This window comes from Oncorhynchus gorbuscha, linkage group LG08 (genome assembly GCF_021184085.1).
Source record: "Oncorhynchus gorbuscha isolate QuinsamMale2020 ecotype Even-year linkage group LG08, OgorEven_v1.0, whole genome shotgun sequence".
NCBI lineage: Eukaryota > Metazoa > Chordata > Actinopteri > Salmoniformes > Salmonidae > Oncorhynchus > Oncorhynchus gorbuscha.
In genome coordinates, this window is record NC_060180.1 from 54,678,214 (window position 1) to 54,750,302 (window position 72,089).

General features: G+C 42.5%; 1 protein-coding gene across 1 annotated transcript; it reads left to right on the plus strand.

The window, feature by feature from the left end:
- The first annotated feature begins 4,425 nt into the window (after positions 1-4,425).
- Positions 4,426-31,787, plus strand: LOC124041841 (cadherin-6-like). Its single transcript, XM_046359906.1, has 12 exons — positions 4,426-4,567; positions 13,065-13,401; positions 22,048-22,342; positions 22,547-22,666; positions 23,558-23,731; positions 24,803-24,990; positions 25,173-25,429; positions 26,130-26,266; positions 26,442-26,563; positions 27,241-27,358; positions 27,876-28,127; positions 29,355-31,787. The coding sequence occupies exons 2-12, from the start codon at positions 13,183-13,185 to the stop codon at positions 29,852-29,854; spliced, it is 2,382 nt and encodes a 793-aa protein (XP_046215862.1). The 5' UTR covers positions 4,426-4,567; positions 13,065-13,182; the 3' UTR covers positions 29,855-31,787.
- The last annotated feature ends 40,302 nt before the right edge of the window (positions 31,788-72,089 follow it).

The following is a 72,089-nucleotide window of genomic DNA, read 5'->3' on the forward strand; positions in this document are numbered from 1 at the left end:
GGCATCTGCGCAGAGGAGGGCTCCTGCTATGAAGCGGGACTGGACGCAGTGTTAGGACTGGACATCGGCGCAGGGGAATGCTCCCGCCATGGAGCGGGACTGGACGCTGTGCATGGACTGGGCACCACATTTATACCAAGAAGACTCTGGCCTTGGAGCTGAACTGGACACCGTGCTCAGACTGGGCATCGGCGCAGGGGAAGGCTCTGGCTATGGAGCTGGAGGTTCCGGACTGTTGACCCTCTCAGGAGGTTCCGGACTGGGAACTGTCGCCAGAAGCTCTGGACTGGGGATCATCGCAGGAAGCCTGGAGCAGGCACAGGACGTACCGGACTGGGGAGGCGCACTGGAGGCCTGATACTTGGGACCAGCACAGATTGCACCGGACTGGTAACACGCTCCTCCAAATGCCTGCATTACCGCATACTACATTCTCCGGTATCCCTCCTCGCACTGTACCATTGACTCCCAGGTGAGTTCTGGCTCTCTCCTCTCTACCAACTCCCATGTTGTCACTGGTTCACACCTCAGCTCCGCTGACCACCCCGTGTGCCTCCCCCAAAAACGTTTTGGGCTGTCTTTTGAGCTTTCCTTGTGGATCCCTTCCCATCCAGAATCTCCTCCGAAGCCCATGTTGCCCTTTCCTCCTGGGCACGCTGCTTGGTCCTGTTATGATGGGGTATTCTGTCACGTTCGCTAGAATAAATGTCGGACCAAGGCGCAGCGGATGTTGGGTTCCATATTATTTAATAGAAAACTAAACTAAGCAAAGACAAAAACAAATAAACAATCAACGTGGATCATCACTGGAGGCTCCGGGCCATGGATCATCACTGGAGGCTCTGGGCCATGGATCATCACTGGAGGCTCTGGGCCATGGATCACCACAGGAGGGTCCGGTCCATGGATCATCACAGGAGGCTCCGTGGCCATGAACCGTCGCTGGAGGCTCCGGACTGGGAACCGTTGCTGGAGGCTCCGGACTGCAGAACGTCGCAGGATGCTCCGGACTGCAGACCGTCGCTGGAGGCCTGGTGCATGGAGCTGACACAGGGCGTACCGGGCTGGGGAGACGCACTGGAGGCCGGGTGCGTGGAGCCAGCACAGGATGTACTGGGCTGGGGAGACGCACAGGAGGCCTGGTGCGTGGAGCCGGCACAGGACGTACTGGGCTGTGGATGCACACTGGAAGTCTGGAGCGTAGAGCTGGCACAACATGTCCTGGACAGATGACAACCTTTGAATGGCAAGTGCGGGTAGCTGGCACAGGACGTACTGGGCTGTGGACATGCACTAGAGACACGGTGCGTAGAACCGGCACACATGGTACCGAACAGATGACACGCTCCTCAGGACGAGTAAGGACAGCTGACTCAGGTGGCATTAAACTGAGGACACGCTCCTTTGGGCGAATGTCGTGCCTCAGGCACCAACACTACAGCTCTCTCATAACTCTCTCCACCAATTTCCCCATCAAGTCACTGACTGTCTCTGACTCTCTCACTTCACTCCCCTCCAAGTTCACCTTCCTCTCCCAGACTGGCTCTGGTTCACCCCTCGGCTCCGCCGACCACCCCGTGTGGACTGGCTCTGGTTCACACCTCGGCTCCACTGACCACCCCGTGTCCCCCCCAAAAAATCATTTGGAGGCTAATTCTTGGGCCTACGTTGTGACCGCGAACCCCGGTGTCATCGCTGACCTTCCTTCGCTGCTTCCGCCTGCTTCCATGGCAGGCTTTCGTCTCCAGCCATTACTTCCTCCCAAGTCCAGGATGTTCTTAACTCCTGGATCTCCTCCCAAGCCCAGGATACCTGCTCCTCCTGGGCATGCTGCTTGGTCCTGGGGTGGTGGGATCTTCTGTCACGATCGTTGGATGAATAAACGGACCAAGGCGCAGCGTGCGTAGAGTTCCACATGTTTAATAAATTAAACTCACCAAAACAATAGAGAACAAATGAAACGTGAAGTAAATGCAGTGCTCTACAGCAACTACACAAAAACAAGATCCCACAACAAACAGGTGGGAAAAGGCTGCCTAAATATGATCCCCAACCAGAGACAACGATAGACAGCTGCCTCTGATTGGGAACTATACCAGGCCAAAATAGAAATAACAAAACTAGAATGCCCACCCTAGTCACACCCCGACCTAACCCAAAAAAGAGAATAAAGGATCTCTAAGGTCAGGGCGTGACAACACCTATACCCATTAGCAGGCCCACAAGAATGGAATGTTCTACTGTGTCAAAAGCTTTGGCCAAGTCAATGAAAATAGCAGCACAATATTGCTTAGAATCGAGGGCAATGGTGACATCATTGAGAACCTTTAAGGTTGCAGTGACACATCCTTAACCTGGGCGGAAACCAGATTACATAGCCGAGAGAATACTATGGACATCAAGAAACCCAGTCAGTTGAATGTTGACAAGATTTCCCAACACTTTTGATAAACTGGGCAACATAGAAATAGACCTATAACAGTTAGGATCAGCTTGATCTCCCCATTTAAATAAAGGACAAGCAATGGGAACCTGCCCAGAAAGGAGAGACAGGTTTGACAGGTCAGAGATAGGTTTGGCGATGATAAGGGCAGCAACCTTAAAGAAGAAAGGGTCTAAACCATCTGATCCAGATGTTTTTTTGGCGTCAAGTTTAAGGAGCTCCTTTAGCACCTCAGACTCAGTGACTGCCTGCAGGGAGAAACGTTGTAGTGGGGCAGGGGACAAAGAGGGAAAAGCATTGGGGGATAGTCACATTGGAAGGGGTGGGATATGAGGAAATGTTGAATGGGCAAGGAGGCATGGCTGAGTCAAATAGGAATCCTGACTGAATGAAGTGGTGATTAAAGAGCTCAGCCATGTGGTTCTTGTCATTAACAATCACATCATCAACATTAAGGGACATGGGCAGCTGTGAGGAGGAGGATTTATTCTCCAGGTCTTTAACCGTTTTCCAGACCTTCTTGGGGTTAGACCCACAGAGAGAGAACTGCTCCTTAAAGTAACTAACTTTGGCCTTACCTGATAGCCTGAGTGCACTTATTTCTCATCTTATTTCAAGTCAGCCTGAGTATGCATGTCCAGAGCCCCTGGTTCAAAGACCACGGTCGAACCAGGTGCTGAACCTGTTTTTAATTCTCATTTTCTTTATGGGGGCATATTCTCAGATAACACTATGTAACATATTTATTGTTTTATTTAACTTTTATCTAACTAGGCAAGTCAGTTAAGAACAAATTCTTATTTACAATGACGGCTTACCCTTGCCAAACCCACTGGGCCAATTGTGCGCAACCCTTTGGGACTCCCAATCATGTCCGGATGTGATACAGCCTGGATTCGAACCAGGGACTGTAGAGATGCAGTGCCTTAGACCGCTGCGCCAATCGGAAGCCCATATTCCCATTTTCTTAGGTAACACTAAATTCCGTTGTTCTCGTACCTGTGTAGTAACAAAGTTATAACAAAAGTAACATTGTATTACCAAGTAGTTACATCTAGATTGTTTGGTGTGTGTATAATGATATATTAATCAAATGCTTCAGAGAAAAGATAATTGTGACAACAGGAATGTGTGTCTAGGTCACCAGAGGGAATCTTTCCTCAAATATTAACAGAGTTACAGAGCTTGATGCCCCTTTTTCAAACAGGTGATGCCCCTCTCTAAAACAACGGCTGTCAAAGCCAAGAGCCCCAGAGAGCAAACAACACACAGATGAGACTTCACCGGACATCACATGGAAGCTGTGATGAAGCCGCTGTCAGAGTGAGAAGCACATCCCTATGACCCTTTAGCCATTCGAACCGTCAAAAAGTGACAGTGCTCAGGTGCCTTCCTCAACCACCCACCCAGTGCCTCACAAATGCTGACATTTTCCTCTGATTACAACATTTCATAACCAACAACCCCAGTCTATGTGAATCAAGACAGCCTGATTTAGGGCAAGTGGAAAATAGTGCATAGTATGGGATATCTGACAAATAGGTGGCTAAACTTAGTGGTAGCAGCTGTATATATATAGGCACAGAGGGACATTTTGTCCAATGCAATAACAAACTTAGTTATTAAAATGCTCTCGAAACATTTTCAAAGCATTGTCAAGCTATCTTAGAATCTTTAATTGTTTCAGTGGTTGTGGAATATTAACTTATTTTCAGATGTTAATCAGCTTTGAAAGGCAGGAGAAGAACAGTATCCTGTTAGAATGGCTCAGAGGGAAAATATGTGCCCCTGTCGAAAATAGGTTGGAAAAACCCCTCATAAATATCGGTGATGAATTCGTAATTTTCACCTCAGCCTGTCCCTTTAATCGTGGACCAGCGCGTGACACCCAATCAGAAGCAGCTAAGGTCCGACAACTTCCAGAGGGAGAGATGCTCATCGTGAGAGAGAGAAAGAGAGTGAGAGAGAGAGAGAGAGAGAGAGAGAGAGAGAGAGAGAGAGAGAGAGAGAGAGAGAGAGAGAGAGAGAGAGAGAGAGAGACCACTCCGTGTTCAGTGTGTCGGTCGCATACAACGGATTCACACAGGCGCACCTTGATTAAACTTTCTGCTACATCAAACCGTGGTAAGTGCCAATGTGTTTTATTTAACTGTGGATGCTGAAATAGCGGTCGTGAAATATTGTCTTTTTGACGGTCCTTTACAATAGCACTTTAATGTGTTCAATTGTTCGGTAGGCTGCGCTTCCTCCAGTTTGTTTTAAAAAATTGCTTATAACTTCAACAAAGTTGCTTTCATTTGATCATTTAGAATGAAACTATCTCATAAATTGGTCTAATTGATCTTATCAAGCTAACACCCGAATGTTTTCTCGAAAATAAAAATGCACTTGCTATGTTTCGAAAAAACTGCATATTTTCGTGTTCCCGGTATAGTCTGTCATGATCCAATCAGACCCCTTAATTTAATCCGATTTAAAGTTATCTATTTTATTTTTTATTGTTAGTGGAAGTTATGTCTTTAGTGATAGTGTTGTTTGGCACCGGTGGCTCAACGTGTGGGTTCCTGTTTCACATTACATGTCAGGGAATTAAATCAAAGCTCCCTTGTAAAATATCATAGTTTTTTAAAAGATTAAATGGATTATGATGGCCATGTTTGTTGAATTGTAATGGGAAGTCTCATGATATAGTAGACTACTGTAGGTTACTGTTTATAGTGGCATTGTATTAGTGGTAAAGCACTCATAGCCAACAGTGTAAACCTTTTGTATGTCCTATTAGAAATGCTTGGTGTGTACTGTTTTATTTATTGTTTAGACACTAGCGCTCTATTGCTGTGGACCTGGACATACTCTAATGTAGATGTGGGTGCTACCCTAAATCCAAGTCTAGTCTACCCGTTAGTCAGAGCTGAGGCAAGACACCTGTATCTTACCGTTCTCAGACTGCTATGTCCTATGTGCAGAGCATGCCCCAGGAGTTTGTGAATGACAAATGATGTAAAAAATGAAAATACAAGGCAAAACATTGCCCTTTATTTTCCACAGCAATAATTAGAATCTATTTAACCCATGAATTCCAGGCTTTTGCCAAATAGCATTTTAATGACTAAGATAAATAAATAATTGTGTTAAAGACCAATTAGTCAAAAAAAAAATTGTGGTGTGTATTCATGAATAAATACGTGTTTCTTTTGGTAAAGCATGACTGATTATTAACACACTTTCTTGAGCACATCGTACTGCATAGCCGACTGTACCAAGACAGGGGTCTAAAACCATTTCTCTGAATGTTAGAAGCCTGAAATACTGAAATGCTGTTGTAAGAAGCTTGCAATACTATTGGTTGATGATGATTATCTTATAAATGACCTGTTGTGTGGATGTTGTAAATATACCCAACATTCAACATTCTGAGTGTCTCCAGAACTATAGAAAGCCCAGCTCTACGCTAGTTTCCCACTAGCCACCCAGGTCACTGTGACCTTTGGATCAAACTGCTTTCCACGGATTACTCCAGTAGAAAAGGATTGGTTATCCCACTGTCTTAAACCTAAATTAAAACAATTATGTGACCCTTCACTATAGGGAATTATGATTAATTTCTATGTCCACTATGTGAGGTGTTCCAATTGAGTCTCATTTGGAAAATTCACACATCTCTTTAATTGTGCCCTCATGTGGTCGCAGAGGAACATGCACACAGGAATGGATGTTCCCATATGGATGTTCCCATATGGATGTTCCCATGGATGTTCCCATATGATGTTCTCTTATGGGTTTATTGATCACACAGGAATGGATGTTCCCATATGGATGTTCTCTTATGGGTTTATTGATCACACAGGAATGGATGTTCCCATATGGATGTTCCCATATGGATGTTCTCTTATGGGTTTATTGATCACACAGGAATGGATGTTCCCATATGGATGTTCCCATATGGATGTTCCCTTATGGGTTTATTGATCACACAGGAATGGATGTTCCCATATGGGTTTATTGATCACACAGGAATGGATGTTCCCATATGGGTTTATTGATCACACAGGAATGGATGTTCCCAAGTGACTGTTCCACTGGATGTCATAAGGTGAATGCACCAATTTGTAAGTCGCTCTGGATAAGAGCGTCTGCTAAATGACTTAAATGTAATGTAAATGTAATATGGGCATATCGATCACACAGGAATGGATGTTACCATATGGGTTTATTGATCACACAGGAATGGATGTTTCCATATGGGTTTATTGATCACACAGGAATGGATGTTCCCATATGTTTTTTTTTTGATCACATAGGAATGGATGTTCCCATATGGGCATATATTGATCACACAGGAATGGATGTTCCCATACGGGTATATTGATCACACAGTAATGGATGTTCCCATATGGGTATATTGATCACACAGTAATGGATGTTCCCATATGGGTATATTGATCACACAGTAATGGATGTTCCCATATGGGTATATTGATCACACAGTAATGGATGTTCCCATATGGGTATATTGATCACACAGTCATGTTTTCACACCTATGTGTCTCTTGGAATAGCCTTTTTCTTAACTACTTTCATATTACATGTCTAAACGTGTTATTGTGAGTGAGTGTGAATAGTACATGCCATCTGCTGTATTCTCAGAATACCTATTCTTTATTCACATCATCCGTCAGCAGTTTCATTTTACCACAACGTAATCCGAGTGCACGCACATTTGTCAAACAGTATAATCGAACTGAAAAGATTTGAGGTCTGTATGCAAATGAACCTTGAGTTTGTAAATAGTTTTCCATGCCGTTTAGCTTGTGTGTCACCTCATTTGACAATGGGCCATTGTCCCATGTGTTTGTCAAGCTAGCGAGAGGTTGGATTGCATTGACTAGCACAGGTCTGTCATCAGTTGCACAGGAACTTACCTATAAAGGTGTTTGTGATATTTTTATAGATCAAACTCCTGACATTTGGGATGACACCACAAATACGGATCTTCTGAGAACAATGTACTATATCCAAGCCATTGAATAGCATAGGCAGAGCTATAATGAGTTGTTGAATTGTTATATTCAAATGAACAATTACTTTTGACAACAAATCGGCTCTTCTGCCTGGAATAGAAGTATTAAATTGTCTTTCGAAGAGAACTTATGCCCCTTTTCAAACATTTTCATGCACTGTTTGACAGCCATGGCAATTATAGCTTACTTGAGAGGGAGCCTTATCAGCAGTCAGCATGTCTATAACAAGGCCTAATGTTGTCATTAAATCTCTCGTTGATTTTTAACACTGCTGTACCTGGAATAACAAGGACAAAACGAGTCTAAAATAACAACTTACATTCCCATGATAATCTCCCAATGGACTGAAAACACTACTGTACATTTAACACATAAAAAAATACAATAAATAGTCTTCAAAGATCAGTGAAGGCATGGGAATGATTGTATTATTTTCAGATGGTGTACTACCAACTATGAAAACAAGCCCATCGATTTGTTATTGATTGAGAGTTGTAACGTCTAGTACAAGTGTTCTTTGCCACAGGCCTTATTTTGTATCATTGAAGGATTGGCTGTAAATGTGAGTTTGGTGTTTGAAATAGAGAGGAGCCCTTTCCCTGTTAAAGCTAATAGATTGTTTATTTCTCCCCAGCGCAGAATCCCCACCCTGAGGCTAACACGCACACTGGTGTCATACCCACACACAATCTTTTCTTTCCATTATAAATGTTAGCTTTATTTGTTTGGTTAGTTCTCAGGCTTTGTCAAGCTTAATTGAAGGTGAAAATACTTCACAGAAAGAGATTTGAAAAGAGGGCATTGATGTAGGAAAGCTAGTTTGAAACATAATTGCTAATGGACCCAGTCGCTCTATGAGAACGGCAGCTAAGTTTTCAGAAACACTCTTTGTATCTGCCATTTCAATTATTGAATTTAAGAAGTGTGGGAGAGAATGAACATTTGTTGGTAAACATGAAAAGCAATGTTTATTTTGTGCTATAGTTTAACCCTTGTATCCATCAGCTGCAATGTGTTAACTGAGGCAATAGAGGTGTTTGCTCTCCTATTGACCCTTTGCAAGACATTTACTGTAGCTGTGTATACAGTAAGGCCTAACATCAAGTAGTTTATTGACCAAACCTGTGGCATAACTCAAGATGGCCAGTGCTTCTTTCACATACATCTTAACCATGATGACACATGTTGACCTCTGGGGTTCATCCAGTGCTTGACCCTGCCCTCTTCCCACTGCACTGCTTTCTCCCAGGGGATTCGTCTTAATGCTGCTCCCCCTTCTGACATGTGTGGGTGTTTACTGTTAACATGGAACAGGGAGTGGAAGGTCAAACATTTTAGACTTTAAATATTGAATTGAATCTCTTCGGCCCAACTCCCAGACAAATTATTCTTTTGCATGAGGACAGTAGGAGTTGGTTGAATATGGACAGTGGTTTTGAATGAGATAATATTCTGTAATTATTTTCCTATGGTTTTGGCCATGGCTAGCAGTGTCATGATTCCTTCATGGTTCATTAGAGAAGCTGGAACACGGCCATAGAACAAGCCTACAGGGCACAGACATCAATTCAGTGTCTATTCCATGTTGGTTCAATGTAATTTGAAACAGTGAAACGACGTGGAAACAATGTTGATTCAACCAGTGTGTGCGCAGTGGGAGGCCCTCTCACTCACACACACACACACACACACACACACACACACACACACACACACACACACACACACACACACACACACACACACACACACACACACACACACACACACACACACACACACACACACACACACACACACACACACACACACACACACACACACACATAAACAGTAGCTCCACCAGACGCTGGCACATTTGCATTGTAATAGAGAGGCAGCCACATTCCAGATCCTGGCCACAATGGTGGAGGAAAAGCTCTGACTCCTGCTGGGTCTTTGCACAAGCAGACCATAAAGCTTCTGTTCTCACACTTTCTCCTCCTCCAAGGAGGAACCCAAACAGCCACCCACAACACACACCGGGAGACACTGGGTTACACAGGAAGCCCCATTGACGACGACGCCATAAATAAAAGACACACACAGGTTAAGAAGGTGTCATCTTCTTTAGTATCCAACAGTAAAGCAATGAACCACTACACAGGCATGGATGATTGAGGAAACAAAACAGCTTTGGGAGGTCTAAACAACACAAACACACACACATGTATTTCTCGGGAAAACTGTTAACCGACATCTATGTTGGGGTGGAATTTATTTGTCCTCAAAATGCAATCATGTAAGAAGAGCTTCTGTAGGTGCAATGGTGTGGAACTGACATGTGTCCCGCCATTCAAAGACAACGATGGAAACAGGACCAATACATACAGAATCAGAGGTGGCACAATGTAATGAGCATGGCCTCCAAATCACTTCATGCCTAGTTTCTGGTTACCTAATTAAGAGGTCCCATCTGGTATGAGCGTGACGGCGACCAACGCTCCTTGACAGTAATTGTGTTGGTGCACATGACAGTTCCATTCAGGAAAACGCACACACTCAACATCTATTATCTCCTCTAGTTAAGATTAGTGCACACATTTTGCTGGGGAGATTATAGTGGGAGTGGGGAGGGACTGGGACCCTTGTAAGTGATGGGAGAAGAGAGGAGGAGATGGGAGTAGGGATTAGCACCCATGTTGTGTGACAGTCTTCTCTACTCAGAGAATGCACTATGATAGTTGTACAAGCTCAAATCAGACTGCTCAATGCAAATATGTTTTTTTTTTCTGAAGGGAGGATTGCTATATTGAATAAGATATGTCAGGTTATCATTAATCATCTGACCTCAGTCATTGTTTTGTTTTCAATGGTACAAGTAAAAGAAATAACAGATGTTACACGAGAGGAGGAAATATTTATCACTTAGAGCAGACAAGTCAAAGAGTGTTGGAAGCAGAGCCGAGCAAAGTGATAGATAATATGGCATCATGAAGTCTATAGTCTAGACAGACTCCCCTCCCTAAACAGACAGATCAATAGGTATTGATGGCCTACTGGTCCCTAGGGAATGACAGTCAGCTGCTTGGCTGCCTATCGCTCCGAGTGGTGACAACCTGATAGCAGCCCCCCTCCTAACATCCACCACCCAAATGCAATTTACCTTCTAGACATACCTTTTTTTAAAGGGAAGTTGGATACTGTGGAATAGATATATAAAAACATGTTTATCTGGCCTTGGGTGCTTTTAGTGTGCTTCTATTACTTTATATCAGCCTTAGCTGCTGTACCATACCGAATTCATACGCTTTTTTTGTAATACAGTACACATTAAAACTGTTCCAAAAGTTAGTCAACAGCTGATAGTTCCACCTCCAGGACTTATTCATTAGCAGTCTGCAGACAGTGTGTGTGTTTCTGTGACACAGGAACACCCATTAGGTGCCTTTATAAGGCTGCTCTGCCCTGTTGTTGTAGCAGTTCTTTCACCTGTTGACCGCCTACCTCCTCTCCCTTCACACACAGGCAGCCCAGGGCTGACATTCTCCTTTCTTCACCTCTAATTGCTCCTGTGGGACTCATTAGGCCCACTGTGGCTGAGGCAGTGGCTGAGGCAGTCTCATCAGGCTCGCTGTGGCAGTGGCTGAGGCAGTCTCATAAGGCTCGCTGTGGCTGAGGCTAAGGCAGTAGCTGAGGCTGTCTGCAGGGTGGCAGAACAGAAGGGGCTGAGCTGCTGCGCTGGGTTCTCACCCCCACCACATGACACAATCTTAAGCCCAGCTCTTCACTCCTGTCACCCCCACAGGTGTTGCTAGTCTATTGGTCCTCGCTCTCCACCCGCCTCCCCGCTGACTCCCCACAGCCTGTCAGACCCCCTCTAACCCCCCTACCCCGCACTACTCTTCAACAGCCTACAGCACAGCCCTCCTCCCCTTTAAATCTCCCTGCCATGAAATGCAAGGCTTTAAAGGCAGCAGGGAGACTACGAGTGTCGTGTCACCTGAAGGTCATACTAGATGGTCTAATAGGTTTGTGTTGCAGTGACATGAGATGGCATGTTGTCCAAAATAGAAGATTGTGTGTTTCTGAGTCTATATTATGAATGTAATACTCATTTATATGGTACTGTATATTGGATGCATTTAGACAGATATTGTATGTATCACATCCAGAATACAGACTCTGAAATAAATATGATGTGTTATTAATATAATATAATAATATTGAGCAGACTTTGGGTGGTTTTAATGTGTTATTTTATTAACGTACAGAGGTAGGCTCCAGTGAATCTTAACCACTGGCTTGTTCGTTCATCTCACACAAGTTGATATTCAGGCTGCACTGCATGGACCCTTGTCTCTCAGCAGGACCTGTCAATGAATTAGCAGACATTTTGTAGAGGGAATGTATGGGAAGCTATGTGTCTGTGTCCTCTGATATAGTATGTAAAAAAACAAACACTCTAGATCCAGGTGTCTTCCCCCAGCGAGAGACTGTCAAGGGATTTAACAGGTCACAAAGCTGAGGCAAATGGCTCCCGGCTGGGCTGGAGCCTTGACTAATGTGCTTCACTAGGCTAGTCCCACTACTCTACTTTGCAGTTTTCTAGGCCTCACTTCCACACTGATATACACAGGGATTAATCCCATCAACTGAACATATAGTAAGAACCCCCAGCCCACGGTCCCCAGTACCCTAGCACACAACTACAAACCCCTGGGGTCCTTTAAACCAGACTGATTCTGACAGCAAATCAATACACTTTAGTATCTGTTGGTACCTTATTCAATTAGTCTAATTCATAAAGCAGGCATAATGGCCCTAATGGAAGAGAGGTTGAAAGGTTGAATGGCAGCAGTAGAAAAGCAACGACATGATTGCAGGAGTTAATCCACCCATCTTAATTATGTCTTTTAACTGATTCGTGGCCTCTGCATCCATCCCTGTCACCGTCAGTGAAGCAGTGTTGACCCTTAGCGTTCTATGCTGATGAGTAGTCACACACTTAATGCCAGCACCGACACTGTAGACCGCAAGTCGTAGATGGGGGGGGGGAAACAGAAGTTCACTGAATACATCTGCACTACCCTCCCCTTTCCACTGCAATCACATTTCCTTGATAAGTCGAAAAGGGGCCGAGGCATGGCTTGACGAGTGAAGCAGCTGATGATTGCTGGAGGTGATGTTGGTAGCAGGATACGTTTGTCTGTGTGTGGTTTATATTTCATCTGGTCAGCATGGCATGTTATTAGGTTGTATAACACCAATGCAGTTAGTGTTCACAGTAGATACAGAAAAGGACATTATCATAAGTGACATATTGGCTCTGTAAGTGTTCTGTTCTCTAAAATAAAGCAGTTCATGGGGATGTGGACTATCGATTCATTGATTAGTGTGCAAACCCCTTTTAGTCTTTTCTGTGTTAAAGGCTTATTGAAATCAATGGCATTCCAGTTTTTTCAATTAAGGTTTTCAATAGCATTATTCGATTGTCTTTTTGTTTTCATGCATTGTTTGTATTTTCTGTATTCACATCATGATACCCCGCAATGGGAAACAAAATTATCTCCAGAGTGAAAGTATGTCCCTATAATTGTTTCTCATCTTCCCCTCCGCAGGGTTTCTACACAGCCATCAAGGAAGAGGACTATGAGGGTGAAGCCCAGCTCCCTTAAAGGACGTAAAAACCAGTGCAGATAGAGGATTGGCGTTCTGTGCAAATACCACAATTCCACCATGAGGACTTGCTTGCTGACCATGATATGGGCGTGCTTGTCCCTTTATGTGAACTCCACATCTATTAGCAGAAAGACTGTGTTCGAGATGGGAGGAGAGGAGGACAGAGATGGAGCAAAGGGAGGGAACATACTGAAACGTTTCAAACGAGGATGGATGTGGAACCAGTTCTTTCTACAGGAAGAGTACACTGGGAGTGATAAGCAGTACATTGGCAAGGTATGTCCATTAGCCTTCTTTTGTTTTATTGTTGCCATGCACTTAAGTGTGTGGGGAAAACTCCACTGTCTGCAACTGTTGAATTCCAGCCTTGACACAAAGATAATATGAATATTGAGAAATCTCCCAGAGCAGAGACAATCAATCCCCTCCTGGATCAAGATCCCTGCTGCCTACATTTGTTTTGTGCGTAAAAAAACAACATATTAATATAGCACTGCCGGTAAAACCATATACCCTGGTATGGTACAGGAACAGTATGAAAATCTGGAGACCACCCAACCCTAATATCAATGTCTCTGGCCAGATAAACCTAAGACTATATCCCCCCACAAGGATTGGGATATTCTGATGTACAAAAACAGCATGCATTGCCACCTTTACCTCAAATCTCAGAAGACAACAGATAGAGCCATGAATCAGAAGTAGTATTGTGGAGTAGCTAGATGTGGAGATGCCTGCAGCACTGCAGGGGGCCTGTTTTAGAAGGCTAGAGATAGAAGAAATACGGGAGCTACTGAGGCCATGTACCCTGTAGTACCCTGTTGTACCCTGTAACCCTCCAGGCTCTTACAGCGAGACCCAGCGTCACAGAGCATGTAGGGAGATGATCAAGGATGGAGAGGAAAAAGGGCAAACGCAGAGTGGGAGAGAGAACTAGAAAGAGAGCGAGAGAGAGAGAGGAAGAGAGGAGAGAAAGAGTAGGAAAGAAAGTTATTCTGGAGCCACCACCACTAGTCTTGCGTTAGGTTACTCTGTGGAGCCCTGGGGAGTGGAGCAACGCTGTGTGGTGGATTATTTCCATATGCCTTGTAGAAAATGATTCACCTTGTCAGGTACCTCTTTTTTTCTCCACCAAGCCTGGCTCTGTGCTGCCATGCATATAATAAGATGTTATCTGTCACATGTGATGTTGACTGTTCTGTCCTCTCTGATGGAACTGAACAGCCTTGTTGTGTGTTACAGATGTTCAGGCTAAGATTGCGCGTGTGTCGCCATAAAAATGTACCTATAATAAAGCATTCCATGCATCATCACATTTCCAGACTTGTAAGTAAGATATCTTGCTATTTCTAAAGTGATGAGTAAATTGGATAGTCATAATTTAGACTAATAATATAACTCAATCACTGTTCGCAAAAAAGACTGTTCGATGCAGTGCATAGTGGAGTAGGCATGTTAGAGCAAAAATCAAGCAATGAGGTCGAAGAAATTGTCCATAGATCTCCGAGACAGGATTATTTCGAGGCACAGATCTGGGAAAGGATACCAAAAGTTTCTGCAGCATTGAAGGTCCCCAAGAAGACAGTGGCCTCCATCATTCTTAAATGGACGAAGTTTGGAACCACCAAGACTCTTCCTAGCACTGGCCACCCGGCCAAACTGAGCAATCGTGGGAGAAGGGCCATGGTCAAGGAGGTGACCAAGAACCCGATGGTCACTCTGACAGAGCGCCAGAGTTCCAGATGGACAACCATATCTGCAGTACTCCACCAATCAGGTCTTTATGGTAGAGTGGCCAGACGGAAGCCATTCCTCAGTAAAAGACACATGACAGCCCGCTTGGAGTTTGCCAAAAGGCACCTAAAGGACTCAAACCATGAGAAACAAAATTATCTGGTCTGATGAATCCACGATTGAACTCTTTAGCCTGGATGCCTAGTGTCACATCTGGAGGAAACATTGCACGATCCCTACGGGGAAGATTGGTGGTGGCAGCATCATGCAGTGGGGATGTTTTTCAGCGGCAGGGACTGGGAGACTAGTCAGGATCGAGGGAAAGAAGAACGGAGCAAAGTACAGAGAGATCCTTAACGAAAACCTGCTGCAGAGCGCTAAGGACCTCAGACTGGGGTGAAGGTTCACCTTCCAACAGGACAATGACCCTTAGTACACAGGCAAGACAATGCAGGAGTGGCTTCAGGACAAGTCTCTGAATGTCCTTGAGTGGCCCAGCCAGAGCCCGGACCTGAAAATAGCTGTGCAGCGACACTCCCCATCCAACATGACAGAGCTTGAGAGGATCTGCAGAGAAGAATGGTAAAACCCCCCAAATACAGGTGTGGCAAGCTTGTAGCATCAGACCCAAGAAGGCTGTGATCGGTGCCAAAGGTGCTTCAACAAAGTACTCAGTAAAGGGTCTGAATACTTATGTAAATGTGATATTTAAGTTTTGTAGTCTTTATAAATTTGCCAACATTTCTAAAAACCTGTTTTTGCTTTGTCATTGTGGGGTATTGAGTGTAGATTGCTGAGGGGAAAAAACAATTTAATAATCAATTTTAGAATAAGGTAACGTAACAAAATGTGGAAAAAGTTAAGGAGCCTGAATACTTTCCAAATGCACAGTATATCAGAGACCTTGGTGTCAGTATTGACTCTCTATCAAAATAAAGGTTAAATCAAAAGTATATGACTGGAGATGTTAGCAGAATATTTTTAATTACAGGGTAGCCTCTACTCTGCTGAAACTGACAAACAGATCAATAAACACGACGTTGTCTGCAACTATCTAATAGGCTTACGGTCCTTCCTCTGATTCTCCAAATCATGGTTTATGCTGTAATAACATATTTTGAATGAATCCATTTATTTCTGTATAGACAGGAGTAGGCTAATTAGGATATATCTTTTTTGGGGGGGGATCAGCTCTAATCTAGATAGATTGTGGCTTCTATCAATGTAATTGTCTGCATAAATTCCAACCTCCCATATATAGATTTTTATAAATATTATATTTTAATATTTTATTTTTAAATATATATTGCTTCATTATTATTTTCCCATGACCCTGCCAATCCTCCCCTAATTGGAGTAAACTATTGGACAACAATACTTAGGCTTCGACTTCGAGTTTATACATACTACATACATTTCACGGATAGTATATTTAAAAATAGTTATCTTTTGTTTGTTTTTAGTCCAAACCTTCAGCTACCCTCAACCCCTCCCATCTACAGTTGAAGTCGGAAGTTTACATACACCTTAGCCAAATACATTGAAATTCAGTTTTTCACAATTCCTGACATTTAATCGAAGTAAAGGTTCCTGTCTTAGGTCAGTTAGGATCACCACTTTACTTTCAGAATGTGAAATGTCAGAATAATAGTAGAGAGAATTATTTATTTCAGCTTTTATTTCTTTCATCACATTCCCCGTGGGTCAGAAGTTTACATACACTCAATTAGTATTTGGTAGCATTGCCTTTAAATTGTTTAACTTGGGTCAAACATTTTGGATAGCCTTCCACAAGCTTCCCACAATAAGTTGGGTGAATTTTGGCACATTCCTGACATTCCTGACTGAGCTGGTGTAACTGAGTCAGGTTTGTAGGCCTTCTTGCTCGCACCAGCTTTTTCAGTTCTGCCCACAAATGTTCTATAAGATTGAGGTCAGGGCTTTGTGGTGGCCACTCCAATACCTTGACTTTGTTGACCTTAAGCCATTTTGCCACAACTTTGGAAGTATGCTTGGGGTCATTGTCCATTTGGAAGACCCATTTGCGACCAAGCTTTAACTTCCTGACGGATGTCTTGAGATGTTGCTTCAAAAATATCCACATAATTTTCCATCCTCATGTAGCCATCTATTTTGTGAAGTGCACCAGTCCCTCCTGCAGCCAATGACCCCCACAACATAATGCTGCCACCCCGTGCTTCACTGTTGGGATGGTGTTCTTTGGCTTGCAAGCCTCTCCCTTTTTCCTCCAAACATAACGATGGTTATTATGGCCAAACTGTTCTATTTTTGTTTCATCAGACCAGAGGACATTTCTCCAAAAAGTACGATCCTGGCTTTTTAATGGAAAGCGGCCTTTCAGGTTATGTCAATATAGGACTTGTTGTACTGTGGATATAGATACTTTTGGACCTGTTTCCTCCAGCATCTTCACAAGGTCCGTTGCTGTTGTTCTGGAATTTAATTGCACTTTTCGCACCAAAGTACGTTCATCTCTAGGAGACAGAACGTGCCTCCTTCCTGAGCGGTATGGCGGCTGCGTGGTCCTATTGCGTATTATTGTTTGTACAGATGAACGTGGTACCTTCAGGTGTTTGGAAATTGCTCCCAAGGATGAACCAGACTTGTGGAGGTCTACATTTTCTGAGGTCTTGGCTGATATCTTTTGATTTTCCCATGATGTCAAGCAAAGAGGCACTGGATTTGAAGGTAGGCCTTGGAATACATCCACAGGTACACCTCCAATTGACTCAAATGATGTCAATTAGCCTATCAGAAGCTTCTAAAGCCATGACATCATTTTCTGAAATTTTCCAAGCTGTTTAAAGGCACAGTCAACTTAGTGTATGTAAACTTCTGACCCACTGGAATTGTTATATAGTGAATTATAAGTGAAATAATCTGTCTGGAAACAATTGTTAGAAACATTGCTTGTGTCATGCACAAAGTAGATGTCCTAAACGACTTTCCAAAACTATAGTTTGTTAACAATAATTTTGTGGAGGGGTTAAAAACCTAGTTTTATTGACTCCAACCTAAGTGTACGTAAGCTTCCAACTTCAACTGTATCTCTGAAGACTATCCAGTATTGATTTCTAGCTGCCATATATTTTTCCACTGAGCTGTGATGTTTCACAAAAGTTCTGAACCTTTCTATTGTCATAGTTTCTACAGATTGTAAATGAACCGTTGTGTGGTGTTCATGTTTTTGTTATTCACCCAATGTTCACAGGTCTGATGGACCCACAATATTATTGCGGTTTTAAAACAATACAGCCATAACAATTTATGTAAAAATACGTAATATTTAATACTTAGATGTTGACTTATATCAATTACAAGAAATATAGACAGAATACATGGTTCATATTTGCCATTTTACCTCTGCTAGATCACATGTATCAATAAAAGCGCTATTCGTTTTATTTGATCAAATTTGATTTTTATAAACAAAAATAAATGGATGGAATAAATCCTGTTTATCTTGAACAAATATACATGAAACAAGGTTTATCACTATTGATGTTTATTGCTTTTTACTGAACAAAGTGGAAGAACAAATTTACAGTACATACAGTATTTTGTGGAAATGATCAATGAGCCCCATTGAAAACAAATTAAGGCTGGTCTACACACCACATGAGGGACAGAGTTTTACTGTGTGTGTGTGTGTTGCAAATGTATTTCTTGCACTTGATGCATGTGTACTGTGTCTTCCTGTCCTTCTTGGGTCCACACACATCGCAGTGATTCTTCTTGTTGCTACCGGCTGCAATCTAGAATGATGGAAACACTTAGTTCAGGAATTTTACTAACATCTCACTCACTCACTCACTCACTCACTCACTCACTCACTCACTCACTCACTCACATATATAGTTATAGCAGGCCAAGGTAGGAGAGTCAGACACATATGCATGCAACAACATCACTCACACTTACTTCTGGTATTGGAGTTGTTGGTTCTGTGAGTCGGACGGTTACGGCACCAGCATTTTCCTCCTGAATCCTCATCACGATTGCTGCAGAAACTGGGGTCCTTGGGATACGTTGCCTCCTCTGGATTTGAGGTCTTACCAATGCCTTGTCCAGCTCCTCAAGAAAGAGCCCTCTTTTCTGGAGCTTCCCTCTGTTCCAATCTAGGTTCAATGGCCTCCAGTTGATAAACGCATTGTACGCCGAGTTGTCCAAGATGTTGAAGAATATCACAAGTGGCCAGCGTAGGGTTCTTCTTTTGCAGCTGTAGCAAGTCACCAGCTTGTCTAAATTGTCCACCCCTCCTTTTGTGGCATTGTAATCCATTGTGATTTCTGTTTTTTGATGTTTCTGGCCACAGATTCTCTCATCCCTATGCAGCATGAGTACCACATTTTTTACTTTCTTTGGCACGTATGACACAAATTCCATAATGATTTTCTGGATGGTGTCTAGGATGAACAGTTCAAAAGAAGACTTTATGTTCCGCACATGAGTAACATGAGTATCATGAGTAACTGCCATCAGCGTCGGCCCTGGTTGCATCCTCATCACATTGGCAGCCATGCGGGGTGGCTCATTCCTTGGGTAACAGGGCCATTCAATTTCACCATTTTGTTGACATCCATATTTCTCCTCCTGCAGGCTGCTGATTAGCGGGTTGCTGACGGGCTGGTCCTGGGGCTGGCTGCTGACAGCTGGTCCTGGGGCTGGCTGCTGACAGCTGGTCCTGGGGCTGGCTGCTGACAGCTGGTCCTGGGGCTGGCTGCTGACAGCTGGTCCTGGGGCTGGCTGCTGACAGCTGGTCCTGGGGCTGGCTGAGGGTCAATCTCATCCTCTTCTTCCAACTCACTGTCAGACTCCAAATTGACAGAGACATGATCCTCATATTTGGAAAAATCTTCCAAAGTGGAAGATGCTCCTTCCACACTAGTTTTTCTCTCTGCAAAATAATGTCTAAGGCCCTCTGAGCAGAGATTATTTTTGCCTTACTGATTGATTGTGGTAAAGAGGTAGGGAGCCACACATGCAAAGCTATTCATTTGTTGTGTCCCTCCCCCAATTTGCACCTGGCTTTGGTAGAGTGCGGGAAAATACTGAATTCTTTACAATGTATCAAAATAATGTATTGTTGTAACATTGTGCAGGTTCCCGCAAGACATTGTGTAGTTTCACACACTTACATTGATCAATTTACTATGACTTTTCAAATCACCCAACAGAGTTAACTCCAAGTAAATGTTGCATTTTTTTTCAGCCATTCCTGAACCTGTGACCAAAAACAAGCTACATATGGGCAGTACCAAAACAAGTGATCTAATGATTCTCTCTTCACAGCAAAAATCTGCAGACCTGGGATGATTGTTTATATATAACATTATAACATTCTATTGGTTGCAATAATTTTGTATAATAATTTTAATTGAAAAACTTGTTTATTAAACTTGCCATTTAATTTAGGTTATTTCAGGAGAAACTTAGCTTCCCTTAGCCTTATGGAACACCGCCTATGTGCTTAGGTGTACCACAAACATAATTATAGCACTGTTGAAATGCCTATAAGTGTGATGCAGTAAAGATGGGACACACACTGAGTATGGTAGAGGATAAAGCCCCATTCTATGCCCATTGCTCAAATTTGCATAATGTCTACTTAGAGGCATGGGAATAAGAGATGAGATGAGACAGGAACATATGTGCTCAGAGGGGAGTTGCAGGTATTATGTGTTACATGCTGGATTTAGGTGATTTTCTAAGACATCTGTGGGAGGCGTCAATCATTCATCCTTTGTCATATCTAGGCTTCGTACCATCTTGGCTTTCTTCATTTTCAAAGATTCTCTCCTTTCTTTCTCTCGATCATTGTCAACTCCTGTTTCATTCAAGGGTGCATGTTCTGAGACTGCCTTGTACTTTGACAATTACCTGACTTGCTGTGTGTTTTTAATGACAGTGATAAGAGGGCATTGAGAGTGCACTGGGATGTTCACTAATTAATTCAGTGAACCTCTGTTTGGATTGGTGTACTACTGTATAATGTCTAACACTTTAGATAGACAAAAGGACCTGGAGAGGTATATAATATACTGTTTGACAGATACATGGGTAGGTATTAAATGTGTGTACTAAATAACATATATCCTTTGTAAACCAGGTGTGCTGGTACAGAGAAACCGGAGCGTTACCTTTTAGATTTTTAGTCCAAATACAAATCAAGATGTTGTCAGCAAAGCAAGACCGTATTAAGGAAAGACAGAATGAGTCACTCACCATCAGCACCCGTCACCTACCCTACCTGTCACTCACACTCCTCCTCACAACCCATCAACTGTCACACCATCTAATGCAAACTGTAAATATGTTGGTGTTTTACAAGCTGACCTCCAGAGTTGGGGTCAATTCCATGTTTATTCCTGTCAGTTAAATTAGATAGGGAGTTTCCCCATTGGCATGCTAGTCCAATCCCTAAATGGACTGGAATATTTATATGGAATAAACCCTAGGTCTGTTAAAAGCAGTTGTTGAATAGTATATACAGATAGATGTAGGACCTTAATTTAAGTCAGTTTGCTAAAATAGTAAAATAATTCTACAGCAACAGGAAATGTTTATTATTATGGGGCGTTAGGTAGCCTAGTTTTTAGAGCATTTGACTGAAAGGTCGCAAGATCAAATCCCTGAGCTGACAAGGTAAAAAATCAGTCTTTCTTCCCCTGAACAAGCAAGTTAACCCACTGTTCCTAGGCTGTCATTGAAAATAAGAATTTGTTCTTTACTGACTTGCGTAGTTAAATAAAGGTTAAAAAAAAAGTTTTATGTAGATTATAATGAATAGTATAGAACATGAAGCCCCGCACACTGTTAAGGCTCCCAATTCACCGATTTAGTGACAACGTTTTGATCCGAAACAGATCTTCGTTCGTTGATTATAATTCATTTAACATTTTTTTTGTAGGGGTTGATAGATTTTCCACTAGGGCAAATCAAGTCTCACATTTTAAAGTGGAAATTAGATTTTAGAAGACTTTTTAAGCCTTGAATACACTACAAGTTTGCATTTCCTGCTGTGCTGGAAAATCCTCAGCATCAAAAGAGTGATGAAATTAAGATCCTACATCTGTAATACACATCTGGTATTTGCCTTGTTGACTTCAGGCCCCATTTCTCCAAGGAGACAAATATGTTGACTGTGCTTTTTATTTTCTATGGCAGCTTCAATCTGACATGGACAAGGGGGATGGAACCCTGAAGTACATTCTAACTGGGGACGGGGCTGGAGACATATTTACTATTGATGAAAACAATGGTGACCTCCATGCCAATAAGAGACTGGACAGAGAGGAGAAGGCCTTCTATACCCTCCGAGCCACCGTAGTCAACAAGAACACAGGCCTGAAACTGGAGCCTGAGACAGAGTTCATCGTTAAACTTCACGATATCAATGACAATGAGCCTAAATTCGCAAAGGAACTTTACATAGCCAGTGCACCTGAGAGGTCTAATATAGGTATGTGCTCTTTCACTTTAATTTGACTTTTGACTTGACTTTCAATTTATGTTTTAACCTTGGATGATTCAAGATCGGTAACATTTCAAGGTCAATGGTGCCTTAAAGTGTCAAATATTTTGTTTGCTTTTCTTTGAAGCATGAATGGTTTTGACAGTTGATGTGAGTTCATATTCATCCTCAGCTATCATCTTCCGTTCTCAGGTACTTCAGTCACCCAGGTAACAGCCACGGATGCAGATGACAGCATGTACGGGAACAGCGCTAAACTACGATACAGCATCAGCCAGGGGCACCCATACTTCTCTGTGGACCCAAACACAGGTCTGTCTGTCCGTCTGTTTGTTTGTTTGAACCACCAGCAATGCTCTTTTATTCCTCAAAGCAATTATTACTACAATGAAGAGAGAGAGAGATACGGTAATGTAATGTTCAGAGTCAGACTGCCAGGGCCATTGCTATTCTCTCAGCCCCCTGTGCATTTTCCAAAGTACACTGAAACATTTAATCATTTCTAATGTGCACTCTGGAACATCCTGTCGCTCGTTCTGTGTTTAAACAAATGGAAACAATAAAAGCCTCCAACTGGCAGATTATTGTGTGGCTTAACAACGATATGGTTTATCCCTGATGTGACATGGAAGATGATGTCCCCATCACACCAGAGGACATGAAATCCTAAGAGCTTTGGAGAAAAAAAATGGTGTTTCTGAGGGTTTATCTGAAAACAGTTATATTGCAGATGATAGAACCCATTCACAGAAACAAAACAAGCCAGGCCAGATGGTCTTGTGTGCTATCTAATGGAAGGTCGGGGCGGTTGCCATTTTTTACTGTTCCATAAAAATAATTAGGTTACATACCCGTATTAAATGTTTCTCATTAAATCCAAGCACAAGGTCTTAGCAAGGTGAAACGGTTGTGGTGACCATTTCTTTGCAAGAGGTGCTTCTTTCTCAGAACAGTTATTAGTTACATTATTCCCATTGGTAGTTGTAACTATAGTAGTTGCCGATACAGTATTTAAATAAAGGACATTCACATAAATGAGTTCACTCTAACTATACCCGCATCACTTAAATCTGTTTGGCATGGTGGCACCATGAGTAATCCCTACAGGACCAGAGAAGGATAAATGTTCTTAGCTGACTCATTAACAATACATGGTTATATTATGTGACACATGAATATTGTATTCTTCTGGTTTGTCCTCAGGTATCATCAGGACAGCCCTGGGGCCTGGAGAGATGGACCGGGAGAAGCGGGAGCACTACCAGGTGGTGATTGAGGCCAAGGACATGGCGGGCCAAAGGGGAGGCTTAACTGGTACCACCACAGTCAACATCACCCTGACCGACGTCAACGACAACCCCCCACGCTTCTCTCAGAGTGAGTAGAGGCACAATGACTGGAATTATACTGGTAGTTGAAGTATTCATAGTAGTCCTAGTATAAAAGTGGTAGTGTCAGTGTGCTGTGTGTGTAAGTGTGTCCATCTTATACAGGGTTAGCGGTGATTAAATTGCAATGCCGGGTCCCACGAAGTGAATCAGCTTGATAATCCTGATTAGATGAGCAGCGTAATACTGAGTGTCTCCCTCTCTCATGCGCTCTCTCTCACACACACACACACACACACACACACACACACACACACACACACACACACACACACACACACACACACACACACACACACACACACACACACACACACACACACACACACACACACACACACACACACACACACACACACACACACACACACACACACACACACACACACACACACACACACACACAAATGAGAAACATTCCGGAATCTGTTTGACTTTGACAGATTGCTTTTGTCATTAATATTCTGTTAAAGTCCAGTGGTTGGATGGTGGAAACTAAAAGGGAAAAACACTTCTGATACACTCCACACACACAGTGTGAGATATGCCTTCTCACATCTCTCTCTCCACCTTGTCAGTTGATGACACCTTGCAGCAGGAGGCTTACACCCCCAGTCAGCACCATGCTAGGGGGAAACAGAAACAGTGTAATTGGTCACCATGAGCGCAAGTTTAATTCACCACTAACACTGCTGCAGGGCCGTGATACAGGCTCACAGGCTCCCTAACAATCTGAATTGTTAAATGTGTTAGCATCAGAAACATGGAAGTATTGAGGAGAAGCTGGCACAAAAAAAACACTCACTCACCATGCCAAAAGAAGACCAACAACCTCTTCTATTTGTGACAAGCTTATGCAATTCTGTTCATGGTTCCAGGCTCTCTTGGCTCCGTTTCATGAGACACTTTCCTTATACTCTCCAACCTAATTAGTGACACAAATGGTGAAATGGGAGTGAATGCTACAAATGCAAATAGTCTAAAATGAAGTATCTCAAAGTTAATTTGTTATAACATCCGTTGATTTACATACAGTATGTGTGTCTGTTTGTGATTCCAGGTATATATCAGTTCAGCGTTCCAGAGTCTATAAAAACTGGAATCCCAGTTGGGAGAATCAACGCAGTAGATAAAGACCTTGGGAAGAATGCGGAGATGTACTACAGTGTTGTCAGTGGGGATGGTTTGGACATGTTCGATGTCATCACGGACAAAGACTCACAGGAAGGCATCATTACTGTTCTAAAGGTAATATCTGTTATGACAAAAATAGTCAGCCACAACTATAGGGCATATAGACCCTATTATCAGCCCTGGATCGGCCTGAGGCCATTAGACCATCAGAAACGCTATTATCAAAATGCATTTGTACTGCATCATTACAAAACATGAGTCATCTACTTTGTTCTATTGTGTCCCCGTCCCTGTAGCCGTTGGACTATGAAAAGACCCGATCCTACACACTGGAGATCCAGGTACAGAACACTCAGACCTTGGACACTCGCTTCCTGGGGTACCTACCCACCAAGGACATGGCCACAGTCAGGATCGGCATAGAAGATGTGGATGAGCCTCCTCTGTTTGAGAAAGCCAGCTACATGATGGAGGTGAAGGAGGATGCAGCCGTGGGTACTGCAGTAGGGTCTGTCAGGGCTATGGACCCGGATGGATACAACAGTCCAGTCAGGTTAGTTAGAGCACTGCTTTGTTTTCCCTCCAGCCCACCCATTCAGTTCTCCTGTACGTACCACCCACACCAAGGTCATGGGGAGATTGGTTATAATCATTTGTATCAGGGGTCATTTGATGAGTGTTAAAGGTTGTGTTACAGTATTTTTTTTTAATGTAGAATGATTAGAGTTGAATCGGCCGTCTCATTAAATTTGGAGTGGAGAATATGTTGTGTCCATAGAAAGACTAATGAGTGAAGGACAAGCTGTGTGTTTTGCTCATCCCCACACACGCGCACACACTTTTGTAGTGAGTTCTTATCAATGTCCAAAGTCCCTTAATGACCACTCCTCATGGAAATATACTGAAAGGGCATTCCAGGATACATTTAATTAGATCATTGCGTAATCCGCTGGATGATCAAACTGATAGGGCTGGTCTGTTCTGGGCCTCTGTTCAGGGCTGTTTTCCTTCCAGGCCAGTCAGGGTAAAGAAGAAAGGAAAATAGAGTGATTTAAGTCCCATTGGCTGTTCAGGACAGATCCCCAGGGTGTGCAGTATTCAGAATCATTTTGTGAATGCATAGAGAGGGCAGGAAAGACTAATTCCTTGCAAAAGGGTTGTCAAGTTCAGCAATAGAGGTTGTAGGGGAATGGAAGAAAATAGTCCATGCTTTTATTTGTTCTTGTATCAATATTTGTATGCCTATTTTACAGGTACTCCATTGATCGTCGTACTGATCTAGACAGGCTTTTCAACGTGCATTCTGGGAATGGGTCCATATTTACCATAAGACCTCTTGACCGAGAAGAAGCTGCCTGGCACAACATTTCTGTTATAGCAACAGAGTTCAGTAAGTCTTTCTCAGCTTTATCATGAATTCACAATACAAACTATTCTACCAAGTCTATGGAGTTCAATGATTATATTATGTCCTTCGTTGAAACATTAAAAAAACTAAAATCATACCAAATTATTTATTACAATTATTATACATTGTTGTGATGTGTATGTTTTCCCACACACAGACAAACCTCTGCAGACCAGTTGGGTGCCAGTCTATGTCCGTCTTCTAGATGTCAACGACAACGCACCCAAGTTCGCCTCTTTCTACGAGACATTTGTTTGTGAAAAGACTAAGGCTGGACAGGTACAGAACACGGATCCTCCACTTACATCCCATGATAGATTGACATGATTTTATTATTCTCGCTGCTATAATTACGTCCATATCCTAGTGACATCTAGAGGTGCTACAATAGGTACAGTATATGCCCAGGAATACTCCTGTATGTAAATGGTGATAAAGCATTGTGATGAGTACTGCAGTCCTCTGGGGTAGTGATTGGTCTCCAGGGTCTACTTTGTGAGGCGGCTGATGAGATAATCTATCATGGCAGCACAAGGCAGGTGACAGTAGCTGTCACACATCAAGGGCATGTTTAAATAGGTGCCCAGCACATGCCTTCTCCTCTACTCCCTCGCCTTTCATCCCTCCTTCATCCCTCTGTCATTATTCATAATCATAAATCCACTGAGGTGTTTGTGTTTGCTGTGATCCTGTTTACCAAGCAAGGTCCCTTGAGAGGACTCAATAAAATCATCCATAATATATCTTCCACAATGGTTATTATTGCCACCGATTAAATAAACATATCAATCTGTTTGGTCTATATAGATGGTCTATATCCTAGAGGTTTAGCCTCCAATTTTCCCTCTGATTTCACAAACCGGGGGAACCAAAGAGCACCTTACAACTATTCTTGCTATCTGAGAGCACACAGATTGTTTGTTTTTTATCAATCTGTTTGTTTATCCCGTAAACAGAAGATTCAGACGGTGAGTGCTGTGGATGCAGATGACCCGGTGGGTGGACACAAGTTCTTTTTCAGTCTGGCTATGGAGGGGGCTTACAGAGGCAACTTCACAGTCAAAGACAATGGCGGTGAGTACTGTACTGTAGGATATTTTGGGGTCTCTATCACACCAGTCATCACCTGATATTATAGTGAAGAAGAACAAGAAGGAGAGTGATGAAGTGCTGCATCAGATGACCAGGCCTCCACAATTACCCGACCTCAACCCAATTGAGATGGCTTGGGATGAGTTGGACTGCAGAGTGAAGGAAAAGCAGCCAACAAGTGCTCAACATATGTGGGAACTCTTTCAAGACATTTTAGAAAAGCATTCCAGGTGAAGCTGGTTGAGAGTATGCCGAGAGTGTGCAAAGCTGTCATCAAGGCAAAGGGTGGCTACTTTGAAGAATCTCAAATATAAAATATATTTTGATTTGTTGAACACTTTTTGGGTTACTACATGATTCCATATGTGTTATTTCATAGTTTTGCTGTCTTCACTATTATTCTACAATGTAGAAAATAATAAAAAAATAAAGAAAAACCCTTGAATGAGTAGGTGTGTCCAAACTTTTGACTGGTACTGTATGTTGTTTCTCTCCCTAGATAACACAGCTGGCGTCCTAACCCGGCGCTCCAGCTACAGCCAACTGCACAAGAGCATCTACCTGGTTCCTGTGGTGATCACGGACGGGGACTTCCCCATGCAGAGCAGCACGGGGACGCTGACGGTGCGCGTGTGCACCTGCGACCGCGAAGGCAACATGGAGCTGTGCAACGCCGAGGCCCAGACCAGCTCAGCTGGACTTAGCACCGGGGCCCTGGTGGCTATCCTGCTGTGTGTCATCATCCTCCTCAGTGAGTATAGCTGTCTGTCTGTCTGTCTGTCCGTCCGTCTGTCCGTCTGTCAGTCCGCCAGTCTCTGACGCATCTCCATCTCCAATTTAATCATTCATATTAATGTATGCAAACTGTTTGGAAATATGTCTTTAATAAGGAATTTCACAGGTTATAGTGTAGTTAAATTTGCCCCTTCCGTATAACGCACACACACACGCACGCACGCACGCACGCACGCACGCACGCACACACACACACACACACACACACACACACACACACACACACACACACACACACACACACACACACACACACACACACACAGGTGCTTATAAGAAAAGCCCTACATTTCCCAGTAGATAGCCTATTTCACTCTTGGCTGTCTACAGTAAAAGTGTTATATATAGAGGATCAAAACAAGTCTGAGGGGATTGAGATTGTGGACAGGATAGTAATTCAACAGGACTGGCAGTAAAATTAACCTTTTATACACCAGGAGTTACTTTAATACAACATGGAATGCAATTACCCCAATATATTACATCAGCACCATTAACTACATATACAGTGTAATGGAAATGCATTTATTTAAAGGTGCAATATGCAGAAATCTCTCCAACATTTCGTAGTTTCTAAAATACTAATAGTTAGCCTCATTTCAGTTTATGTGACAAAATAAGCAATGTATAGTGTAGAGAATCATTGTACAATCTAAATAAATATATTTACAATAACCAAAAATATTGTATTTTCAGCTGTTTGAAGCTGGTCTACAAAAACGTAAAAGACGCAAAAACTAAACATGAGAACGGGAAGCATAGAAATAGCACACATAGATCAGATCTATTACTTCTTAGACTTGCATTCAATGAGAATGACATCCATTACTTACATTTCTATATTTGGTCGGATCGCCTAAAAAGTTACATATAGCAGCTTTAAAATGTGGCACCATTCTTGGTTATTTATAAGTTAGTAGTTGCAATCTCATTGCGATGTTGGAATAAAAACATTTTTCAGCATCTCTACTGCAGTCGTTTCTAAATTGTTACTGGGCTGTGGATGCATGATGCAGGCCGTGTTCTAATGCAGTGTTCACTGCAGCATGAGCAGCAAGATAATATGAAATCACCCAGCCCTGAACAGCAAACCTCTCTCTAACGCTGACTCACCATCTCTTTCTTTGTGTCCATCTCTGTCTCTCTGTCCCTGTCTGTCTCTTTCTCCCTGTTTATCTCTCAGTGATCATAGTGCTGTTTGCTGCTCTGAAGAGGCAGAAGAAGAAGGAGCCTCTGATCATCTCTAAAGAGGACGTGCGAGACAACGTGGTCAGCTACAATGACGAGGGGGGTGGAGAGGAGGACACCCAGGCTTTCGACATCGGGGCCCTGCGTAACCCCGAGGCCATCGAGGAGAGCAAGCAGAGGCGGGACATCATCCCGTCGGGCACTCTGTACCCCCCTATCAGACGGACAGCCATCCCGTCGCGGGACAACGCAGACGTCCGGGACTTCATAAACCAGCGAGTGCAGGATAACGACAGTAACCCCACCGCCCCCCCTTATGACTCTCTGGCCACATATGCCTACGAGGGAACCAGCTCAGTGGCTGAGTCTCTGAGCTCCTTGGAGTCAGCATCCTCTGAAGGGGACCAGGACTACAACTACCTCAGTGACTGGGGGCCCCGCTTCAGGAAACTGGCTGACATGTACGGGGCTGAGGACAGTGACCGTGAATCCTAACACACCACCTGAACTGTTTGTGGGTGGGAGCTAGGAGGATGACTTATGACTGACTGTAATCCGTCTTCTCAGAAAAGAAGATACATGTTGCAGCCCAAGTTTTTTTTACAAAGTGCCCTTTTATTCCTTCCAACTCAGTAGGCCATAGTTCCTTCTGACGGCCAGACCAGACAGAGACTGTGCAGCTGTGTGGATTTGTTTTACTGCAAGGCCGACCTTTGAAGAGAGGATGAACTTCAGTCCCTCAGTTGAAGTTAAGAGCCGGAGTTCAGTGTCAAAAAACAAAACAATAAAAAGATACATTTATTTTTCATTTTTGTTTACGTCTGTCACTCTATGCTGCATTGGAAGGAAATACAACACTGATTACACATTTCTCTGAATACTTCTGTGTATTCTTAAGTGATATCTCCTTTAGTTCCTCTGTACTGTTACTGAAGTGCAGTATGTTGTACTTGGTATATTTATGTGTTTTAGTGAAATGGAACTTTGCTTTTCCAGTAACAAGGAACTGGAATTGAACATATCTTAAGATATTCTTCATACCTTTTTTTGAAAAGTTCAAATTCTTAAAAAGGAAGGAAAGCCCAGCACCAAAATAAAACATTGCTTCATGAATGTTTACGGAACTGAAGAATGGACAGCCACTCTGTACATATGCTCTATTCCTCTATCAAGCCTTCTGTTACACAGACAGTTCACTATCTAAGAGCAACTCTCTGAAGATGTGATTTGACACAAGAACTGTGTGTATCTATCTCTGTACATGATGATAACTGCAGAAAGAGAGGGAAATGAGGAACCATGCACCAAGATTTACAGTGAATTTCAGCATCATCTGACAACATTAGCATAATCCATCATTAGTCAATCATCATCAATCAATCATTGTCATATTAGACGTGATTGTTCCAACAATGTACACACACATGGCTTACTTACATCAAGTTTGCACAAAAAGCCCTCAAGGTGAATGAACATGTCATTCATATTATCTTACATAGTAGTGCTTACCAAGGAAAACAAATCATTCTTAAACACAATATCTGAATCATGCATTTAATTAGCTAAAACAACATGTACGTAGATTCAGCATTGGATTGGAAGTGCTGTCACAAAGTACAGGGAGTTGTATCTGTCGGTGGGGAGAGATTACGTCATGTTATTATTAAATATGGATCTTAAAAAGCCATTGAAAATGTCATTTTGAAGCAACTGCAGAGAAGGAGATTGATTGACAATGTGTTTCTGTGATCATATACAGTTTATACAGAGAGAAAGGGTTTACATTAAGAAATTAACTAACACCTTTGAACTGAACCAAAACTATAAATAGCATCTGAAGTAAATATTTCATTTAGCCATAATGTGTTGGCTAATTGTTCTGTTCTCTCTGTGCCAATATTGGATGGTAATGCTTTTCACTCTCTGAACTCATCACACTAAATAGCTTTGCGAACATAAGCAGTCACTCCAAAACAACTTAAACATTAAAGGAGTAAAGACGGGATCCAGAGGATCAATTAAAGCTGATCTGTGCTTCAACGTGAAAAGTTTGGCGGATAACGATGTGTTTTGTTTGGGGTACATCATTCTGATTTGACATCAGGACTTTTCTCAGTAAAATTGTTAGACTAAATAATGGTAAATACTGTGGTTGAAACAGTGCTTTGTTACAGTGATTTGGGACCGTAGCGGATGTTCATGATGTATTACATTGCTTTTTATATTGTGATTTAAAAATATATATATATATTTATAGGACACATGCTGAATTAATATTCTTGAATCACAAGCGTCCAGCCAATATCACTGTTTTTGATGTCTTTTGGAGGTGTACAATTGTATGTTGATACTACGGCTACAGTACATGTTATATTATGATGTATTAACAATTGTCCAATTTTATCATAATAAACTTTTCCAGTAAACTACAAAATAAATGGTTTTATTTCATTATCACCTCTTAGCTGTAAAGTCCCCTGTTTTGGGGACCTGCGTGGTTCTGGTCCGGGTTTCGACTAATATTTTTGCTTAGAAATTGATCTGTGGACAACGTAGATCGAAATTGATAGCCATGCTTCCCACGGACACAGTAGTCTATTTGTTGTGCCTGTGTAATGTAGGATGGGAAATCTGTAACCACTTGAAGCTGGGATGCCCCTCCTACCATTTCATTCCATCTTCCGACTTTCAATCAACTCCTGGCTGAACCCTACATCACAGCCACTGACAAAGCACATGCCTGCAATCCTTACATCGTAGCGCAGCAGGAGAGAGTGGTTTCGTCACTGTGGTACAGAGATCGATTTATAGCCATTCATCTAAAATAATTCATTGATTTTAAACAAAAAGCACTGTTTCTGTTTGTCATAGATGGACAAGAATAATATGATGGGGGGCAGATGTTTTGATCAAGAGAGACTATAAAATATGCAAATGGTCTCTAACACTAAACATACAAATATGTATTTTACAGGTATAAGGATATTTCATATTTGTATTATATTTGTACTGTGTACTTGAGCTTGTCTCCTCGAAAGTGACTACACCTCAGTAATGCATAACAATTTTTCACAGAAAGGTGAGATATTAGCCTTTCTTGTAGTATGCAGCATTACTAGTTATTGTCTACGTCCTCTCATGATAAACAAAGACTTTGGTGGATTACGTAGATTACATTTTAGATGACATGTAGCTACATTTAAGAGGTAACCCAGCTACAGCGCTATATATAGCCTGATGGAACCAGCCGGATCGCTTTCACAATTCTGTTTCAGCGCTGGATTCAAATCAGTAGAGCCGAAGAACAGTGTTATAGTGTGATTGAAATGTAAAAGTAATGTTTCCGCGTTCGCATAGACTGCATTCGTGGTAAACGCGGCATATGTCGGCTCAATCGAAAAGGACTGTTACCTTTTAACCGTGCTACAACGCAGATGTTCAGCACTATGGATTGAATTCAGCTCTTACTGCACATACAATTCAACAGAAGGATAAGCCCAGTGTAGAATGGTGAATGCAGCATCAGGCTGGTTCCACCATGCTAACAATACTACTGTATCATCACACAAGCTGCTCACTGACGACTTTCTCAGACTGGCTACATTTCAGTACCGATGGCCTACTCTACTGTACTGATGCCAAATGACTCACTCTGGCTCCCTCCCAGCATTACCTAGTTAGGACAATCTGTGATTGAGATCTGGAGACATCGCAGGACTGGAAACCTGATTTAGAGAGAAGGGATTCATTTCTAAATGGATCTAAGGTTCAGCAGATCCGATGACATTTAAGACAATGCCTTTGTTCATTGAATTGTACCGACCATCTCTCTCCCACTCGGTAAATACTTGTGATACCACCTCATCTGATGGTGTTTGCTAAATTTGCCTCATCCAATTGTAGATGAAAAGCCAATGCTGAAAATGTTACCATTGGAGCTTAGTCTGCCAGTTCCATTGTTGGAAATAACACAATGGATAAAAGCATAATTTTAGTCAGCCGAGAACCATATGTTGTTCATGTGCTGCTCATGTTTTAATTATTGTCGCTAGTTGTCATTCAGGAAGTGTGTTCAAGTTCAGGCATCTAAAAAAGCAGAAGATAACGTGGCATGCCAACTCTACAAAGAAGCCAACCATAGTCATCATACATGTTGAGTCATGCATTAATAGAAATGTTTTAAACCCATTTCCCTACTGTCCGTAGGAGCTCAAGGCATTTGCAACCTGCCAGTAACTAAAAGGAGAGAGAGACCCACATCAGTTTAAACCAGCTAAATATCATGCAACACAATGAGCTGGCCAAAAGCACATCAACTCTGGCCACCGTATCACATTAGCACCAGCATTAGTGCTAAGAGATGTAACTTTGCATTAGTAAAAGAACAGTGCATTGCCAGTCCATTTGTATTAGGCCTAGTCATTTCTTCTCTGTTAATCTTTAACGGGACTGTCATGTGAGGATAAATGCTGAAACCTCCCTCTCTCTCTCTCTCTCTCTCTCTCTCTCTCTCTCTCTCATGTCTCTCTGATTTGTGACCTGAATGCATTTAATTGCAATTGCATTATAGCACTATACCTCTTTTTTATGCAAAAAATATTTTTTTATGCAATCACCTTGGATGTGTTTTTTCCTGACAACTGGATACCTATATAGATGGAATAAATGCCATATACTTATTTGAGGATGAAAGTATTAGAGGCTTTGGTGCAATAATTCATATATTTGTATATGGACAGCATAGTCAGGTTCATGCCTTTCTCTTTGGATAGGATGCTAGAGGGTGGGACCATGTGACTATGCCATCGCTGTACATGGCGGTACATGACATCTGAACATATGAACAAGTTCACGTTGCATAATTCTCATTAGAACTCTATAAGGAGGAGCCATCACGTTACACTAAATTGTTCATTTCAAATTGATTAACCAAGTAGTGAAGTGTTTAGGTGTTTGATTTCTTTATGCAGAAGTCCTCAGATCCTCACACACATACGATCAATGGTTTGCCATCGAATTCTTTATTTTTTCTTGACTGAAAGGAGACTACTATTGAAGTGACTTCTGTGTGGTGGCAAACTATGGGATCCAACATTGTTTTCTATCAATCGCCAGTCTCAATAGGACTGGCAGAAGGTTTTGGTTCCAACGGGCCTTCTGAAACATAGAATAATAAAATAATACCATACAGTGAGGTTTTACACAGTTGGAGGTTTATTTTGAGGGGGTTTTAAATTTAAGTCATTACATTTACATTTAAGTCATTTAGCAGACGCTCTTATCCAGAGCGACTTACAAATTGGTGCATTCACCTTATGACATCCAATGGAACAGTCACTTTACAATAGTGCATCTAAATCTTAAAGGGGGGGTGAGAGGGATTACTTATCCTATCCTAGGTATTCCTTAAAGAGGTGGGGTTTCAGGTGTCTCCGGAAGGTGGTGATTGACTCCGCTGTCCTGGCGTCGTGAGGGAGTTTGTTCCACCATTGGGGGCCAGAGCAGCGAACAGTTTTGACTGGGCTGAGCGGGAGCTGTACTTCCTCAGTGGTAGGGAGGCGAGCAGGCCAGAGGTGGATGAACGCAGTGCCCTTGTTTGGGTGTAGGGCCTGATCAGAGCCTGGAGGTACTGAGGTGCCGTTCCCCTCACAGCTCCGTAGGCAAGCACCATGGTCTTGTAGCAGATGCGAGCTTCAACTGGAAGCCAGTGGAGAGAACGGAGGAGCGGGGTGACGTGAGAGAACTTGGGAAGGTTGAACACCAGACGGGCTGCGGCGTTCTGGATGAGTTGAAGGGGTTTAATGGCACAGGCAGGGAGCCCAGCCAACAGCGAGTTGCAGTAATCCAGACGGGAGATGACAAGTGCCTGGATTAGGACCTGCGCCGCTTCCTGTGTGAGGCAGGGTCGTACTCTGCGGATGTTGTAGAGCATGAACCTACAGGAACGGGCCACCGCCTTGATGTTGGTTGAGAACGACAGGGTGTTGTTTTGACTGTTGGTAAAGTGCTTATTATTTCTTCAAAAGGCTATTTAGAATGTATTTTAAGTGTGCTCAGCATGGTTGCCCTGCTCATATGTGTGCTTTGTTAGGAATACTAAAACATTTTTTTAAACTTAGATCTATTTTGCATTTATAACAGATCTTGTTCACATTCAATTTTGACCAGAGAAAGCTGTATATCCGTTGGTGTTCACTCTCATCCGAGTGAGCCTCAGATTAAGCCGCCTGTGACTAGTTTAGCTTTTAAACAACTCACAATGAAATCCATTATGCATTGTATTGTCACAGCTGCAAAATAATGACGTGACTTTGCAAAGATAAATCGAAATAGGACTCAGGGAGAGGAGAGACGAGCATTTCAATTCTATGACTGACACAGTTATCACTCGCCAGGAGCTTATGGATGGAAGCTCATCCAAGGAGAGGGATTGTTAGGCACTGTCATGTTGGCTACATTTGATGGATTACTTTAATTAATATCGGTTATGCCTTTCTTTCTCTAAAACACCTCTGTCTCTACAGTCTTTCTCCTCAATTTCACACAGCTTTTTATTTTACTCAGCTTTGAAATGAGATACAATCAAATCTGTCTGTGCATTCTGATTAAATGAAACAAGGTTTGGTAATTACACCAAATTGAAGAGCGGGGTGGCATGTCACATTTGATAAAAGATTGGGTCTCCTAGGTGCTACTGAATCTGTCAAACCATTGAAAGTAGTCACAAAACAGCTTTTATTGGCATGAATTTCCATTGTGTTTTGGTAAACATAACATTGAGTTCCAGATAGAGAGGTGTAGTAAAAATCCAATTTTGTTGACCTTCAGACTTTCAAACTTTGACATAGAGTCAACCATCGGGAAACTGGATTAGGGTTACTGGGACCCAAATCTCTGTGGAATAAGATTATAAACTCCCAGGGTTGGACGCGTGGCTTTAGGTTCTCAGAATCATGTCTGGCATGGGTTGTCGAGCACTTTGCAGTGTTTTTTTTCTTCTCATTTGTGTACATGTAGTGGCATGACAAGAATACTGTCAAGGCTTAGCACTTGTTTAGCCGAACATGCTGCCACTGACTGCAGTGTGTTAATAACATCCAGGGAACACTGAGACACTGACTGTATTTGTCTACACCATTTTAAGAAGCAGAAAACACTCCATCTTGGGCTCCTTTTGAAGTTCATCTGTGTGTGAGAGCAGGTTGGTGGCCATGTATTGTGTTGTGAATGTGTACCGGAGCAGACAATAAATGGGTAAAACGGGGACAAATCGATATAAACATAGTTTGGTGTGTGTGGACTAACCACTGAAGTGCCATTGGAGGTGCTTCTTCAACTTTTGAACTATTTCAAGATCACTGAGCAAACACAATTTTCTGTCTGAGCAGATCAGGGTTCTCCATCAAACTAAACACATTAAATGTGCTAACATCTTTCTCCAATGGGTTGGAAGATGGACTTTCCACATAGACCAATCCTAAAATAAATAATTGGCATGTTTGCCACGGGCCATCCTTCACAAAGGTAACCTTGTTGGCCTCAGTACAAAGTCTGAGACTTCCTATTTAGTCATAAATATTAGTTCATTTGATGATACAAGAGAAACGTGTTCTCAGCATTGATACATCATCGTGTCTGCATAGAACATTCTCTCTCTATGATAATACAGAGATATTGCCAAACAAAACCAGAATGTGGCACTGTAAAATGTATTTTTGGTCTTAACAGTCCTGTCAAAATAGCACTAATGCTATTGGTATTTTAGCTCAGTACAGTAATGGCACAGATGACACACTAATACTCTATATGTATAATTCAATGAAGAGAAAGGGATGAGCACAGATCACAGGGTACTTAGAGGAGCTATGGAAGGGGTCACAGCCTCAAAAGGCATCCACACGAATAGCAGGCAGCCCACTCCGTATTCCAGAGGGATATCTAAAAGCAGAGACTCCATCTCCATTAGTTATTTCTCAAGTTGGAAGCTGCTCTTTCCTTTTTATACTTATTCCTGACTCTGTTTCATTGATAAAATCATGTTTATCAATTAGCAGATGAAGGAAATTGCTAATCAATGAGTCAATGTGTGGAAAGACACTGTTGATTGAATTACTTTTGTTCTCGCTTAATGTGTAACTGGAAAACACAGCATCTTTAAAGTACACAAAGTTACATTTTACCCCCATTTACTCGAACAAAGTTATTTTGTAATTGGACTCTCAGCTCGGTGAAAAGACGGAGAGAAAGTGTCACATTTTCTGCATGGTTGGTCTACAAATAGAACCTTCTCTCTCAATGGGAGAACAATAAAATCAAATAAACGTATTGAACACCAGGTCCAAACAGGATTGCTCATCTTTTTCAGGAGACACAGCCCTTTTACAGCATGTGTGGCCATTAGGGCCACTTAACTGATCCTCATGACAAGAGCTTCATTGATTAAGCTGGAGGGGCCCTTTTTCACCTGCCTAGCAACCTATTTGATCATTTATCCTCCATTTGTTAAAGGAGGCAAATCTTGATGTAGCAATCCACTACAGCCATCTTTACTACAACCATCAACTATTGGCTGTAAGGGTGATATATCAACATTTAATTTGTTATATTTGTTTAGCATCTCAGCTTTTCTAGTGTTAAAGCTGAATTTAGCCTGATTAGTTGTTGGGAGCAGAATGTATTACACTTACTCGTGACCCAGTATGAATAGACTAGCGATCATACATTCCAACTGAAGGTCACTCACTCTCAACATAAATTTGACATAAGCTTTAATGTGAGATGGAAATTGATCATAATTAGCATACTGTGGTATGACCCTTTTTGCATTAAAACAACACCTGATTTAATGGTAAGCGACACTAGTCGCATAGCAATGTTGTTTTCTATTGTTGGCATGGTTATAAATATTCAAACAAACCAAACTAGTATAATCTGGATAGGAAAATATTCACTGGAGGATTCAAATTAACTTGGCAAAATGCCCACATGGTGGTAACTTACATGCCAAGACCCCAAGTCAGAGAACATTTCTCCCTCTCACTGCGTGCACTCTCTGAAAAGCAGAAAACACCTATTGGCACCAAACTAAAGTCCCTCTTTGTCCGTCCTTTAAGAATTCTTCCAGGTACTTCAACCAAACCCCCATACCGAACATAGCTTTATTCTGTCTCAAAACTCTGGAGAGCTGATGACCTCCTTGGCCTCTTCAGTCAGTGTCTTCCTTGAGGAGGCCTCAACGTGGGACGCTGAGGGCTTTATTTAGCTGCTTCTGAAGATGCTTGTGTTCTTACCTTTAAGGGCCGTCGAGAGTAGGCCATCAGGTACTTCCTGACCAGCGGCATTATGGGTAACTCTCAAGGACATAATCCTTTGGCCACCTCTTCAACTGTGGACAAGATGGGGGATATGATGTGTAAAGGTTAGAAGGGCCTCAGAATCTAGACTTCTTTCTGGCTAATCCTGATGGCATGTGATGACTTTTATGACTTTTATATGAATTCATATAACTTTTAATTTATCTCTACCCCTCTCTGTAGGTGTTGTTTTAACATAGTTGGTTTGCCACCATGACCAACAAGGAATTAAAACCTTTCATCAATATGACTGTCCCATATTCACTAATGAAATCTAGTTGAATAAGGCAGTATATTCGAATTTGCCCTCTCCAAAGACGAACAAGATCATTAGGAGGCATGTGATGCAACAGAGAGAATAATAGATTAAAAAACATAACATGAAAACTCCCCAGATGAAAGAGATATCATTAAAAATGTCAGCCCAAAATGTATGAATCTGAGCATTCAAAAAGTAACCAAATTTTTCTCTGAGCTATGGGGAGGTAGAGCAAAAATAATAATAATAGTAAAAAAATAAATATATATATATATATATATATTTGTCTGTTGTTTTTGGAGAAGGGTGCAAACGCTAAACCCAATCTTTGGGATGAGGCAAGTTCCAGGTCCAGAAGGGAGTGTGGGTTGGGTTGGAAGGTTGTAATGGGAGAGAAGTGGAACCAAAGTCTTAATTCCTGGGTGACTTTGATCTAGAATACCTCTCCTATCCTCTGGGATAGGAGAGGATAGAGGAGACGTAGGAGTTATTGGATAGGTTCCATGTTATGATGCTTTCCAGCTGCAGGTCCCACATATGGGGAATTCTAAGATGTTGGACTGAAAATGATTTGCCTGATTTAAAGCCCTTTTACCATGAAAAAGCCCTCTATATTCTCGTTTGCACATCTATTCAGTTTAGTTTTAAGAGACAGGTGATTGATTAGCACAGAGTACCTGCTTGGAGAATAAAAGGTGAATAACCCTATTCAAAAATCTACAATGCAGACATGTAATCAGGTCTTTCTAATGGATATTAAAGATAGAATGAGAGATGTGAGAGAGGTCTAACAACAGAATGATGAATGAAAAGAGACATGTAGGCCTATTCATTTACAAAGGGGTAGTATAATCTAGCTTGCTAATTAGGAATGTACAGTAAATACTATTGCTTTACGTTGTTTCTACCAAGTAGTTGAACACAACTAAGCATCATTTACACTAAATGTGCTATTTAGATAATGTTGTCAATTAGATCATGTTGTTTCCTTGAATATCAAAACGACAAATTCCTATTTTCGGGCATTTTGTATAGCAACAAGCCAACTCATAGGGGTTGAAAGTAAGAGTAAAGAGAATGTTGTGAAATGCACCTCTATTCTCAGAGGAGCCACTAATTCTCACCTATGGAGGCCGAGTGAAGATGAGTAGGCCGTTCCTCCTCCAGCACAACAAAGAACCATAAAGAATATGGATGTGAGGGATATAGAGAGATCAACCTGAGGGGGAGCTGGAGCAGAATGCCAATTTATCACCACAACCTAGCCCTTTCTCACTTTTATCTGACTCTAGAGAGCGTTTACCATTCACCTCCATTCTACTCCTGCTCTTTTCATTCCTCCCTCTATACTACTATACTGCATAGCTGGCTCAGTCTCTTCACTTCTCCTCCCTCTACCCTGGAAGGGATGCTGTCGTCTACAATTGTCTGTGCCGTTAACAGGGAATAGATCAAAGTTGTGGACGGAATCTCAGGAGCAAGCAGATCAAAGTCAGGATATATTCTCATCTGGAATGATAGGCAGCCTGATCAAGGTTTCAGGAAGGAGGGTCTGATCTTACAGAGGGACATTCAACCATCAAACACCAAGGGAGGGACATGAGGCATGGTGCCACAAACAACACATTCTAGTTCACAAAGTGGAACTCATCACACATTTTTTTGAGAATTTAGAATAACAGTTGAATTCTGCTGTCTTGAACTGCATGCTGTTCATGATATCCCAAACTTGCTACAGGCCAGTGTGACCTGCTGGTCTAAGAAGAAGTGCTGCAGAGCAGAGAAGAGATAAATGACTGGGAGATCGAGAGAGAGGATGGTAATCTTGATTAACATTTTTATTTGCATGTTTAATTCACAGTATAAGATGTTGTTTTGAGCTCCCATAGGGCGGCACACAATTGGCCCAGCGTCGTCCGGGTTAGGGGAGTGTTTGGCCGGGGTAGGCCGTCATTGTAAAAGAAGAATTTGTTCTTAACTGACTTGCCTAGTGAAATAAAGGTTTGAATAAAATAAATAAACAAAATATTCCAGAGCTCCAAGATGGATGTTCCATCAACATAGTGCCTGTGCCTTTCATTATTAGTTTAGAGTGATTGGTCATATTTGTTGCATGCATTTGTTTGCATATTTGTAATATAACATAGAAATACATTTCTCGAGTCTAGTGGCTTGGAATGGTAAAGCGTCCACTTACGGGTCCCCTTTGACAAGAAATGTGCTTCAGTTAGATGCAAATGATGGATTTCTATGTGATGTGTGATGATGGGGTTGGTCGGCTGCCTGGAAACTGTTCTGAATATGCTTTAGAATTGAAATGGTTGCAACATGAATTGAAATGTTATTTAATGGGTGAGTGCCAGCACTCAACACAGTCTCAGTAAGAGAGACAGGGTAGTGGGTGGCAGATTGGAGAGTTGAAGTGGAGTCTGGAGCGTTGAGGCAGTATGTATAGGTGTAGCGCCTTAATTTGACCTATTTTCTCACAGCAAAGGTATCCTGCAGCAACATGATTTTAATGGTTAGTCCATATTGTTGCTTGATCGGTGGTTAAGGAGATTTCTAGCCAGTTGCACAACTGAATGGATTCAACCGAAATGTGTCTTCTGCATTTAACTCAACCCCTCTGAATCAGTCTGTGTTCATATCCTGCCCATCCATGGTCTAAAGATTAGGGTGAAGTGTTTGATTGACGATACAGGAGAGAGCTCCACAGGCAGCTCAAATGTGAACAACATGGGGTTGGGAACAGTGAAATATAAGGGGAACAAATCTATCAAATCAAATGTATTTATATAGCCCTTCGTACATCAGCTGATATCTCAAAGTGCTGTACAGAAACCCAGCCTAAAACCCCAAACAGCAAGCAATGCAGGTGTTGAAGCATGTTGGCTAGGAAAAACTCCCTAGAAAGGCCAAAACCTAGCACTGACAGAGAGAGAGGAGAGAGAGAGAGAAAAAGAGAGAAAATTTAAAAGAAAGCGAAAGAGTCCACCAGGTTAGGTTAGAGAGAGAGACCAAACAAAGATTACCTCCCAGCTGTTCCTTGTGAGAGCCCTGCCCTGGTCTTTGAACACCTTAATCATGCTTCTGTTGAGGGGGATCTGATGGGTCAATACTGTAAGTGTAAATTATGCCCTGTGTGTTATGGATTGGATCTGTCACCTGAGCAGAGCATGGGGTGTATCTGCTCCAGCTGGCCAGCTAGGTATATATCAATCTTCAGTGAGTTGGGAGGGAGGTGGGTAGGGAGTGGGGCTGATAACAATGCATATTCACTCCAGTGTTTAATTGGTATATTGTAGTTACTTCACCACCATGGCCTCTTATTGTCTTTACCTCCCTTATATCTTACCTCATTTGCACACACTGTATATAGACTTTTTCTACTGTATTATTGACTGTATGTTTTTTTATTCCATGTGTAACTGTGTTGTTGTATGTGTCGAACTGCTTTGCTTTATCTTGGCAAGGTCGCAGTTGTAAATGAGAACTTGTTCTCAACTAGCCTAACTGGTTAAATAAAAATACAATTTATGTTAAGATTTTCATCCGTGGAAGGAGAGGAGGACCAAAATGCAGGGTGGTTATACATCTTTAATAAAAGATAAACACCAACAATACAAAACAATAAACGTAAAAACCTAAACAGCCTTATCTTGTGCAAACAAACACAGAGACAGGAACAATCACCCACGAAACACTCAAAGAATATGGCTACCTAAATATGGTTCCCAATCAGAGACAACGATAAACACCTGCCTCTGATTGAGAACCACTCCAGGCAACCATAGACTTTCCTAGACTACTATACAATACCACAATCCCATCACCTACAAAAAAAACCTAGACAAAACACACCACATAAATAACCCCTGTCACACCCTGGCCTGACCAAAATAATAAAGAAAATACAAAATAATAAGACCAGGGCATGACAATTTAATCTTTACAGTTCTGCTGTACACATCCAGTACATACACAAAGACTAAGAAAGACACAAAGACACAGACAGACACAGGAACACACATACATACACACACTACGTCCACTCCAATGTGGCATAAATCACAACCTGTCAAGGTGTGGCATTTCGCTGTGCCACCCCATGTCCCTCAGGGACCAAACTGGCAGTTCTACATGCTCCACTGTTTTCATCTTTTTACAATCGATCATCTCATCACTCTAACGCACAGCATGAAAACAGCTGACCTAGCTGCATGGACATGAGAGAAATTGTGGTCTGAACTTTCATGTGTAGTTGATGGAGGGAAGGCTACAGCAAATCCCCGAGACTATATGTATGAAGGGCAGCCATCTTGATAAAAATGTCTTGTTCAAGGACATTATCACATATACTGTATTAACTTGATATAACAATTGCGGACAGTTGTGTATCTGTAGAAAAACATGATTGAATATGAATATTTCCTATAGATATCTATATTGAGCACTGAGCTAGAGAGATCACAAGAGAGCACTTGATCAATATAGGCCTAAACTATCTTGAACAAGAGCTCATATTATGGTAAAAAAAAAATTGCCTATCTAACACATCTTGTATAGCACCACTACCATCTAAAAACACTTACTAGTCTTCCTGCGAATCTATTTGAAAATGAATAATGCAGCCTAGACTACTGCAAGAGCAGAAGAGGAGAATTCAACAGTTTAGCTCTCTGCACATACAGAGAATAGAAATAACTTCCACCATAGCAGGTAGCCAAGGGTGATGTAGCCAGAGGCTAAACAGCTGTTTGCAAGGGTATGACGTCTCCAATCTTCCCCACACCATGACTTAACGATGCTTTAAAGACAGGGCCAGACTACCCTGGGGCACTTACCCCTGGGGATGACATTATGTTGAGACTGCAGGATCACCCATCCTCCGCACATATTGATACAGTAGTATGAAACAGGGATGCAATTGCTGTTGATGATACTGGGCACAGCAGTGAAAGAAGCATCTTAAGGAACAGTTTTCCTCTGAAATCATATCAAGCCATGACAGGTCAACTAGCAATTATAATTTTTCCATAATTATGTTAATCTCAGGAAAAGATTGTGTCAAACACACACTTTTCTCATATATCCCACCATCACACAGCTTACTGTTGCTTTGACTTGGACTTCCATTGAGGGCAGTTGGGTTGTAAGGAATAGATTTGTTCCTTTAAATTAATTTCCAATACTCATAGTATTGAAGTGTCAATTCAACATGCAGCATGATGACGAAGTTGGGTGCATTGTGTTTGTGAGGGTTTATTAAACCAGTTGACATGATGTGTCCTCACCAAGAATTTCCTTCAGCAGATCATTTGAATGTCCTGTGGTGGAGAGATTGGTGAATGTTCTGTGATGCTGTGTCCTGTCAAAATTGCCCACCAAGAATGACCCAAGTGCAGTTCTATACGCTGCTATTTCTACAACTGAGTCCAGGAGAATGCACATGACTGCACTGTAGAAGTCAAGCCTTTTATCCACTCTGAAAGTCCACCACAAACCCAATACATGAGCACTGTTCACAGAGCACTGAAAATAATAACATTCATTGAATCAAATAATGCTTTTTTCTGCTCTCTTTATTAGAGAAAAACTTAGAATGGCACACAGAACAACACCATCTACTGCATGAGAGCGCATAGCACAGCATAATCCATACATCAACCGCAAATGGAAATTAGGGGCATAAAAAAGCAGCAAGAATTTACTTTTTCCCACTTTCATGTTCCAGACAGAAATGGAAATGAATTACTTAGCAGAGTACAATGTAGTGAATATGCTTTTGTGGAGAACAAAGGTCTATAAAAGGTTCAGTAGTTCAGACAAGTGTGGAGAAGAAAGTGTTTGGGCGAGGATAAGATGAAATGGACTGCCTAGAGAGAGCTCCTTAATGCCACCCAAGTTGCCCTGCTAGAACATAGAGCTTGGTGAGAGCGTGGTTGTCCTAGTGTTCTTTTGCATACAACCTTCCAACAATGTTGTGGGAATCGCACAGGATACCAAATTAGCACATAATATTCTGAGAACCATGTGTTTCTTAGGTGAGGATTTCAGTACTTCAGCATAACTTTTTCTGCAGGTTTATTCACAGTTCTATTTAAAGTCATGTTCTCAGAACTTTCAGAGAGCATTAAGAAACAATGTTCTTCTGTGGGAATTTCAGTACAGAAGCATAACATTTTCTGCAGGTTTCCTCATGGTTCTCATGGCCCACTAATTGGCCACACCTGATCTTAATGAGTGCTTGTTTCCTTTGAAATGGAGTTTGTTTGAATAGACTAAAATGAACACCTTTGTATGAGTTAAAAAAAACTTCACATGCTAGCTCAATCCTGGTGGTGCAGACTAATTTCATGGTTAGACAACAAAATAGCATACGTTTGAGACAGTGTGCCACAACAAAACAGAAATGTGTTTGCATGATTAATGGCTAAGAAATTGAATTTCCGTCTGTGCTTGGAGTTCAAAACAGTTAAAGCTGCAATATGTAACTTTTTGGGCGACTCGACCAAATTCACATAGAAATGTGAGTTAAAGATCTGTCATTCTCATTGAAAGGAAGTCTAAGAAGTTGTAGATCTGTTTTATGTGTGCTATTTCTATGATTCCCGTTCTTAAGTGTTGTTTTTACGTCTTTTACTTTCAGTTTAATCCTTCAAACAGCTGAAAATACATTATTTTGGGATATTGAAAACATATTTCATAGTGGTTTAAATAGTACAATGATTCTCTGCACTTAGTTATTTTGTCACATAGAGGTATTAGGCAAATTATTCAAATTTTAGCAACCAGGAAATGGCAGAGGGATAGCAGTGTTATTAAAAGTGTTATTGAAACATTCAGTGAAAGTTAAGAAACTTATTCAATAACTTCCAAATACCTATCATTTCCGTTCTCAGAATGTTAATAAAATCTCCCAGGAAAACTTTCAGGGAATCATCCTAAAACGTTCTCAGAACCTCACTGTAATATAAACATTAACATTCCTAGAACAGGCAAAATTTTCGCTTCCGTTCTCAGAACGTTTAAAAAATATACATTTTACCGGTCAGGATATGTATGGCTTCGTTCCCAGAACCAATGCGAAATGAAAAATGTACATTACCACAACATCCAAGGAACCAAATGTGCTAGCTGGGTGACGAACACTGTCTCACATTTAGATTTGCCACTAAATTATTCCTTTCAGCAGGAATGGTACAGAGACCGTGTACTCTCATTAATGTTAGATGGTTCCTCACCCTGAAAGTAGTCTACGGGCCAGGAGAAAGTTTTTTTTTCTTAAAACAGCCACTACCAACTTCAGCTAACTTTAGCCACTGCTAGCTGAAATTGCAAGCTGCACTGCAAACATTAATTATAGCCCTACTGTTTCAGGAGTACAGTGCATTCAGAAAATATTCAGACCCATTGACCTTTTCCAATTGTTGTTACTTTACAGCTGTATTCTAATATTGAATGAATTGTTTATTTCCCCCTCAATCTACACACAATAGCCCATAATAACAAAGTGAAAACAGGTATTTAGACATTTTTGCTAATGTATAAATAATCAAAAACAGAAATGCATTATTTACATAAGAAATTAAAACCTTTGCTATGAGCCATGAAATTGAACTCAGGTGCATCCTGTTTCCATTGATCATCCTTGAGATGTTTCTACTACTTGATTGGAGTCCACCTGTGGTAAATTCAAGTGATTGGAACTGATTTGGAAAGGCCCACATATGTCTATAAAAGGTCCCACTGTTGACATTGCATGCAAGAGCAAAAACCAAGCCATGAGGTCGAAGGAATTGTCCGTAGAGCTCCGAGACAGGATTGTGTCGAGGCAGAGATCTGGAGAAGGGTAGCAAAAAACTTCTGGAGCATTTACGGTCCCCACAGTGGCCTCCATCATTCTTAAACTGAAGAAGTTTAGAACCACCAAGTCTATTCCTTGAGCTAAGAATCTTCCTAAAACTGACCGCCGGCCAAACTGAGCAATCGGGGGAGAAGGGCCGATGGTCACACTGACAGAGCTCCAGTTCCTCTGTGGAGATGGGAGAACCTTCCATAAGGACAACCATCTCTTGCCGCACTCCACCCGTCAGGCCTTTATAGTAGAGTGCGCAGACGGAAGCCACTCCTCAGTAAAGGCACATGACAGCCTGCTTGGAGTTTGCCAAAATGTAGCTAAAGTACTCTCAGACCATGGGAAACAAGACTCCAGTGCTAGCCTCCCTATACTGGCTTCCTGTTTAGGCAAGGGCTGATTTCAAGGTTTTACTGCTAACTTACAAAGCATTACATGGGCTTGCTCCTACCTATGTTTCTGATTTGGTCCTGACGTACATACCTACACGTACGCTACGGTCACAAGATGCAGGCCTCCTAATTGTCCTTTGAAATTCTAAGCAAAAAGCTGGAGGCAGGGCTTTCTCCTATAGAGCTCAATTTTAATGGAATGGTCTGCCTACCCATGTGAGAGACAGACACTGTCTCAACCTTTAAGTGTTTACTGAAAACTCATCTCTTCAGTAGGTCATATGATTGAGTGTAGTCTGGCCCAGGAGTGTGAAGGTGAATGGAAAGGCTCTGGAGCAACGAACCGCCCTTGCTGTCTCTGCCTGGCCTGTTTCCCTCTCTCCACTGGGATTCTCTGCCTCTAACCCTATTACAGGGGCTGAGTCACTGGCTTACTGGAGTTCTTCCATGCTGTTCCTAGGAGGGCTGCGTCACTTGAGTGGGTTGAGTCGCTGACGTGGTCTTCCTGTCTGGGTTGGCGGCCCTCCTTGGGTTGTGCCGTGGCGGAGATCTTTGTGGGCTATACTCGGCCTTGTCTCAGGATGGTAAGTTGGTGGTTGAAGATATCCCTCTAGTGGTGTGGGGGCTGTGCTTTGGCAAAATGGGTGGGGTTGTATCCTGCCTGTTTGGCATCATCGGATGGGGCCACAGTGTCTCCTGACCCCTCCTATCCCAGCCTACAGTATTTATGCTGCAGTAGTTTGTGTCGGGGGGATAGGGTCAGTCTGTTAAATCTAGAGTATTTCTCCTGTCTTATCTGGTGTCATGTGTGAATTTAAGTATGCTCTCTCTAATTCTCTCCTTTCTTTCTTTCTTTCTTTCTTTCTTTCTCTCTCTCGGAGGACCTGAGCCCTAGGACCATGCCTCAGGACTACCTGGCCTGATGACTCCTTGCTGTCCCCAGTCCACCTGGCTGTGCTGCTGCTCCAGTTTCAACTGTTCTGCCTGCGGCTATGGAACCCTGACCTGTTCACCGGACGTGCTACCTGTCCCAGACCTATTGTTTTCAACTCTCTAGAGACCGCAGAGATACTCTCAATGATCGACTATGAAAAGCCAACTGACATTTACTCCTGAGGCGCTGACTTGTTGCACCCTCGACAACTACTGTGATTATTATTATTTGACCATGCTGGTCATTTATGAACATTTGAACATCTTGGCCATATTCTGTTATAATCTCCACCCGGCACAGCCAGAAGAAGAGGACCCCTCATAGCCTGGCTCCTCTCTAGGTTTTTTCCTAGGTTTTTGCCTTTCTGGGAAGTTTTTCCTAGCCACCGTGCATTACACCTGCATTGCTTGCTGTTTGGGGTTTTAGTCTGGGTCTCTGTACAGCACTTTGATATATCAGCTGATGTAAGAAGGGCTATATAAATACATTTGATTTGAAATAAATTTGATTTGATTTTCTGGTCTGATGAAACCAAGATTGAACTCTTTGGCCTGAATGCCAAGTGTCACGTCTGAAGGAAACCTGGGATTATCCCTACGGTGAAGCATGGTGGTGGCAGCATCATGCAGTGGGGATGTTTTTCAGTGGCAGGGCCTGGAAGACTAATCAGGAAAGATGAACAGAGGAAAGTACAGAGAGATCCTTGATGAAAACCTGCTCCAGAGCGCTCAGGACCTGAGACTGGGGCATAGGTTCACCTTCCAACGACTCTAAGCACACAGCCAAAACACAGTAGTAGCTTCGGGACAAGTCTCTGAATGTCCTTGAGTGGCCCAGCCAGAGTCTGGACTTGAACCCGATCTAAAATCTCTGAAGAGAACTGAAAATAGCTGTGCTGTGACTCTCTCCATCCAACCTGACAGAGCTTGAGAGGCTCTGCACAGAAGAATGGGACAATCTTCCCAAATACAGGTGTGCCAAGCTTGTTGCGTCATACCCAAGAAGACTTGAGGCTGTAACCAATGCCAAAGGTGCTTCAGCAATGTGTCTGATTCGGATTCGGTCTTACGTAGCAAAAATACATTGGATACAAGTAGAGACACGGAGCTAGAAAATGGTATCATACACTGCATTTGAGAAAAAATGGGAAAGTTATTCTGCTTTGAAACTTGATAAACTTGTGAACTCACTTTGAGAAAATGGCCTTTGAATGTTTTGGTATCTTGTGAAGAGCTCTTTGTCTACACTCATTCAGCATCATTCACACCCTCTAAGCTTTAGCCCCACCCATCTCGTTTCGCTCTCGGAGCATTCAGAGCGCACACTTGACGCTCTGGCCAATGATTTGTTTACCTCTAGATAACGAGCTGGCAACAATTTCATTAAGATTTTTTGCCTATGTTTACTGACAGCAGCAATATTCAACGTGTGTTGTACACTTTAGCTTAAGACATGTAGCTAGCTAGGTAAACATTGAACCTTGCTAGGTTAACATTGTGTAAGATCACACACGTCAAGTAATGTTAGCTAATGAGCCAGCCAACTAACGTTAGCTAGTTAACCAACAATGAACAGAGTGCCAAATCATGTCGTTACTACCCTGCATGAATCTACTGGGAGCTAACCAACCAGGTTCAATGTAAGCTAGCTAACAAAATCTCATACACGTAACGTTAGCTAGGGAGCCAGCCAGTTAATGTTAGCTAGCTAGCTAACAGTACACTTTAGCTTAAGACATGTAGCTAGGTAAACAATGAACCTAACTAGGTAAACAATGTGTAAAATCACACACGTCACGTAACGTTAGCTAACAAGCCAGCCAGCGAGTTAAACAACAATGAACATAGTGCCAAATCATGTTGCTACTACCCTGCATGAATCTGCTGGGAGCTAACCAACCAGGTTCAATGTTAGCTAGCTAATATTAGCCTCTAACTAGCAAAGCAAATGGTTCTGGGATACGAATAATAATGTCATGCACATACAATAACGTTAACTAGGGAGCCAGACAGCTAACTAGCAGTACACTTTAGCTTCAAATGAAACCACTTCCTGTCAAAATTTGAAATGTGTAATATCTGGAAATGTAGCTAGCTAATGCTAAACTATCCTACCCGTATACATCATCATGCATGATGGACGCGACTCCCTGTCACTGATGCCATGCTACCGTTGCACTTAGTTTGAAGATGTAATCCAGAGACAGGAGTTTTCTCCATCTCTTTAGCGATCATACTCTATTTTCAAAAATGTATCCCCCAGAAAGTGAAGAGCAAAACTTATGCAGTTCCATTACACAACACATTTTTTTAAATAGCTGCATTCGACAGGATTAACACTGACTGACCAGCTCTAACAGACAGAAGCCATCTATATGGCAGACCAATCCGAACTCCTCTCTCGGCATGTCCAGGCCGCTCAAGATATCTGCCAATCATGGCTGGTGGGAAGGTTGCTGACTTTTTCTGTAGCTTAACCAACATGACTCGTAATTATTGAGAATTGTGTGTAGATTGATGAAGAAAAAAAACATTTAATACATTTGAGGCTATAATGTAACAAAATGTGGAAAAGTTCAAGAGTGTGAATACAAAAGCACTGTATATACAGTATGTATGTTTGTATATATATACAGTACCAGTAAAGTTTGGACATACCTACTCATTCCAGGGGTTTTCTTTATTTTTACTATTTTCTACATTGTAGAATAATAGTGAAGACATCAAAACTGTGAAATAACACATTGAATCATGTAGTAACCCAAAAAAGTGTTACACAAATCAAAATATATTTTATATTTGAGATTCTTTACAGTTGCCACCCTTTGCCTTGATTACAACTTTGAACTCTTGGCATTCTCTCAACCAACTTCACGAGGTAGTCACCTGGAGTGATGTTTGCTGATAATGGGCTGTATGCCTGTGTAGATATTCCATTAAAAATCAGTTTCCAGCTACAGTCGTCATTTACAACATTAACAATGTCTACACTGTATTTCTGATCAATTTGATGTTATTTTAATGGTTAAAAAAGAACAAATTGTTATTTACAATGATTGCCTACTTTGGCCAAACCCAGACGATGCTGGGCCAATTGTGCGCCGCCCTATGGGACTCCCAATCACGGCCAGATGTGATGCAGCCTGGATTCGAATCCGGGACTGCGCTGACACCTCTTAGAAGGCTGCGCCACTCGGGAGCACTTGTACCGTTTCATTCAACTTATAAAATGCATCACCCAATGCCCCTGTGTGAAAAATGACATTCAATAACTGGTGTGTGCCACCTTTAGCTGCAATGACTCCAACCAAATGCTTCCCGAGTTGTTGATCTGTCTCTCACTTTGTTGTGGGGGGATGGTGGCTCCGCCTTCCATGCAGAACCGTGTAACTCAGCAACTTTTGTGGGTTTTCAAGCATGAACTGCTCGTTTCAGTTCCTGCCACAATATCTCAATTGGGATTAGGTCTGGGCTTCTACTAGGCCATTCCAAAACTTCAAATTTGTTTAGCCATTTGAGTGGGCCTGACATTCTCCTGTAGAATTCTCTGATACAGAGCAGAAGTTGTCCAGGTCCTGAGGCAGCAAACCATCCCCAAACCATCACACTACCACCACCACCATGCTTGACCACTGGTATAAGGTTCTTACTGTGGAATGCAGTGTGTTGGTTTTCGCCAGGCATAATGGGACCCATGTTTACAAAAAGTTATACTTTTGACTCTGTCCATAGATCATTCTTCCAAGTCTTCATGCTCATCACTAAACTAAGGATTCTGGGACAAAACACCTCCCTCTGCAACTGGATCCTGGCCTTCCTGACTGGCCAGCCCGAGGTGGTGAGGGTAGGTAGCAACACATCTGCCACGCTGATCCTCAACACTGGAGCCCCTCAGGGGTGCATGCTCAGTCCCCTCCTGTACTACCTGTTCACCCATGACTGCATGGCCAGGCACGACTCCAATACCATCATTAAGTTTGCAGACGACACAACAGTGCTAGGCCTGATCATCAATGGCCTGATCAATAATGAGACAGCCTACAGGGAGGAGGTCAGAGACCTGGCCGGGTGGTGCCAGAATAACAACCTATCCCCCCTATCCCTCAGACAAGGGAATTGGGTGTTGCATAACTTTGTTAATTACATCAATCAAATTAGATTCCATTTTTTTTTATTTTGTAAACTCAGTTTCCCTTTATCTAATATTAGGTTTTGGTTGAAGATCTGATAACATTCAGTATAAAAAAATGTACAAAAGTTGATAAAATCTGAAAGGGGGCAAATACTTTTTCATGGCACTCTATAATGTTACACACACACACACACACACATATATATATAAATAAAACAAAGACATTTAAATGGTTATATGCATTTGTTAGGGAATGGCACCACCACTCAGCGCTGCTGACATGCGAGACGAAGAGAGAAGAAAAAGCCAGAGCAACAGCCGGGGCATCTTTTACCCCTCCCTCATCAGTCCCCCACTTCCTGAACATGACCCAATGCCAACGCCCTCAAGGTTAGAGCAAGCTTGAAGTAGGGCATTTTGATGCTTTATTAGTCAGGATCTATTTGAGTTGTGTTCACAACATTTCACAATATTTGTGCTCTATTCTGTATTACTAAACATACGCATGCTGTTTGTTTGTTTGTTTGATTGGTTTATTGATTGATTCATTTTATAACTGACATATTGATTAACTGATTGGTTTGTTGATTGATTCATTTTATAACTGACATATTGATTAACTGATTGGGAGATTGATTTATTAGGGCTCCCCAAAGGTTAATAAAATTGTAATAATAATAAAAATAAATATTGGATTTGTTTACTGATAAAACTAGTAGTGCTTATTGTGTTTAGGCAAGGACATCATGGTCAAAGAAAGACAATACAAAGAAAAGGCTCATGAAAGAAGTCTAGAAACTTCAATCTGGCCTCCGGAGTGGCGCAGCGGTCTAAGGCATTGCATCGCAGTGCTTGGGGCGTCACTACAGACCCAGGTTTGATCCCAGGCTGTCACAGCCTGCTGTTCCAGTTCCAAGGACAGGCTCTTCGGATTCAGACACTACCTTTTTAACATCAGATGACAGTATGCAGCATACAGAGAGCTGAGAGAGATTCTCAAACCCCTAAAAGTGTTTGATCCATGTGGACATCAGTGAGAATTACGCCTGCAAAAACTCCATGGAAGTTCAGTCGATTCATTTTGGTGGATTGCATCAGCAGGCAACCCTCAACACTGGAGCATTATATGCAGGAGCACAGCCTTCACCAGTTTCCACGACATAAGAGGGAATTTCTTTGAGGCCAGCCATGGCAAAGGGGTTCCAGACGGTGTTGACGGGACCCTGAAGAAAATCAGCCAACAGGCTACTGCGTCTAGGAGAAGACATTCCAGAAGCGGAAGGCACTGTTCAACAAGCTGAAGAGTCTGGAATCATCAGTAGAGCTCTTCTTTGTCAGTGAGAACAGTGTCGACACAAAGGTGCAGGAAATGCTTGAGGTAGGTGTGCGAGTACACACACATAGAACTGCTTTTTTTGCATGTCAACTTTTAAACTGCGAGACGGAGCACTTGTCTAGTGGCTGTGTGAGTAGGGGAATGTTTTCAACGTTTCTTAATCTCAGTATATTGTCTCATCTGTTCTCAGGTAACCCATCGAACTGCAGTGAAAGGCACAATGAAGATGCATTAATTAGTGTGATTCCAGGTCACATCAAGTACAGAGACATATCATGTCTGCCAAAGAGATGAGGGGGTCATGGGCTGTCCCTGCTTTGAGTTAAAAGAAGAAACTCTAGATGCTGCAGAGGCTCCAAGGTCTGTGTTCACCACTGAAACCCTGTGGCAACCAGAGGCCATTCACTCTCAGCATATTGGTCAGTGGTATCTTAGGTCAAAAGAGCCATACCCAGGAATCATGAAGGAATTGGAGAAAGATAACATCCAGGTCAAGTGCACTGTAATATAAAGCCCACGTGATGACATCAGCTGGTACGCTGATCACCAGGTAGTATGCCGGATCTCAAAACCACAGGCACTTCATAAAAGGTCTGTACAAATGGAGAGAAAAAAATCTACTTGGCGGTGGAGTGAAGTGGAGTGAAGAAGAGGTGAGAGAGGGGTGGAGTGGGGAGGGTGAGGGAAGGGAGTGAAGAGGAGGTGAGAGAGGGGTGGAGTGGGGAGGGTGAGGGAAGGGAGGGAAGAGGAGGTGAGAGAGGGGTGGAGTGGGGAGGGTGAGGGAAGGGAGGGAAGAGGAGGTGAGAGAGGGTTGGAGTGGGGAGGGTGAGGGAAGGGAGGGAAGAGGAGGTGAGAGAGGGGTGGAGTGGGGAGGGTGAGGGAAGGGAGTGAAGAGGAGGTGAGAGAGGGGTGGAGTGGGGAGGGTGAGGGAAGGGAGTAAAGAGGAGGTGAGAGAGGGGTGGAGAGGTAGGGAGGGAAGAGGAGGTGAGAGAGAGGGGTGGAGTGGGGAGGGTGAGGGAAGGGAGTGAAGAGGAGGTAGGAGAGGGGTGGAGTGGGGAGGGTGAGGGAAGGGAGTGAAGAGGAGGTGAGAGAGGGGTGGAGTGGGGAGGGGGAGTGAGGAAGGGAGGGGTGGAAGGGAGGGAAGGGAGTGGAGGTGAGAGAGGGGTGGAGTGGGGAGGGTGAGGGAAGGGAGGGAAGGGAGGGAGTGGAGGTGAGAGAGGGGTGGAGTGGGTAGGGTGAGGGAAGGGAGTGAAGAGGAGGTGAGAGAGGGGTGGAGTGGGGAGGGTGAGGGAAGGGAGTGAAGAGGAGGTGAGAGAGGGGTGGAGTGGGGAGGGTGAGGGAAGGGAGTGAAGAGGAGGTGAGAGAGGGGTGGAGTGGGGAGGGTGAGGGAATGGAGGGAAGAGGAGGTAGGAGAGGGGTGGAGTGGGGAGGGTGAGGGAAGGGAGTGAAGAGGAGGTGAGAGAGGGGTGGAGTGGGGAGGGTGAGGGAAGGGAGTGAAGAGGAGGTAGGAGAGGGGTGGAGTGGGGAGGGTGAGGGAAGGGAGTGAAGAGGAGGTGAGAGAGGGGTGGAGTGGGGAGGGTGAGGGAAGGGAGGGAAGGGAAGGAGAGGGGGTGGAGTGGAGGTGAGGGAAGGGAGTGGAGGAGGGAGAGGGGTGGAGTGGGGAGGGAAGGGAAGGGAGTGAAGAGGAGGTGAGAGAGGGGTGGAGTGGGGAGGGTGAGGGAAGGGAGTGAAGAGGAGGTGAGAGAGGGGTGGAGTGGGGAGGGTGAGGGAAGGGAGTGAAGAGGAGGTGAGAGAGGGGTGGAGTGGGGAGGGTGAGGGAATGGAGGGAAGTGGAGGAGTGGCGAGGAGGTGGGGAGGTTAATGTATTCTTATATGCATGACATATTTTATAAATGCTGTTAAAAACTTTTAGGATAACCATTTTATTAAGCTTGAACCGGGAGCCGAAAATTGTTAGGAGCAAAATGAGTAGGGTGGTTTATCATAAAAAGCTTGATTATTGTTATCAAACTTGAAGTAATAGTGATTTTCAGATACAATCCAATTGTTTTACTTATAGCTATGTTGTTCTAATGCAATACTTGTGTTTAAATAATCCGTTATGTTGCTTTACGAATCAGGTTGACAATGTTTTTAAAACACCAAAAAGTTCATTGAAAATTACATAAATAGAAAGTAATTGTCACATTCTGACCTTTGTTCCTTTGTTTTGTCTTTTGTTTTAGTATGGTCAGGGCGTGAGTTGGCTGGGTGGTCTATGTTAGTTTTTCTATGATGTTCTATTTCTGTGTTTGGTCTGGTATAATTCTCAATCAGAGGCAGCTGTCAATCGTTGTCCCTGATTGAGAACCATATTTAGGTAGCCTGTTTTCGATTGTGTTTTGGTGGGTGGTTATTTTCAGTCTTTGTGTGTCTGCACCAGACAGAACTGTTTCGGTTGTTTCTTTATTATTTGTTATTCAGTGTTCAGATTTTTCATTAAATAAGATGAAAACTTACCACGCTGTGCTTTGGTCCTCACCTTCTTCCCAAGCCGTTACAGTGGTTTTAATGATAAATGTCAAGTTTTTTTTAACCATTTCACAGATTTCAAAGTTAATAAAACATTTTTCATTGTTTAAATATTTTGTTTATTACTGGTGTTAGTTCCACCCTGTTATTGCCTTCCACCCTGTTATTGCCTTCCACCCTGTTATTGCTTTCCACCCTGTTATTGCTTTCCACCCTGTTATTGCTTCATTCCACCCTGTTAGTTTGGTATTTTAAAATCATAATTTAACAATACCTTAAATGTTAGGCACGTCTTTGTAGTAACCTGTAGAGATAGAAGGGTTCAACTACATATCAAACATGTTGGCAAAATTCTGTTGTTATTCACACTTAATGACCAAAAGGCACCGCATAGTAGGAATGACCCTCCTATGGTTGCAGACTAGGGACTCCTTATCTTGTCCAACAAGCTTGGCTCGTAGCACACCATAAGGTCAAAGGTGCTATTAACCTGAAACCCCATGAGTCTGATGCGTGAGGCTCTATGAGCCTTTTAGTGGGTCTTGCCAAAGGTGAACCCACCCAGACCCGAAAATGATAACATGTCCATCACTATTGTAAACAATGTACATTGCACGGCACTATCAAACACCCCAGCTGTTCACATTCAATGGTATCAATGCATGTTTATTTGACCTACATTATCAAGCTCCCAGGTTGTGGGAGAGATGTAGAAATGGGTCACCAATAGTTTGTGGTTGGGGAGAGATTACAAACATGCCACACAGGGCTGGAATATCAGAACAGCCCATCTATTTCCACGTCATTGATCCAGAAAGCTCAGTGGGACTGGGCCCTGTGCTTCCGGAGGGAGCCCCATTTTGACCATGTCCTTAAGCTAGCTCTAGTATTCTGTGTCTGTTTATTATTCATGAAACCTGAAGGCAGAGATAAGACGCATCAGAGCTTCTGCAGCGTCCTGCCTACGTGCCTGGTTTGTTGGTTGGTTGGGGTGATGAAAGGGCATCTGTGGAGCTGAATATGTAAAAAAAACATCCGATCACACTGTGATGAAAAGGGTTTAACCATCCAAGAAATGTAGTGGTGAAAAATAACTGATCAGATGCAATGCTTCAGACAAGCACACAGTATTAAGCGTCAGGGACAACAAACACTAAAGTCATATTGAAATCTGAAATTATACCCATCTGATACATACTCCTAACAATAACACCTAACAATTTGTTGTACTGTAGGTTCATTGTCATATCGTACACATCAAAAACCATAAAAAATGATAAAGAAATAAATATTTTTGGCCCAAATGCTCTTTTGAATTAAATAAACTTGTACCTACATACTGAATAAGGCTATAAAGCCAAAATGTCTGTGTACGCTATCCCTGATGCAGTAAAAAAGTCCGCTTTATGCAACACTTTTGAGTGCGAACCCATTACACTACTTTGTTGGTCTTGTTGAATGGACAGATGTTCGAAGTCTTGTTTCTGCTGTGACAAGGTAAGCTGTCACAAGAATTACTACACTACAGTGGAAAGGCCATGGCACACTTCATAATGAGAGACACAGAGCAAACCAGAGGAAGCAAAGCACCAATCATAATCCTGGCGTGAACGTGACTGGAATGAGGAACACACCCACATCACTTCACCATCCTAGCCATTGAGATCTTGGCTTGACCTGATTTAGTGTGTAATTTCTTGAAATAGTTGACAAACCAACCATACAAGCTTTAATCCAACATCTTCATAATTTCAGTCCTGTGTTGCACTACCTTGCTATTGGGTACTCATTTCCTTGCATAAAAAGGGCTTATTTTATTAACATTGTGATATTTTGTGATAGATAGCTCCCTCTCCTGGTGTGTCAAGGAACAGGCTCAAATTATTTAGGAAAGTCACAGTACTTGTATATAGACCTAAACACGACACACTCGTGTATGTGTAAGTATGCACATATATGTTATAGCAGTTGGCAAGGAAATACATCATTTGTATCATTGGAATCATGGAAATGTTTTTCCTTTTGCAATGTTGTTTACAGTAATTACACTCGTGTGCCTGTCTACAGATATGATATTTGCTTGGGATAGGTGTCAGAAAAGCTTGTTCAGATAAGCGTCTGAATTGTGTGATTCCCAAATACTTCGCTAGAAATAAAACCTCACATGCAAAGAACAGGGTAGCAAAGTTCAACAATCATTTGAAGAACTGTCAACATCCGCAGAAAAATGATTTATGTCTAAGTAAGAAGATCATATAAGCACGCAAGAGTCAACCAGATTTTATTTTATAAGGATTTCCTGATGTCGACATTTTGACATCAGATCGAATATACACTGAACAAAAATATAAATGCAACATGGAACAATTTAAAAGATTTTACTGACTTACAGTTCATATAAGGTCAATTGAAATAAATAAATGAGGCTCTAATCTATAGATTTCACATGACTGGGTATACAGCTATACATCTGTTGGTCACAGATAGCTCTACAACAACACTAGCGGTGTGGATAAAAAAACAGTCAGTATCTAGTATCTCACCATTTGACTCATGCAGCGTGACACATCTCCTTAGCATAGAGTTGATAGACAAGGGGCTGTACATTATCATGCTAAAACCTGAGGTGATGTTGGCGGATGAATGGCACGACAATGGGCCTCAGGATCTCGTCACGGTATCTCTGTGTGCAATTGTGTTTGTTGTCATTAGCTTATACCTGCCCACACCATAACCCCTCCGCCACCATGGGGCACTCTGTTCACAACGTTGATATCAGCAAACCGCTCGCCCACACACTGTCTGCCATCTGCCCGGTACAGTTGAAACTGGGATTCATCAGTGAAGAGTACCCTTCTCCAGTGTGCCAGTGGCAATCAAAGATGAGTATTTGCCCGCTGAAGTCTGTTATGACGCCGAACTGCAGCCAGGTTGTCACGTTCTGACCTTAGTTCTTTTGTTATGTCTTTGTTTTAGTATGGTCAGGGCGTGAGTTGGGTGGGTTGTCTATGTTAGTTTTTCTATGATTTGGTATTTCTGTGTTTGGCCTGGTATGGTTCTCAATCAAAGGCAGCTGTCAATCGTTATCCCTGATTGAGAACCATATTTAGGCAGCCTGCTTTCACCTTTGAGTTGTAGGTGATTGTTTTCTGTTTTGTTTCTACACCAGACAGGACTGTTTCGTTTCATTCATTCTCCTTTGTTATTTTGTTTAGTGTTCTCGTGATAAAAAAATATCAATATGGACACTACCACGCTGCGCATTGGTCCTCCTCTTCTTCCACCAACAACGGCCGTTACACTGGTCAAGACCATGGTGAGGACGAGAAGCACTCAGATGAACTTCCATGAGACGGTTTCTGACAGTTTGTGCAGAAATTCTTCTGAGCAAACCCACACTTTCATCTGCTGTCTGGGTGGCTGGTCTCAGACGATCCTGCAGGTGAAGATGTCGGATGTGAAGGTCCTGGGCTGGTTACACAGCGTGGTACTGCGGTTGTGAGGCCGGTTGGACATACTGCCAAATTCTCTAAAATGACACATATGGTAAATAAATTAATATCCAATTCTCTGGCAATAGCTCTGGTGGACATTTCTGTAGTCAGCATGCCAATTGCACGCTCTCTCAAAACTTGAGAAATCTGTGGCATTGTGTTGTGTGAAGAAACTGCACATTTTAGTGTCCTTTTATTGTTCCCAGCACAAGGTGTGCCTGTGTAATGATCATGTGGTTTAATCAGCTTCTTGATGCCACACCTGTCAGATGGATGAATTATCTTGCAAATGAGAAATGCTCACTAACAGGGATGTAAACAAATTTGTGCACATTTGAGCTAAATTAGCTTTTTGTGCCATTTCTGTAATGTTTTATTTCAGCTGATGACACATGGGACCAATACTTTACACATTGTGTTTATATATTTGTTCAGTATATTTTATAACCGGTTCTGATTGAGCACTCACAGAGAATCATGGCAAGCAAGAAAATAAAATATAAGGGAAAACTTACAGGGCAGTTGACAAAAAAAAATAAAGAAGAGAACCAGGAGGCACTGATCAGAGTGGAGAGAATTTCAGGCAAATCAAATCAGTCCCTCTTGTTAAGTTAGTCTACCCCCACCACTTCCTCATTTTCAACATTAGGGAGAAGCAGGCAGCCTCCACTTACCCAGCCACCCACTCACATTTGAAGCCATAACCAATCAGCCTGCCAAAAGGCCCAGGGCAGATGAACTGGCTGTGTGGGATGAGCCATATGAACCATACACATCACTGGCTGAGTTGCTGAGTAGAACGTTGAGCGAGAGAAAAACAAAACAAAAGGAGGTTGATGATGAATGTGTCACTGATATGAGATGAGGCAGTAAGAACCATGGCTGGACTAAGAAATCACAATTGACCAGTCACATTTATTTATTTATTATGCAGTTAATGTTTAATTTTTTTATTAATCAGTTACCCAATCAAGTCAGGGCCCCCCAGTTACCCACGTGGGCTCCCTACCTCCTCTAATGATTAGCAGAGAGGCAGCAGGCAGCAGCAAGCTGTCTACTAGTGTGCTCCTTTCAGTGGTTTCAGTGAAAAAAGAAACTACATATATAATATATATGATACACACAGTATACAGAGCATTCGGAAAGTATTCCGAGCCCTTGACTGCTTATTTTAAAATATATATTTTTTAAAATCCTCATCAATCTACACATAATAGCTCATAAAGACAAAGCGAAAAATAGGTTTTTAGAAGTTTTTGCAAATGTGTAAGGATACCCAGCTAGCACATAACATTCTAAGAACCACGTGTTTCTTAGGTGGGAAGGTCAGTACTTAAGCACAACATTTTCTACAGGTTTCCTCATGGTTCTATTTAAAAGTAATTTCTATGAGTAAAAAACGTTTTGGTAGAGCCATCCTGGTGGTGCAGTGGACAAATTCCATGGCTAGATGACAAAGGATAGAGGATGAAAGATCATATGTTCAAATCTCACTGACAATAAGCCACAATTTAAAAAAATATTATAATAATAATAATAATAATAATAATAATAATGTGTTTGCATTAATCACCATGTGTCTTATCTGTGCTTGGAGTTCAGAACAGTTAACCTAAGCTAGCAGTCTTATGAAACACCTTCTTCGAACGTCATTCCATTTCCCATCTAATAACCTAGAAATTCTGTTCTCATAACGTTAATAAAACATTCAGGGAACCATAGTCAAATGTTCTCAGAACCTTCCTGCAGCCTAAAAATGTTATTTTTCAGAACTGGCAACATTTTTGGGAAAATCAAATCGACATACACTCGGCCCTCCATGGAGTGAGTGCTAAAGGTTTCTGCTGTTCTAAAACATTGCCACTGGGCAAAAACTGGTTTAATCACTGTTGTTTCCACATCATTTCAACCAAAAACATCTATGCAATGACGTTGAATCAACATTGAAAACTGGGTTAGCAAAAAGTAATCAACGTAAGAGCATTTAGTCTTTTTTTCACCCAACTTGAACCTAAATCCAATGACATGGTGACATTTTGTTGATTTTCACATTGGATTCGCGTTATTTGACAACTCAAAACTAGACGCTGAACTGATGTTTGTGCCCATTGCGATTCTTATTGTCTTTTTAAAGAAAGTAATTGATAAGGCAGTATTGATCAGACCAGAGGAGAACCCCGTTGTTTCAAAGCCAAGAGGAGTAAAGATCTGTGAAATTACAGCATTCTTTATCGAAATGTACGTGGGAATAGGTTTGAAGTGAAATCTTTATTTTAGACTCAACTAAACAACATGCGGCCAAGTCAATAATTCATCAAATATAGATTATTTTGCTTTGCTTTGAACAGGCATCAAACCCAGAGTGGGCAGGGCTGCTGTCTCTCTGATCTCTAAACATGATGCAGATAACGTTGTTTTGAGGATCTGCAGCAAATATTAATGTAGAGAATAGATCCAAACCTCACCAGTGCGAAACTAAAGTTGACTGTCACTTTCTTTGTGTAGAGGGCAGAATTGCACCAACAATATTTCAATCTTTCTGATCGTAACTTACTAATACTGTGGGCTGACGCATAGGGTCCTGCAACCCTTTTTAGTTAGTTATAAGTCGAGAGTAAAATCTCAAATCTTGTTTTAATGCATGACATGTTGTCCAACTATTCGACCGTGTGTTTCAAGTCAGTATGAAAGAGACAGTTGACACAATCTCACCAATTACAAGCTGGCTTTCAAATACCATCCAATACAAAGTCAGACATATGGGGGTGTTACAGGGCAGTCGCACATGGTAGCATTCTTTGTTAGTGGGCCTAATTCTCCAGTGCGTGAAGCTGTCCCCCCCCGTAAGTGGCCGTATCAGTGGCGTGCCGCAATTCTGCATCACCCACCCACTGACTGCTAATCTGCCTGCAAGGAACTTTACCTATGAAGCAGCCTACAAGGCAGAATTTATCAGCCTCTGAAGCTGCTATTGAATCTGATCAAGCTCTGAGGCTGAAATTCTATCTGATCAGCCTGTCAGGAGTTGAGCTCATCCACTCTGTATAAAATATTATCCATAAAACTTTAAGTGTCCATTAGAAATATACACATATCAGTTGTGCAAGCTAAAGAACACACTGTTTTATGGATAATATTTAAATTTACAGATTGGTTGAGCTCCATTTCTGACAGGCTGATCAGATTCAATAGCAGCCTCATAGGCTGATGTCAGGATGCTGCCTTGTAGTCTATCTTCAAGGAGCTTTACATGAGGCTGCTATTAAATCTGATCAGCCTGCCAGGAATAGAGCTCACCCCCTGGATCGTATATGTATCTGCATATAAAGCACTTTGACGGATAATCTGCGTGCAAGGAGCCTTACCTATAAAAACTGTCTACAAGGCAGAATCATGACTCAGACCCGATGGCAGGATAAGGTGCCTAAGGGGGCAGTTGAAATCGCCGAGGGGGAACAATTTATGGGGGGGTGTTCTAGCATTGGAATTATATTGAATTCTGCTTATATCACGCTTTACTACAAACAAAGTTCAAATGCCGAGACTCCAGGACCATTGAGTGCTTATGAAGTGACAGGCTACAGATTTTGCACCAACCCATCTCCACTGCTCTGTATCAGCACAATGGACAGTGCCTTTCCCACTAAAGCAAAGCCACTTTGATAAGGGGCTAAAATAAAGGCTAAAAGAAGAATAGGGTAAATCACCTATTAAAACAGACTACGTGAATGCAGCTGTACACACAGCTGTCTTAACAAAATCATGCAAATTAAATGCCGAATGTAGTAGCCCAGTTATTCATGCATGCAAACCAAAATGTTTGGCTTAGAATAACTGCAAATGTGAAAGAATATGAACAGAACAAAACAGCGGTATCAAGTAGGCCTAGTAAACCAAATATCAGATGAATGAAGGCAGGACTATCATGACACAAGGCGAGACCCAGATGCAGACACAGGATGCAGATGGTTGGAGTTTAAGATGTTTAATAATCCAAAAAATGGGAGGCAAGAGAATTGTCCTGGACAGGCAAAAGGTCAAAACCATTTCAGAGGCCAGGAGGTGCAGAATGGCAGACAGGCTCGAGGTCAAGGTAGGCAGAATGGTCAGGCAGGTGGGTAAAGAGTCCAGAAACAGGCAAGTGTCACGAACCGGCTCGAAGTTCGTAACAAAAGGGAGACTGTGGAGACAAGGAATAACAAAATACAATTAACAATGGTGTGTGTAATCAGTGGTTTAAGTGAGTGTTTTGCATGCATAAATGTGATAATGCGGGGTGTTGAAAGGTGCCAAAGCAAACAACCAAAAGGCCACAAAAATACCACAACAAAATCTATAAAGGTGTCTGCATGGAGAGAGTCTCCCCAATGGGGAAGAGGTGCATTTATCCTGGGACACACCCGAGCCCAGGTGTGTCCCATTTCTCTGAAGACCCTCCCGGCTCCGCCCACCGACATCCTGTTAAGGAAAACCAGAGCAAAGAGAAAGAATTTGGCAAACAGAGTGGGAGGGCTGTCAGAGGCAGCTGTCAATCGTTGTCTCTGATTGAGAACCATGCTTAGGTAGCCTGTTCCCACCTGTGTTTGTGGGTAGTTGTTTTGTGTTTTTTCACCTTACAGGACTGTTTCGTGTCGTTCACTCTCTTTGTTGTTTTTTGTCATTCAGTGTTCTGTTTATTTAATTAAATTTACAATGAACACTTACCACGCTGCGTGTTGGGCCGATGATTCCTATTCCTCATCATAAGACGAAGAGGAGAGGAGAGCCGTTACAGCTTTATTCATTTCATATGCATATATTGTGTTGTATTCTGCTTTATTTTAGTCAATACCACCCCAACATTGCTCGTCCTAATATTTGAATTGTTCTTAATTATATTCTTTTACTTTTAGATTTGTGTGTATTGTTGGCAATTGTTAGATACTACTTCACTGTTGAAGTAGGAACACAAGCATTTCACTACACCCTCAATAACATCTGCTAAATATGTGTATGTGACCAATAAAATGTGATTTGATTTGATTTGAAGGGCTGGATCAAAAGCTATGCCTTCACACCCAGGAGCTCTCCAGATGGAGAGCTCCTCCATCTAAAATGACCACATTTTAACAACATTTGACTAACAGTGCAGATCTACTTTGTGAGGGTTTGATCAAGTGCACAACGGCGAGAGAGAGAGAGAGAGAGAGAGAGAGCTAGCTAGCTAGCTATATTTGGTTGTATTTATTTTAACTTTCACTTAGCTAGCAAATGGAGCTAGCTAGTTAGGCCTACTCAAACACCCAGCTCAAATAGAGAGGGATGCTATGTTAGCTAGCTGGCTATGGCTATCCAACACTGGAACTATTCCAAGTCAAGTTAATTTTTTAATTGCTAAACTGCTTTATGACTGTACACTATATTGCATGATTGTAGCGGGTTTACTAAAGCGTTAGTTCTAGTTGACTATAACATGACAACGATGTAGGCTGTGAGTAGCGGTCATGGTATGAAGGTTTGGCTTGGAAAGGTTTTTCACCTGGTGACAGACATCTGATGTGTTGTGCACTGAAGTAGATTGTTGCGAGAAGGAATTATATATATATACAACGAGCAAAGTGATCATGCTCAACCTGTGTACCCACATTGTAAACTTTCATTCATAGGCTAGGTTGTAGCAACCTCATGATGGGTACAGGGAAAATTTGAGATGCATGTAGTAGCTTGATCCTATCGATGTTACATTAAGCTGGATGAATGGAATATTAATGAACAAAAATAATCATCCTCCGCATCTTAAACGGCACCGATCACCACTGATTTGCATCACATGCATTCACTCACATGTATTGTTCTCTGTTTGCAGTGAGCTGAGCATTAAGAATTGGATCATGTCCATGGTATATGCTGGGCATGTGTCTCACATAGCATGGCTCCATCCCTACTGTGCACAGCAGATCTGTGGGACAAGGCAACCACCATCAGATCAATAACCCACCTGACTCGACACTGGTTTTCTTTGCAAGCCACTTCCTGTCTTTCTGGATGCCTTATACAGAAAGGTGTGGTTTGACCCAAAGACGTTTCTTATTCTCCTTTCTTTTGTTTTATTTCAGAGTTACAAGTAAGGACGATTACTTTTTCAGTGTCGGCCAATATGTTCATCAGGATCAGCTGGCGAATCCTAAACCTCTGGGACTGAGTATTGTCCGAGTGAACCCTGTGGAGTGTTGCCAGAGGAAAGAGAGGGAGCTTAACATTGGGAAGAGACCCAGGACAGAGAACAAGGGAGCTTTGGATGTGAATGACGCTCAACCCTCCTCTTCATCAGCTTCCAAGCCTGAGAGCAGATCCAGTAGCTGTACTGACTGTACTCAGCCACCAGGTGGCAGTAGATCCTCGGGGAGCAGCTGCAGCAGGAATGGCAACAACAAATCATTTTACCGTCATTTAATCAGGCAAGTCAGTTAAGAACAAATTCTTATTTACAATGACAGCCTAGGAAAAGTGGGTTAACTGTCTTGCTCAGGGACAGAACAACAGTTTTTTATATTGTCAACTTGAGGATTCAATCTAGCAACCTTTCGGTTACTGGACCAACTCTCTAAGCGCTAGGCTACCTTCCTCCCCTGGAAGAGGATAAGGAGCCATGCAAACAGGCTTGTTCAAAGACTGACATTGATGTCTCAACGACCTACACTGTGCACAGCCTTCTCTCAGTTATTAAGCAAACTGATCCATACATGCTCGACATCGACCTTGATTTTCCCTCTTGCAAGAATCCCTTCAAGGAGATGTCTACACAGGTAAAGGCAACGGTCTGTAACTGTTGGAAACGAGAGGCTTTAGCCTTCTCAAGGAAACATATACCGCTGAGATAAAGCAGATTTCTTACTTAGTATCAGCAAAAGTGTTGTAAGATGTGTTGCTTTTTCTTTGGAAATCATGTCATGATTTGATACCATCAGTTGTACCCCCTCCTCTGTATACCATAGGAGCAGTACACTATTCTACAGGCAATATCTCTACAGCTTCATTAAACCTCGCGAAGACCAAGATGAGGGAAGAGAAAATACTGTGTCTTTTCCAAAAGTGTTATGTGTTTCAGAAGGTGTCTTTGTATCAGAAGAATGTGGTGTTTCTCCTCTACTGTACACTACAACTGTGTCATGTTGTGTTGTGTTCAGGAAGAGTTGACAGAGTGTGTAAAGAGACATAGCCAGTAGCTGGAGGATCTGGAGACAGCATTTGAAGACCTGGTGGAGGATGATAGTAAGGAGATTGTCAGGTGCTGGGCTGCCAACCCTGGGTAGGGTAAATCTCTACCTGCCTTACAGTAACTCTGTTCCCAACCCTGGGTAGGGTAAATCTCTACCTGCCTTACAGTAACTCTGTTGCCAACCCTGGGTAGGGTAAATCTCTACCTACCTTACAGTAACTCTGTTGCCAACCCTGGGTAGAGTAAATCTCTACCTGCCTTACAGTAACTCTGTTCCCAACCCTGGGTAGGGTAAATCTCTACATGCCCTACAGTAACTCTGTTGCCAACCATTGGTTTGGTTAAATCTCTACCTGCCTTACAGTAACTCTGTTGCCAACCCTGGGTAGAGTAAATCTCTACCTGCCCTACAGTAACTCTGTTGCCAACCCTGGGTAGGTTAAATCTCTACCTGCCTTACAATAACTCTGTTGCCAACCCTGGGTAGGGTAAATCTCTACCTACCTTACAGTAACTTTGTTGCCAACCCTGGGTAGGGTAAATCTCTACCTGCCTTACAGTAACTCTGTTGCCAACCCTGGGTAGGGTAAATCTCTACCTGCCTTACAGTAACTCTGTTGCCAACCCTGGGTAGGGTAAATCTCTACCTGCCTTACAGTAACTCTGTTGCCAACCCTGGGTAGGGTAAATTTCTACCTGCCTTACAGTAACTCTGTTGCCAACCCTGGGTAGGGTATATCTCTACCTGCCTTACAGTAACTCTGTTGCCAACCCTGGGTAGGTTGCCAACCCTAAATCTCTACCTGCCTTACAGTAACTCTGTTGCCAACCCTGGGTAGGGTAAATCTCTACCTGCCTTACAGTAACTCTGTTGCCAACCCTGGGTAGGGTAAATCTCTACCTGCCTTACAGTAACTCTGTTCCCAACCCTGGGTAGGGTAAATCTCTACATGCCCTACAGTAACTCTGTTGCCAACCCTGGGTAGGTTAAATCTCTACCTACCTTACAGTAACTCTGTTGCCAACCCTGGGTAGGGTAAATCTCTACCTGCCTTACAGTAACTCTGTTGCCAACCCTGGGTAGGGTAAATCTCTACCTGCCTTACAGTAACTCTGTTGCCAACCCTGGGTAGGGTAAATCTCTACCTGCCTTACAGTAACTCTGTTCCCAACCCTGGGTAGGGTAAATCTCTACCTGCCTTACAGTAACTCTGTTCCCAACCCTGGGTAGGGTAAACCTCTCAGTAACTACATGCCCTACAGTAACTCTGTTGCCAACCCTGGGTAGGTTAAATCTCTACCTGCCTTACAGTAACTCTGTTGCCAACCCTGGGTAGAGTAAATCTCTACCTGCCTTACAGTAACTCTGTTGCCAACCCTGGGTAGGGTAAATCTCTACCTGCCCTACAATAACTCTGTTGCCAACCCTGGGTAGGTTAAATCTCTACCTGCCTTACAGTAACTCTGTTGCCAACCCTGGGTAGGGTAAATCTCTACCTACCTTACAGTAACTCTGTTGCCAACCCTGGGTAGGGTAAATCTCTACCTGCCTTACAGTAACTCTGTTGCCAACCCTGGGTAGGGTAAATCTCTACCTGCCTTACAGTAACTCTGTTGCCAACCCTGGGTAGGGTAAATCTCTACCTGCCTTACAGTAACTCTGTTGCCAACCCTGGGTAGGGTATATCTCTACCTGCCTTACAGTAACTATGTTGCCAACCCTGGGTAGGGTAAATTTCTACCTGCCTTACAGTAACTCTGTTGCCAACCCTGGGTAGGGTATATCTCTACCTGCCTTACAGTAACTCTGTTGCCAACCCTGGGTAGAGTAAATCTCTACCTGCCTTACAGTAACTCTGTTGCCAACCCTGGGTAGGGTAAATCTCTACCTGCCTTACAGCAACTCTGTTGCCAACCCTGGATAGGGTAAATCTCTACCTGCCTTACTTTAACTCTGTTGCCAACCCTGGGTAGGGTAAATCTCTACCTGCCTTACAGTAACTCTGTTGCCAACCCTGGGTAGGTTAAATCTCTACCTGCCTTACAGTAACTCTGTTGCCAAGCCTGGGTAGGGTAAATCTCTACCTGCCTTACAGTAACTCTGTTGCCAACCCTGGGTAGGGTAAATCTCTACCTGCCTTACAGTAACTCTGTTGCCAACCCTGGATAAATCTGCTCTAGCTGCCAGGCAGATACTGCTGCATCACCCCAACTAGGCCTTATCATCAGTCGGACCCTTTTTTCTTCAGAACCCTTCTCTCGACATTGTTCAGTCATATAATACCAGCACAATATCAGAACTGGGGAGAAGTTCAATTGATATCTACGTCTGGTGATTTTTCCCTCATACATCAATATCTATGCTATTCCGCCCATGAACAGATATAATACATTTTGTGTGTAATCAGGTTTTTCTTGGGGGTTGAGCACCTCTCTGTTGTCTGCCTCTCGTTGCAACCAGTTGTCATAGTCTCATGTCAGAATTAGACGTTCATCCATGTTTAAGGTTAAGTTCAGGCATTATCTCCAAATGGTTACGGTAAGGGTTAAGGTTTGGGATAGGCTTAAAACAAAAATATACAAAACTACTTTCTATAGCTGAACAACCTTTGGAATCAGAGGCAAGAGGCAGATGCTTATGCACATCCGTCATCTCCGTCCACAACACCCTAGCAAACCTGAAACCAACTTGAAGGTAACAGAGCTCACCGTTGCCCCGAGTGGCCGGTTTTCACATCATCGTCTGACGTCCTCCGACATGGATGGACATCGAGTACTGACCTGTATAATGGGTGACCTGGCTGCTCACTGTCTGAATTAGATTTGGATGTCAGAAGGCTATCATTGTAGCTAAAACGAACAGGCAAGGTACTGTAAGGTGTCTCCTGGTTGGGGAGATGATGTTCATGTTGGAAATATATCTCATATTTGTTTTCTAATCAAATTTTGCACAATTATAACGTGGCCCGGGACTACGAACTTGTAAAATTACTGCTTTTTCACCGATATGGTCATCACCATTGGTACTTTTTTCTTGGCTACATTGCTAATTCAATTTATTTCCAGGGAAGGGAAGGAAAATGGAATGAGGAAGAAAATAATGTAGCACTAATTATGAAAAGGTCAATCTCTAAATTTAGCCTGTCATTAACAGCTAAAAGGGTTTTACTTTGCTGCTTCTTTTCAACCTTTTACTCTTAAAGGCACAATGCTGATAAAACGATGGCTTTCATTATGTGGATTGCTCATACTATTATATCTCTTCCTGGTGCTTCTCCCTCTCCAATAGGGGTGATGTTGATGAGGACGATGATGAATTTGCAACAGCAGGGTCTGACCTGTGATTGTGTCTCCCTCTGTGATGGTGGTGGTGATGATTAAGGTGCACTAGGCGGGGCTGACCTGTGATTGTGTCTCCCTCTGTGATGGTGGTGGTGATGATTAAGGTGCACTAGGCGGGGCTGACCTGTGATTGTGTCTCCCTCTGTGATGGTGGTGGTGATGATTAAGGTGCACTAGGCGGGTCTGACCTGTGATTGTGTCTCCCTCTGTGATGGTGGTGGTGATGATTAAGGTGCACTAGGCGGGGCTGACCTGTGATTGTGTCTCCCTCTGTGATGGTGGTGGTGATGATTAAGGTGCACTAGGCGGGGCTGACCTGTGATTGTGTCTCTCTCTGTGATGGTGGTGGTGATGATTAAGGTGCACTAGGCGGGTCTGACCTGTGATTGTGTCTCCCTGTGATGGTGGTGGTGATGATTAAGGTGCACTAGGCGGGGCTGACCTGTGATTGTGTCTCTGACCTGTGATTGTGTCTCTCTCTGGATGGTGGTGGTGATGATTAAGGTGCACTAGGCGGGGCTGACCTGTGATTGTGTCTCTCTCTGTGATGGTGGTGGTGATGATTAAGGTGCACTAGGCGGGGCTGACCTGTGATTGTGTCTCTCTCTGTGATGGTGGTGGTGATGATTAAGGTGCACTAGGCGGGGCTGACCTGTGATTGTGTCTCTCTCTGTGATGGTGGTGTTGATGATTAAGGTGCACTAGGCGGGGCTGACCTGTGATTACTCGCAGGGCTGACCGGTGAGCTACCCCACCACATTAGCAGTGAGGAGAAGATTGAGAGGCTGGTCCTGGCAGTGGAGCTCATTCTGGAGGTGCCGACCCAGCCCACCCTTATCACCGTCTCCAAGAATGTCAGTGCCAGTTGTGTAACAATACGTACCTCTTAAGTTGTTTTTGGGGGTATCTGTACTTTACTATTTATATTTTCAACAACTTTTACCTAACTACATTCCTAAAAAAAAAAACATTTTCTCGGACACCCAAAATGGTCCAATTCATGCACTTATCAAGAGAACATCTCCGGTCATCCCTACTGCCTCGGATCTGGCGGACTCACTAAACACACATGCTTCATTTGTAAATGATGTCTGAGTATTGGATTGTGCCCTTGGCTATCCGTAAACAAAATAAAAACAAGAAAATTATGACATCTGGCTTGCTAAATTTAAGGAATTTGAACTGATTTGCACTTTGACTTTTGATACTTAAGTGTATTTTAGCAATTACATTTACTTTTGATACTTAAGTGTATGTAAAACCAAAGACTTTTACTCAAGTAGTATTTTACTGGGTGACTTTTACTTATTTTCTATTAAGGTATCTTTACTTGTACTCAAGTATGACATTTGGATACTTTTTCAACCACTGGTCAGCGCCACTCACCCTCCCTGGAAAACAGACATCTTACTTAACGGAAGAACATGGGACACGTTGTAGCACTGGATATGTAGCAAACATTTGTTGTTGTTGTTGTTGTTGATAGCCGTCAATTTGCTTTTTGTAAAATGTAGAGAGCAAGACAGAAGCTTTAGGCATATGTCAAAGTTGTGACTGTGAAAAAAATTGTCTTGACACCTATAGACACAGTTTGTTCTAGCTCAAGAGACCATGTGCTCTGCTATTATTAAGGGGGTATGTGAGGGTATTGTGGCTTTTGTGAAAGAAAATGGCTAAAAGCATAGGCCTATCCTTTGCTAGTTTAAGATTAAAATCAAAATTATGAACCTGATTATATAAAGCGATCTATAACAACGCTTTAGTCCACAATGTTTATGCAAGTTTGCAATCTGTAAAATGCAGGAGAAAGATGTAACTCTGGGATGTCTCTGGGTTGACTCTATGACATTCAGAGGCTGCGCAACCTTCTATAACCAAAGAGACAAAACATTTACTTTGCTTGGGAGGTAATGTGTGATTCT

What these genes read in the sequence shown, in the direction of transcription:
- LOC124041841 (XM_046359906.1), top strand. Translation starts at nt 13,183, where the DNA reads ATGAGGACTTGCTTGCTGACCATGATATGGGCGTGCTTGTCCCTTTAT. An exon ending in ATAAGCAGTACATTGGCAAG is followed by an intron (nt 13,402 to 22,047) that starts GTATGTCCATTA and finishes TTTCTATGGCAG; the next exon opens with CTTCAATCTGACATGGACAA. An exon ending in GCATCATTACTGTTCTAAAG is followed by an intron (nt 24,991 to 25,172) that starts GTAATATCTGTT and finishes CCGTCCCTGTAG; the next exon opens with CCGTTGGACTATGAAAAGAC.